This window comes from Vulpes lagopus, chromosome 11 (genome assembly GCF_018345385.1).
Source record: "Vulpes lagopus strain Blue_001 chromosome 11, ASM1834538v1, whole genome shotgun sequence".
Lineage (NCBI taxonomy): Eukaryota > Metazoa > Chordata > Mammalia > Carnivora > Canidae > Vulpes > Vulpes lagopus.
The window spans coordinates 29,621,636-29,693,724 of NC_054834.1; the positions used below are offsets into that span (position 1 = coordinate 29,621,636).

At 41.2% G+C, this 72,089-nt stretch overlaps 1 protein-coding gene across 1 annotated transcript; it reads left to right on the forward strand.

The window, feature by feature from the left end:
- Window positions 1-11,937: 11,937 nt before the first annotated feature.
- NUF2 (NUF2 component of NDC80 kinetochore complex) lies at window positions 11,938-40,573 on the forward strand. Its single transcript, XM_041722213.1, has 14 exons — window positions 11,938-12,074; window positions 15,315-15,457; window positions 16,662-16,736; window positions 17,732-17,808; window positions 18,290-18,351; window positions 23,276-23,373; window positions 24,561-24,634; window positions 25,935-26,031; window positions 27,308-27,370; window positions 30,523-30,660; window positions 32,580-32,720; window positions 33,632-33,807; window positions 34,728-34,863; window positions 40,195-40,573. The coding sequence occupies exons 2-14, from the start codon at window positions 15,335-15,337 to the stop codon at window positions 40,327-40,329; spliced, it is 1,395 nt and encodes a 464-aa protein (XP_041578147.1). The 5' UTR covers window positions 11,938-12,074; window positions 15,315-15,334; the 3' UTR covers window positions 40,330-40,573.
- Window positions 40,574-72,089: the final 31,516 nt, after the last annotated feature.

Sequence of the window (72,089 nt, forward strand, 5' to 3'; positions counted from 1 at the left end):
CTCCTCCAAGAACCAGCTCAAATGTCATACTTTGTGTGAAGACTATTGATTTCCCCTGGAGATTAACTGCTTCCTCCTGGGGATTATCACCACATTTCTATCAACCCTCTGCCATCCTTCTTCTCTGGTTGAGGTATAATTAGCTGTTCATAAACGCATGTGTGCACGCACACACACGTATGCACACATATGCACACACAATGACCTCTTCAAGGACAGGGACAATACCTTCTTTGCACTTATACTGCCTACAGCTAACACAATGTCCATCTAATAATAGGCAGTCAATATATATTTGTTAAATAAATATTTTGATAGATTTATTGAAACGGGATTCCTCGGTCTATAGCAGCCAGTGGAGTGACTTTAATGATTTGAGGCTCCAACACTAAAAACGGCCATAAAAGACTTATTTTTGTCTCATGTTCTAACAAGCTGTCTTCATTTACATCTAGCGGTCAGGCCTGGAGATTCCTTCTAAGAATAGGATCATTACTGGTTCAGGAGTGTTTACGCCGCTGAGCAATATAAATCTTAAACTGTTTTGTTTCTAAGTATTGCCTCCAACTACGCTATTTTGAATCTCTCTCTTTTGTTTCTTTAATAGGATCTTGGGCAGATTCCATAACGTTCTGGCCACTTTGAATCATTCAAACAAAGATTTGCCAGTTCAAAACAGGAGGGGAGAAGGTGAAGCTCTACCCCTATTCCTCTCCCTTCTTTCTTGGACCCATTTTCTTTGAAGTTGAAGGAAAGGAGAAGGGACAAGAGAATCAGAGTTCGTCTTATAAAACCATCCCCATCCTGGACCAAGGTATCTGCATTTCTGGAATCCCCCTGGCTTGGAAGGGCTCTGTCCTTTGCTGGTGGCTCCTGTTGCTGGGGTGGTCTCTACAAGGAAGGAGCACTTGGTCTCTTGGAGAGGTTTTCTACTGTCAGCGCTGCCACTATGTTTTTTTTTTTTGGGGGGGGGGGTGAGGGCTCCCTCCCTTGGTCCTGTGGCTGTCAGAGCTGCTCTAGAGATCCTGCCCCCGACCCAACCCCTGCATCATTTGGAGCCTCAGTTATCATATCGTGGGTTCTCTTCACAAGTATTCACTTTGATGTCCTTGAGTCCTGCAGGAACAGGCTACCCCGGTGTACTTTCTATATTCATAATATCTAGAAATAGGCACTTTCCACCATGTTCTTCGTCTGGATTCCTTGACAAGTTTTCCTAAGGATTCTTGCCCCGCAACACTATACTGTTTTCCAGGGGGAGCTCTACGGTGGGCTGTGGGTTCTACAGATCAAGGAGAAGACAGGCTGTCCCACTGGCATCTCCATCTCTACCCAAGATTCTCTTGCAGCATACCCCCCCTCCCCACTGACCATCCTCTTAGGCAGCTTTTCTTAAGTAGGGTCACTGGTCCCCAGCTGGTCAGCTCTGAGGGATGCTCTGAAGCTGTGTTACCAAAGCAGCACCCCCCGATGCTGGTCTAGAACCACCTGCAGAACTGATGTGGGCTCTGTAACATGGCTCACGGAAAGCTGGCCACACAACTAAAAGCAAACTTTTCCACTGTTAGCAAACGAGCATGTCATCAGCAGTTTGGAGCTTGGGTACAACTTTTAAAGTTGTTTCTAAACCGATACTTGGTTATGCTTCCTTCAATTTTATCTCCATGTGGTCACCAAGTGCTGAGTTTAGAATTCACAGCCACTGGCAGTCGTGGGAAAATTAAGACAAACCTCCATGTTTTGTTGCATAAAACCTGATTTTGCTCCACAGAAGAGATGCAAAGTGTCACCAGTTCAATTAATTTTCTATTTGTTTGTTCTGAAGTTATCCAGACAGGGCTTTTTAAGAGCGCGGTTTCTAAGAAAAATAAAATGAATCACATGTTTTGAACACGTTGCACTCAAAGGGCATTAGCAGCATAAAAATAACAAGAAATTAGAACTCAATTTTAAAAAGTATTAACTGTATTCTGCTTGGAGGGGAGCTGGCACATTTGTCCTGGGTTGAGCCCTCAGGCTATTTATAGAGGCTATGCAGGAAGGCTTTGGGTTCCTGATGTTGTATGCTATATTTTATAGGTTAAATTGTGTTCTTCAAAAGAGGGATTTTGAAGTTCACAACCACAAGACTTCAGAATGTGACCTTATTTGGAAATGGGGTCTTTAGGGGCATCAACAAGTTCAATGAGGTCATTAAAGTGGCCCTTATTCCTATATTACTGGTGTCCTTAAAAAAAAAACAGGAAATTTGGACACAGAGGCACATGCAAAAAAAAAAAAAAAAAGTCATGTGAAGATAAAAGCAGACATCGGGGTGGTACATCTACAAGCCAAGGAAAACCCAAGACTGCCAGCAAACCCACCAGGAGTTGGGCAGAGGCACAGACCAGACTCTTCTTTATAGCCTCAGAAGGAACCAACCTTGCCAGTACCTTGATCTTGGGCTTCTGATCTCCAGATAGGGTGAGACAACATATTTCTGTTGTTGAAGCCACCCTGTTTATGTTACTAGCTACGGCAGCCCTAATACATAATGCCTTTTTTCTTAATCTCTTAATTTCTAAACTCATATACCCAGAGCACTCAACCTCCCATTTGGGAGCAACACCTATAGGAGTCAAGGCTAAAACAGGGCAGAGCTACTGGATTCTGTGGCCAGACTGCCCGTGGTGTGGTCTTCCCACCCTCACCTCCCCGGTCCCTGCTACCTCTCTTTACCTCATCCCCTTCCTGAGCCAAAGAGATGTCCTCATCCTGGAAAAATCAATTCTAGTATATCCTTTCTTCCTTTCCCTGAAATGAAATTGTTTTCTCCAACATAAAATCTAGAATTCTACACTGGCAAAGTGGCAAATGGTTGGGGAACTTACTAAAGTCTTCACAATATTATTTGTGAAATAAAAATGAGTATTGTTGTCTTTTTTTTTTTTTTGAGCAAAAAGTACCTATCTAGAAAAAGCCTCTATTTCACGAAGAAGGAAACTGAAATAATAAACAAAATATATAGTCTCTGTCCTCTTCTCCATATCCTCTCCTCCACATCCCCTGCCCCACCCTGTTCCTGGCACAGAACTTCTAAAGCCTTTGTAATATCTTAAGTGATAAGAACCCTAGGGGCATCTTTTGTTCTAATATTTGGGTTTTGACCCTAGTTCCTGACACAGGACTCCTGAACTCCTTGGAATTTCTTGGGTGACAGGAGTATGTTTTGTTCTAATGAGGTGATTCTGGGTGGGCTTGGACGGCTTTAGGATGGCTCTGGTCATCAAAAAAAACAAAAACAAAAAACCAAGCTGTGATTAGAAGCTTAGAACTTTTCAGGCCCTCCCCCATTCTCAAGGCAGGGAGAGGGGACGGAGATGGAGTTAATGACCAATCATGCCTATGGGATGAAGCCTAATTCTAATACGATGGGGTTCAGAGAGCTTCTGACTGGTGAACACATTTATATTTCAGGAGGTGGCACCCCTGAACTCAGGACCCTCCCAGACCTCACACTGTGTGTCTTCTCATCTGACTATTCATCTGTGTCTCTTCTTATATCGTTTATTATATAATAAACTGGTAAATATATTTCCCTAAATTCTTTGAGCCATTTTAGCAAATTATTGAACCTGACCAAGGGGTCATGGAAACTCCAACATATAGCTGTAGGTCAGAAGCACAGGTGTCAACCTTGGACTGGTGATTGGTATCTGGAGTTGGGCAGTCTTGTGCACGGAGTTCCTAACTTGTGGGATCTGATGCTAACCCCTGGTAGAGGGTATCAGAACTGACCTGAATTGTAGGACACCCAGCTGGCTTTGGAGAATTGGTCAGTGTGGGGGAAAAAAAAATACCCATTTGGTGATGGGAAGTGCAATAGAATGTTGAGAGGAGAAACAGTCTTTCCTTGTGACTCTCATGAACTTCCTTGAAATAACTGGAAACATTATAGGCTACTAAAATACCAACATTGGAAATACCCAGGGTATGAAAATTGCATTTGAAAAAAAAAAAGTCACATTGAACAAATATTTTTATCAATGTTCAATTAGTTTGGGCTGTCAATCCATAAGGTGCTCTATATTAACTATGTTAAAACAAGATGTTGGTGTGAAAGGTTGGGGAGAGGCTACTAGACAGCTTTGAGTATAACACACCATGTGGGGATGCCTGGGTGGCTCAGTGGTTGAGCGTCTGCCTTTAGCTCAGGGTGTGATCCTGGATTCCCGGGATCGAGTCCCACATCGGGCTCCCTGTAAGAAGCCTGCTTCTCCCTCTGCCTGTGCCTCTGCCTCTCATTCTGTGTCTCTCATGAATAAATACATTTTTTTTAATCTTAAAAAAAAATAACACATCATGTGTTTGCTCCCCTGGATCTGGTTTAGAAGTGATCAAAAATCAGCAAAGGACATGTATTTTATGGTTTCAAACTAAAAATTCCATGCGAGTCCAGAACAAAAATAATGTTTAAGCTGTTGCAAATGCATAGCTCAGATCCCAAATCTTCTCACAAAGATGTAGACAGCTGAGGAATGAAGTAGATCAATAGGTCTGGAATGATTAAAAGGTAATCAAAGTAGACAGCGGCTACTTTGACTTCACTGCTGTTTTTCTTCTTAAGCCTGAACTCTAAATATGTATTTTAGGGCTAATAAACTTAGAATCTAATTTTTTTCCACCTAGAACATTGTGTTTGATGTTTATCACTCTATTTCTGTTGACTTTCAAAGGGCATAAGGTTAACGTTAATGCAACCACGCCACCCAGTGAACGTGCTGTGCACACAAAAATGTTACCAGAACTTACCGCTTTCTTTAGATATTAGTGCATTTTCAGTAGATCTATAGCCCTGAACCTTCATGTAAAATTATACACTAAAATAGTAATTCAAAAATCTATAAAGGCACCATACACTTTTACCCTCTCGTTCATAATTAACCATGGTTAAAATGTGCAAAGGATATTCCAACTTGTGATAAAGGGTTTTGCACACAGATCTAACCTGTAATACTGCCGAGCGATAGCTGTTACATGGCACATTGTTTTCTCTTATGAAATGTCAGGCAGGCATAAAACTATGACTCTCCTTTTGCACAAGCTTTTCAAAGCTTTTGTCTGATGCCCTTCATGTACAACGTGTGTTCATAATTTCACCTCCCCTTGCTATTCATGGTTAGCCATCATTTTTAAGAAATGAATGAATATTAGTAATAATATTAAGTGGGTGGAATAATGGCATCAAGGATACAACCAATAAATTTGTGAGTCAGTCATTGTGATGTGGTCAGAAATGCTGTCATGATTTCAGGGAGCATTACTCTCCTGCCTTATACCGATCAGACCAGAGTCCCAGTGCTGTTCTCAGTTTAAGGCTCAAAGAGTTGAATGGAACACTTTTTTTGGTCATCCTATTTTTCTTGAGAAATAGAAGCACGTGGAGGGGGAAGCATAAAGAACCAAAGCATATGCCAGGAAAATCTTTCACTTTGACCCCCTGCTTTCCTCCTCAGAGGCTACTACTATTACTAATTTCTGTTAGACGGAGCATGTTTGAAAAGGAGTAGTTCATCACAACAACATTAACTGCATGCACAGTTTGTGCAAGGCACGGAGTTAGGTGCTCGGGAATCAAGTCATTAAGAACCAGCCCCGTGTAGTAGTTGCGACAGACATAAAACAGATCATTTCAATATAACATAAACTTTTATTATTTTTTTAAGTATGCAAAGAGCCCACTGATCTCTTCCAAGTGCCGTGTATCTGGACATTTTCATGTGTACCTCCCGCAGGCATCTTGAGGTTGACGGGTCTGAAACTCACCCACCGCTCACCACCCAAAATGAGTTTCCCTCTTTAAATCAGAGAATGACACCCCATTTATCTGGGCACTTGAGTCAGAAAACTCTCATGAAACAGACATTCGTCAAGCATCTACATCTAAGGACGTGTGCCTGGCTATGAATAGATGAAAGCAAACACGGTAGTTCCTATTTTCACTAAAAACAGAAATCTCACAGAGGAAGACATAGACATGGCCAACAAGCATGTGAGAAAATGCTCCACATCACTTGCCATCAGGGAAATACAAATCAAAACCACAATGAGATACCACCTCACACCAGTGAGAATGGGGAAAATTAACAAGGCAGGAAACCCTAAATGTTGGAGAGGATGCGGAGAAAAGGGAACCCTCTTACACTGTGGGTGGGAATGTGAACTGGTGCAGCCACTCTGGAAAACTGTGTGGAGGTTCCTCAAAGAGTTAAAAATAGACCTGCCCTACGACCCAGCAATTGCACTGCTGGGGATTTACCCCAAAGGTGCAGATGCAATGAAACGCCGGGACACTTGCACCCCGATGTTTCTAGCAGCAATGTCCACAATAGCCAAACTGTGGAAGGAGCCTCGGTGTCCATCGACAGATGATGGATAAAGAAGATGTGGTTTATGTATACAATGGAATATTCCTCAGCCATTAGAAACGACAAATACCCCCCATTTGCTTCGATGTGGATGGAACTGGAGGGTATTATGCTGAGTGAAATAAGTCAATCAGAGGACAAACATCTTATGGTCTCTTTTATTTGGGGTATATAAATAATAGTGAAAGGGAATAGAAGGGAAGGGAGAAGAAATGGGTAGGAAATACCAGAAAGGGAGACAGGACATGAAGACTCCTAACTCTGGGAAACGAACTAGGGGTGGTGGAAGGGAGGAAGGTGGGGGGTGTGGGTGAATGGGTGACGGGCACTGAGGGGGGCACTTGACGGGATGAGCACTGGATGTTATTCTGTATGTTGGCAAATTGAACACCAATAAAAAATAAATTTATTATTTAAAAAAAAAACTGTTTATGAGACTCTATCCTTACTTTATCTTACTTCTGCCGTCCTAGTTCATCAAGTTTCATCACTTCTACTTCCTAAATTCCTCTGGGATCTATTTCTATTATATTGTCAATACCCCAGAGCAGGCCACCATCTTCCTTTCTCTGTATTACAATGTTGTCCCAATTGGTTTCCCTCCCTCTTGAACTGGTTTCCTTGCCACTCTTGAATTCTATTTTTCTCACGGTAGCCAGAACCATCATCTAAAATATAAACCTTATCATGTCAAAATCCCTCAAGCTTTCTATTACTTTTAGGAAGAACTCCTTAACATGACTAGAATATTCTTCATGATCTGGTCCCTGTTTACCTCCTCAGTCCCCTGTCTAGAATCTGTGTTCTTAGACTGTGCTCTACTCTCATGTGTGGGTCTTCCCACAAGTTGTTACCTCTGAGCACTTCTCCTCCTCCCCCTTTAACCCGGCCAATTCCTAGATATTCTCAAGTATGGAGCCAATTGGGTTGAACTGCATTTTCTAAAAAAATATTTTTATGACCTGCCTCCCTTCCCCATGAGAATACAAGATGTCAGGTCAATTGTTAGATTGGTTTATACATTTGTTCACTATTATGTTTCTAGTATCTAGTTCAGTGTCTGGCACAAAATTAGGGGCTCAATAAAGTTTTTTGAATGAAAATATGATTGCCAAGAAAGCCAGGAGGAAAGTCAACTCATTCAGACTATGGAATAGGTAAAAACTTCTTGACTCTCTGAAAATCAGGATAAGTAAGAGTCAGGCAAAGAAATCAGGATAGCCCAAATAGTCAATAAAAATAAGGTCTCAAAGTATAAAGCTGCCTCATGAACAGGGAGTGGGTGTGATGGGAGATAAGGTTGGAAGCATAAACAGTAACAAGACCATGGGGGTCCTCCTAGCACGCCAGGCTATGGAGTTAGACTTTATCTTGGAGGTGATAAGAAAGATGGATTGAAGAAATCTAAGCAGACAAGTGAAACTTTTGGATTTACATTTGGGACTGATCCTTCTGGCTGCTACTTACAAGATGAATTTGGGCATGTGGGCAGTGGTGGTGAGGCTAGGGACAGTACTGAGATAGTGGAAGTGAAAGGGACAAATTAAAGTTGGAATGGCTCATGAGCCCTCCCAAGTGGATCCATCTAGAAGGCCAGGAAATCATTGTAGGAGTCACCAAAGGGACATGACCACTGGTTGACCTGTGAGCTGGACACCGGCAACTGGAGGCTCCTCATGCCCTCCCCTGTCCTTGAAATGTGTGTCCAGCTTGCTTCCCCTGGGTCCAGAGGCTGCTCCAAGGACACAGCCTTGAGATAGTGATGTGCTGTTGTGACCCATCTGGATTGCATATGTGACTGGACCCCATTGAGGATTCTACGTAAACTTTCGAGGTTTGGCAGGCAGAACAAGCCTTGTACGTAAGTTCCTTTGCTTCGTCAACCTGCTACCTACCCCTCTGGAGTGGCCTCTTTCTTCCACCTCTCCCTGCCCTCCAACTATGGGCCTGGTTTCCGATTACACCCAGGAAGGTTCAAGGAGACTGTGAACCAATAGAAATAAAAGTCTGAATCTCAAGGGAGAAGTCTGGAACAGCAGTTTTAGGCTCCATGAGCAAATAGATTAAAACAATGAGAGGGTAATACTCCCAAGGAGAAAATACAGATAATAATAATAATAATAATAATAATAATAATAATAATAATAAATGTTGAAACCTACACTGTTTAAAGGGCAGGGAGAGAAAGAGCCAGCTAAGAAGAAGAAAAAGAAGCGACGCAAAGGGAGTTAGGTTTCAAGGAGGATCTGATCAGTGGTAGCAAATGCAGCTGATGGGTCTAGAAGGAGAAGCACTGATCCACAGCATAGGCGGGGGTATATTCCATCTCCTGGGATAAGTCAGAGGGAGGTACATGGGGCAGGGAGGGAAATGGGGAGGCAGGACATTAAGGTGTATGTTGTAGGATGGCTTGCATTTTCTGGTAACTGGAAACAAGGCTGCTGGAAATAAGTGTGGCCCGTAGGGAATCTTTGTTCCAGTGAATGGGTGACTGATGGCAGGTAGGGAGGAGAATCCATCTTAGTATTTTCACCTATTTCTATTACCCCAGATCAAGTGAATCAACTTTTCGGCCTTACTGATCTGTAAAAAACAAAGCAGAAACAATCCAGAATCTAGCCTAATTTTATGTTTTTAGTTTCAGAGGTAGAGTTTGGTGACTCCTCAGTTGCATGGAACACCCAGGGCTCATTCCATCACGTGCTCTCCATCATGCCCATCACCCAGTTACCCCCATCCCCAACCCACCTTCCCTCCAGTGACCCTGTTTGTTTTCTACAATTAGAGTCTCCTGTGGTTGTTTCACTCGCTGATTTCCTCTTATTTTTCCTTCCCTTCACTTTAAAAAGACATTTGCTTATTTTAACCTAAAGCATGAGCTACCACAGAGCACCACGTGCATTAAAGGTAAAGTCCCAACTGCAGGCTTGTCTCCCTGAGCATCCCCATCATGTCACTCAAAGGTCTGTCATCCTTCTCTAAAGTACAATCTAGAAAGGGAACATGAAATTAAAATGAGCAGGAACTGGCACAAACACTGCAGATGCATGTGAATGCGTGTTAAGTGCCTGAAAAACACCTCTCAGACTACATTGGGCACCTTCTAACAAAGACAGGAGTTGAGGCTGGGAAGGGGTGGTTTGTAAGAAAGCACTGAACACCGTAAGACCGGAAACTGATGAACGACCAATTAAAGGATTGTCAAGAATCGGGTGAGCTGACGCTGGAGACCATATGCCCCTTTGTAGTGCTTCCTCCAGGGCACCGAGCTGGGGATTTATGGGGTGCATTCAGGGTTACAGTTCTGACAGGCTCCTGGGTCAGAGGCATCGGATGCAGGGAGTGTGGATGCTGATAAACCCTGCAGTCTAGGCTGGGAAGGGAGGCAATGGCCTGAAGACTAATGGGGAAAATGAAAGAGAAGGGCAGGTATTCAGCATGTGAGGGTACACAGGTGCAGGAAGACAAGACGCCACAGCCATAAAGGATCCTAGGTTCAATTTTCTGCTGTAGTTAGTGTCTTTATGCATGATTAAAACTCCAGAAAGTCTAGGTTGAGGGGCTTCTGGGTGGCTCAATGGCTGAGCATCAGCCTTTGGCTCAGGTTGTGATCCCGGGGTCCTGGGATCGAGCCCCACATCGCGCAGGGAACCTGCTTCTCCCTCGGCCTGTGTCTCTGCCTCTCTCTGTGGGCCTCTCATGAATAAATAAAATCTTAAAAAAAAAAAACCTCACACTTAGATAATTTCAAATAAATAACCATTAGTTTTTTTTTTTTTCCATACTTTTAAGTCTAACACAACTATCAAGTTGCCTTATTCCCCCAATTCAACCGTTACACCGCGGAGCTGTCTTGCTCTTCTCCACGTTGGGTCCATTCCGTTCTCGGGCCACATACAGTTCAGGCTTTCCCTGTCTTGGACGCTCAACAGTTCAGACATTTATTGGGCACTGGTGCGAGGAAGTCACGCAAGAGGTTTAACTAGGGACTAAAACTAAGCAATAACAATCAAAAGAACAGCTGGTGCTGCCTGCTCAACAAGGCCTTGGGCGCCGGGCGGGAACAAGCTCGTGCCCTCTTCAGGACCCGTCTCCCCCTAGAAGAGCTGGAGGGCAGCTCAGGTGGGCCACACAGCTTGGGGGGTCCACGTGGGCAGAGGGCGGGGAGACTGAGCCCAGCTGCTGACCCCGGAGCTGTGCCTTCCACCCTCAGGTATCCCCCTCCCGGCCCTAAGGACATGTGCTCCAGTGGAGGAGAAGCCTGTGCAAGTAGAAAGGTCTTTCTTTTCTTTTTTCTTTTTTCTGTGTGTCTCAACAGCACATCACTATCTCAAGGCTGTGTCCTTGGTCTTTCTTTTTCTTTTTCTTTCTTTTCTTTTTCTTTTCTTTTCTTTTTTTTCTCTCCTTTCTTCACTTGACTCTGTGACAGCTTTTACAATTCTATTTTCCTGACCTGCTTTTGAGTTTTACCAGGTTCTGACTTTGAGCTTTACCTATAAGTACATGGAATCAGGGAACAAACAAACAAACAAAAGAATTAAAAAAAGAAGCGGGTTCGGACTTGTATATCCATATGCACAGAAAAGCACCAGAATCTGTCAATTCCAACACACTCTTTCTAGCACCACGTCCTCCCCGTATTCCGCGCAGTCCAGCTCCGGCTCCGGCTCCCCCGCCGCCAGGCGCAGGCCCGCGGGGGCTCCAGGGCCCCAACCTGCGGACCTCACGGCTGCGCCCGGGCTCCAGCGCGCTCAGTTCTTGCGCTGCAAGAGACCGACGTGCGCTCATGTGTGAAGAGCCCAGCGGGGTCGGGAGCACCTGCAGGGCCCTGGTACGGGGGCGGGGGGGGGTCACGGAGGAAGAGCCCAGCGCTGGAGGAGCAGCGGGGTCGGGAGCACCTGCAGGGCCCTGCTACGGGGGCGGGGGGGGTCACGGAGGAAGAGCCCAGCGCTGGAGGAGCAGCGGGGTCGGGAGCACCTGCGGGCCCAGCTCCGGGGGGGGGTCACGGGGGAAGAGCCCAGCGCTGGAGGAGCAGCGGGGTCGGGAGCACCTGCAGGGCCCTGGTACGGGGGCGGGGGGGGGGTCACGGAGGAAGAGCCCAGCGCTGGAGGAGCAGCGGGGTCGGGAGCACCTGCGGGCCCAGCTCCGGGGGGGGGTCACGGGGGAAGAGCCCAGCGCTGGAGGAGCAGCGGGGTCGGGAGCACCTGCGGGCCCGGCTCCCGGGGGGGGGGTCACGGGGGAAGAGCCCAGCGCTGGAGGAGCAGCGGGGTCGGGAGCACCTGCGGGCCCAGCTCCGGGGGTGGGGGGTGGGGGGTGTTACGGAGGAAGAACCCAGCGCTTCCGGCGGACCTCAGCGCTCCCCCGTCTCCCCGGAATCCAAGTCCGCCCGGACGCCAACGCCGCGAGAAACGGTTCCGCTCGCATCCCGGCGCCCTCTCTCGCAGCGCAAGCCCCTCCCGCGTCGCGTCTCTTGAGCCTCCTCGGCCCCCGGCGCGGCGGCCGCGCAGGAAGTGGGCGGGGCGGAAGTGGGCGGGGCTTCCGATGGGAGGCGGCAAGTTTGAAAAGGGACGAGCGGTTGGTGGTTGGCGTCTGTTGACTTTTGACTTGTGGCTTCGCGTGCTGCAGCCCCGCAGCTCCTCGGCGTCCTGCGGGCGGCTGGCGGGCGCGGTGAGTGAGCGGGGGCGGGCACGGGGGGACGTTTTTTGTTTTGTTTTTAGTCTTTGCCTCCTGGAACTTGGATTTCCTAAACCAGCTTGTTTTAGCAAAGCGGAGGGTGTTCGATCTTAACGGGTGTTCTGGCAACGTCCACTCTGTTCAGCTTCTCGGTGTCGCAAATAAATGAGGAACCGGAGGGAGAGTTTAGCAGTTGATACCTGCTGACTTGCTGGGCGGTCCTGGGGTCGCTGTGCATCCGTGACCAGGTCATTTATATGCTAGAGAGCTGGTACTGTGCCCTCGGGAGGCCGCCCCCCCGCCCCCCCCGAAATGAATTGGAACCGAGGTTTACCATCAAAGAAAGGTAGGAGTTGGGTATGGGAGATGATTTCAAGAAAGAAGCACTGGGAGTTATTGGGGACGTCTGGGAGGAGACTAACTTGACACAAGAAACTCATGGATTTATTGAATATTGGAATGCTTAGGAAAAAAAAAAAAGAAAAAAACAACAGAAACATTTGAAACCGAGGTGGTGGGTAGGGTGATTGAAGTGTTTTTTTCGTGAAGATGTTACACGATGCATTCGTGTTTGTAAGGACTACTCTGATAGTGTGCAAGACACCTTAGAAAAGGATGTGTGATGATGGTGATGAAGGTATTTTACACCTACTCTTTCTCTCTTACAATAATCCTTTTTTTAAAAAAAATATTTTATTTATTTATTCATGAGAGACACAGAGAGAGGCAGAGACACAGGCAGAGGGAGAAGCAGGTTCCCTGCAGGGAGCCTGATGTGGGACTCGATCCCAGGACCCTGGGGTCATGCCCTGGGCTGAAGGTAGACGCTCAACCACTGGGCCACCCAGGTGTCCCGATAATCTTTTTTTCTTTAAAGGTTTATTTATTTGAGAGAGAGAGAGCGCGAGCAAGCACAAGCAGGAGGGGCAGAGGGAGAGAGAATCCCCAGGAGACTCCATGCTGAGCTCAGAGGCTGACCTGCGGCTCCGTCCCATGACCCAGAGGTCACCACCAGAGCCAAAACCAAGAGTCTGACTCTTCACTGACCCCCTATCATGAATTTCTTTGATCCAGATGTAGCTTGTTTCCGAAAAGTGACTTTTTCTGCAATCCTCCAGCCAAGTCTTTATCAATGGTTTTTAAATCTGTGACTTAGATGAAAATGTGGAATGTGTGTTTATGCTGAAAAGGACATTTAATATGTGAGGTGTCAAGATATGGAATCAGAAAGACGCTGGCTATGGAATGAAAGTCATAAAATTCAGTAATGGGAAGTGCAGATCCTTGCTTAAGGTTCAAATGATTATGTAAGAAAAAACATGGAGAAGACCTGGCTTGCTATCGATGGGTCACATTGAAGAAGTTCTCAGAGCTTTAGTTGATTTCTGTGTGTGTGTGAGAGAGAGAGAGTCAGTAAGGGCTACAGTTGTCGACTAGACCAGCAGTGGCCGATGTCTACTGTATGGATACTCTGCCCCAGGCAAACCGTATCTGGAGTATTGTGCTCAGTTTGAGCATTGCATTTTGAGAAGACATTGACCAGATTGGTTTAGAGGAAAGTAAGTAAAATGGTAAAGTTTCTAAAATGATGTCATATAAGCAGTGGCTCTACTTAGATCATATTACTTAACCTTAGAGAAGAGATAGCAAGGCAGAGATAGGATAGCTTTCTTCACATTTTTTTTTCTTCACATTTTTTTTTCTTCACATTTTTAAAAGTGATGTCATGGAAACAGAAATTAATGCATTCTTTGTGGTTGCACTGACTAGAAATAGGACCGGTGGGTAAAGGTTACAATGAGCAGATTTCTAATCTAATTATTGAGCCGTACTGAAGTGGAAAAGAGTTGCCTTGAGAATTAGTGAATTTTGTGATGTTTGCACGTGTTCACACAGAAGTGCAAAGATGTTTCCAGCCATCTTTCAGAATGGCTTTCTACATTTATCAGAGGTTATAGGCAAGTTGGAGAAGCTTCTTTTTAGCTATAGAATTCTAAGAAACATTAGGCACCTAAAGAAACGGATTTTTCAGAATCATGGGTCATTTCCGTTTTTTTGCAAAACTGGGTATATTCACACTGGGTCTCTTGAAGTATGCTACTTCCTCACAGAGTAGGGGATCTGAATGTAATAAATCCAACGTTGTGAACAAGGCAGAGGCAGTGGCTGGTATGGCTCATGCTTCTCCTGCTGTCACTACTGCTGCTCTGTTGGGCACAGCTGGAAATAAGAAGAAAATGAAAAGATGTCAGCTTACAGGGGCTCCAAGTGTAGTGTCGGAGTTCTAGGAACATAACCACAAGACACTGTGGCAGGCATCATAACAGTTAAATGCAGAGCTCTAGGACATGATTTCTTAACCTCAACATCACTGACACTTGGACTGAATAATTCCTTGCCGCGGGGGGCTGACCTGTGCATGGTAGGTTGTTTAGCAGCCTGCTGGGCCTCTCCGCACCAGGTTTCCGTGGCACCCCCATTCCAGTCCTGACAGCCAAAGATGTCTCCCCACGTACCCAGATGTCCCTCCGCTCCTGGGGTTGGGGGTGCTTAATTGCCAGAACGACTGCTCCAGGGGGACACAGGTGGGAATATCTCACATCCAAGGACATTAGGGAAGAGTGATTTTTATTGTTGTTTTTTTTAGGTTATCTCACTGGTGGTTGGAATTCCTACCAATCACAGCATTCTATTTTGACTGTATTTTTTGTTTTAGCTCTCTCTTCCTGTGTGCTTCTTAAATCTTATGATCCATCTCATTATGTGTACATTTAATAGCATTACATGTAGATCGCCGTACAATTTTATTATCTCCCTATATTAATACTGTTTATATCGAACTTCTGCCGATAGTGTCGCCTGCATATCTTGCTTTGAGGATTCTCAGGACCAATCTTGTTAAACCCTAAGTCCCCCAGATTTAACAAAGAAAACATGGTTTTTCAAGTATATTCAAGCAAAGTCCTCTTTCAACAGCATTAGGAAATTTAGAGAATGACTGAGCCATTTCAGAATAAAATGTATTTTAGGACACACACATATATACACACGTTTATTACTTAGGATATACATATGTATGTAATTGTGTTATCTTACTAGGGTGTTTGATGGTAGTTAGCACTTCTATGAATAGTTCAATGATGGCTTGTTAAATTTGCTTATATTTATCAGCTTCCAGACAAAGAGAACAGCAGTTTGTGCCATGTTTCTGATCTTTGCCTTTTCTTCCTTCAGACTAGCGGGAGATTCCCAAGATGGAAACTTTGTCTTTCCCCAGATATAACGTAGCCGAGATTGTGATTCATATTCGCAACAAAATCTTAACAGGAACTGATGGTAAAAACCTCTCCAAGAGTGATCTTTATCCAAATCCAAAGGTACAGTGTGATTGTGTTTGCATGCAGATGGTGGCATTTAAAAACCAGTGAAACTACTCTGCCTCTGTAGTGTTTGCAGAAGAGGATGTGCCCTATTACTTGATGTGGGCCAGTCATTTTAATCCAGAAGCAGTCTCTCACCTAGTGTAATTTTAAAATACTCTTTTAAGTTTATATGTCAGGTGACATCTACATTCCCATTAGGAATTCAGTTCTTTAATATGGTTGTTTTCTTAAAAAAAAAAAAAAAAAAAACACTTCTAAATCATAGTCATATTAAAGTATATTAAATTTTTTATTATTATTGTAGTGGTCTGAGCGTATCATTTATTGGTAGGACTTGGAGGAACCTCTTCTAAGTGGTTTCCAACAATAAAAAGTGCCTAGAAACAATTCTCTTTGGAAGCTTACAGATTAATTTTCTTGCATTGTGCCCCAAGGGGGGGGATTGACTTGTTTTGACAGGCTTCGTTCTTATTTCTTTAGTTATTAAATGCAAAAATGAACTACTTACGTGTCACAGAAAATCCCAAAGTCTCCGTCCATTTTTCTGTGTTGGTCTTGAAGAAAACCTGGTTTAATGATATAGAACTCAAACTTTTTGATCTCAGTCCCTTTTTAATCTTTAAAATGGAAGGAATAATCTCAGAATAAATGAATTTGTATATGGAACAAAACTGGTTCTATAGGCCAGTACTTGGCAGCTGCTGAATTAAAAGATAAAACTTTTTAAAATTCCATGCTACTCTAATAAATTTATACCTCTAGGATCATAGTGTTCACTTAAACTTTAATATCTCAGGAAACCTTAACATCTAAAGCATGAAATAAGTTTACCCATGGTCTTTTTTTTTTTTTTTTTTAAATACACTCTCAGTATGCCATTATGTTTGCCACATGCCTGCAATCTGTTTTAAAAGACTAACCCGTCTTCCTTAATGTGGATGGATTGGATTTACATATACTTGTTCTCATTCTGTTTCTAAGCTTAAAACAGCTGATCTCATTGACCACTTATTACATCTGAGCAAACTGATAAGTATATAGGTGTTTTAAAATTTGGAAAAAATTAAATATTTCAAGGGGAATAGAGTAATTTTGTTACTCTTAGCATCCATTGACTACAATTTCGAATGGTAATGATAACAGCAATTCAGCTGTAGAGTCGTGAATCAGAGTATTAAAAGTTGTTTTTCTTTTGCAGCCTGAAGTCTTGCACATGATCTACATGAGAGCCTTACAAATAGTATATGGAATTCGACTGGAGCATTTTTACATGGTGGGTTTAAGATGAGGCAAAATTACATTCTTTCACTGCATTTCCCTTGTTCAGATGGCATACTGGCTTCAGGATAGGAAGTTCTTGACTTTAATTTTAACAAAATCAAAGGCTTATATAAAATTAATGTCCCTTGCAGAAGAATCTTATAATAATAGCTTATATTGATAGCTTTAGTAAGACAATAGTAGTAAAAGACTTAAATGACACAAATAACTGCAGTTATTCACAGATTTACAGGTTTGTCTTCAGAGCCTAGTGAGCAGCAGCAGAGCCTTCCCACATACTCTCTTTTCTGAGGAAGGACTCCCAAATTACAGTGAAAGATGTATATTAATGTTTAAAACAATTGAAATAAGGCAACTGAGCTTTAGCAAATTAGTTATTGCTAGTAGGAAAAGTCATTTTTCTTAATTTTGTTTTTGAACCCTCAGGGCATGATCTGAAGTTTTACTAAAAATGTACTATCATTAGAATCTCATCAGTATGATTACATATTGCTTAAAAATCAAAGGCTTTGCCACGTATCTGCTATGGAAACTTGCTAAGGCCTAGTTTCTTTGTGTACAGAAAAGGGATAGCACACTGTTGTGAAAATTAAGAAAGAATGCATATGAAATGCTTAGCATAGTACTTGATATTTAGTAAATGCTGACTTTACCCCTTCATTCTTTCATTCATTTAAAAAATCTTTACTGAGCACCTGCTGTGAACCTAGCATTATTAGTAACAATTCTAGTTTTGTGCTAGGATCTGTATTGTTTGCTAAGTTTTAAAGATTTAATGATAAGATTATTTTGATATTAATTCATGGTTAAGGAGGGGCGGCAGGCTGGCTCAGTAGAGCATGTGACTCTTAAGCTGAGGGTCATGAGTTCAAGCCCCGCATTGGGTGTGGAGCCTACTTAAAAAAAAAAAAAGTATCTTAAGGTTGAAAATTTTACTCATTTTGTCTATCAATGTATAACTTAGATTTTGTGATATCTTACATTTAGATGCCAGTGAACTCAGAAGTCATGTATCCACATATCATGGAAGGCTTCTTGCCAGTCAGCAATTTATTTATTCATCTGTGAGTAAAGTCATTTTATTTTCTTAGACTACATGCATTCATATTTTCATTACATTAAGCTCTCTTAATGACTGGATTTTCTTGGAGAAAGAATTTCTATCATCTCCCTCTCCACTCTTTCAGCACATTCAAAATTGTAGACTTTCTTCAAATAGAACTAACTGCTTCCCTCTGTGGCATTTAAAATTCTGCTTTCAAAGGAGGTTTTAAGGTTGTGAATCTAAAATGGTCTGGAGGTTTTTAAAGAGTCCTAGTACCTCCAAAAGTGTGTGCTGTTTATTAGGATTTATGCCTTGGTATTGTTTGAATACTTGTGTAGTGTACAGAAAAATGTAGATTTTCTGGATTATGCATGATAGTAGACTTCTGCTTGGTCTTTTGACATTGAGAAACATATCCAGAAATCTCTTGGAAAATAAAATGTTTATATCCTGTAGTTTAAATATAACTCATAGTATTCTTTCTCCACTTTTTCTTCAAGGGACTCATTTATGCCCATCTGTCGGGTGAATGACTTTGAGATTGCTGATATTCTATATCCAAGTAAGTGAGAATTTAAAATAATTTTTAATATCTGACTTCAATTTAATATTTTACTTCCCCATCAATAAATGTAAAAAAATAAAACAACTACAGGTAATTGGCTTTAGAAAATATATCCCATTCCTAAGGATGAATTTTTTAATCGTATTACTGGAATTGTTTTCCTTTGTAGATCCATAGGAAGGCTGTTTTTCTGATCCGTTTGTCTTAACTCCTTACACTTAAAATTTATTTTGTAAATTTGAAAACATGAATATGCAAGCTGTGATATTGCATAGTGGATTCATCATACTAATTTTCTCAAGTAGAACAATTACTTCTTACCTTGAAGAAAATATCTTTTACCTTGGATAAGAATAGTCTTGATATTTATTAAAATGTCAATTTCTCTTTCTCTTAACTTTATTTAAATGTCCCTTAATTCATTTGACTCCTTGATATTTATACATCAAGCTGTTCTATGTTGCAAGAGATTCAGTGTGCTATTCAAAAAATTTTTTTCGGGCACCTGGGTGGCTCAGTGGTTGAGCATCTGCCTTTTGCTCAGGTGGTGATCCTGGGGTCCTGGGATCGAGGCCTGCATCAGGCTCTCCACAAGGAGCCTGCTTCTCCCTCTGCCTGTATCTCTGCTTCTTTCTGTGTCTCTCATGAATAAATAAATAAATAATCTTTAAAAGAATGTTTTTTCCTCTTCCTGATCTACCTTTTTGTTTATTGATCTATAATTTACACAAAACAAAAATTAACCAATTTTAAACATAACTAAATTAATTTTAACAAAGATATATAGTTGTCTTGCCGCTGCCACAATCATGCATGGAAATTGAGCCTACAACAGTTCCCTGGGGTCCCCTTGCAGTTGATCACTTCCCACCACCCCTCTTCCCTGACAACCTCTGATCTACTTTCTGACAGTGTAGTTTCTTGTCTAATATTTGATATAAATGAGATAATAGCCTGTAGTCTTTTGTGTCTGGCTTCTTTAACTTAGCAGAATGCTTTTGAGATTAGTTGCATTTATTTAGTACTTTGTTTCTTTTTGTTTTGGAATAGTATTCTATTGTAAATATAAGCTACAATTTTTGTAGTTGATACACATGTATATTGTTTCCATTTTTGGCCATTATGAACAAGGCTGCTCTGAACCTAGGCTATGAGTCTTCGTAAGGACCTGTGTTTTTATTTCTTTGGGTAAATGCCTAGCAGTAGAAATGCTGGCTCATGTGTTAGGTGCATACTCAGTGTTTAAAGAAACTGCTGAACTGTTTTCCAAAGTGGTGGCATCATACCATCAGCAATATCTGGTAGTTTTCAATTGCTCCATGTCCTCCCTGGACTTGATATTGGAGATTTTTAGTGGTTTTTATTTTCATTTCACTGATGACTAAGAGCATATGTTCATATGCTTATTTGCCATCCATATACCTTCTTAGGCGAAGTGTCTTTTTGAATCATTCTTTTAAGATTTTATTTTTTTTAAATAATCTCTGTACCCATTGTGGGGCTTAAGCTCACAACCCTGGATCAAGAGTCAGACGCGGGGATCCCTGGGTGGCTCAGCGGTTTAGTGCCACCTTTGGCTCAGGGCATGATCCTGGAGTCCCGGAATCGAGTCCCACGTCGAGCTTCCTGCATGGAGCCTGCTTCTCCCTCTGCCTGTGTCTCTGCCTCTCTCTCTGTGTCTCTCATGAATAAATAAATAAAATCTTTTAAAAAAAAAAAATCACATGCTCTACCAACTGAGCAAGCCACATGCTCCTGTCTTTTTTTTGTTTGTCTATTATTGTACGGCTTCTTCAGATACTATAAAAACACATAGTTTATCAGATAAATATTATGCAAATATTTTCTCCCCATCTATTACTTGCTTTTTTAATATAACAATATCTTTTTTTTTTTTTTTTTTATTTATTTATGATAGTCACAGAGAGAGAGAGAGAGGCAGAGATACAGGCAGAGGGAGAAGCAGGCTCCATGCACCGGGAGCCTGACGTGGGATTCGATCCCGGGTCTCCAGGATCGCGCCCTGGGCCAAAGGCAGGCGCCAAACCGCTGCGCCACCCAGGGATCCCTATAACAATATCTTTTGAAAGCAAAATATACTTCAATTTGAAGATTCTAATTGATCAGTTTTTTCTTTTTTCATAAAAATGATTCATAAGACCATTTTTTGTGTGTGTAGTAGTAAGAAATCTTGGCCTCAGAGATGTAAGATTTTACTTGTGTATTCTAAGTATATCATAGTTCTATCTATCATCTATTTTAGGGAGAGAGCGTGCGCTAGAGTGTGCATGAGTGGGGGATGGGGCAGCAGGTGAGGGAGAGAGAATCTCAAGCAGGCCCCACACCCAGTGCAAAGCCAGGTGCTGGGCTTGATCCCATGATCCTGAGATCATGACCTGAGCCAAAATCAAATGTTGGATGCTTAACCAACTAAGGCACCCAGATACCCCAAGCATATTATAGTTTTAGCTTTTATTATTTAATGCTTGGATTTTTATATATGATGTAAGACAGGGTCAAAGTTCATGTTTTTTTCTTTTTTTGGATATAGTCACCAATTATTTCAGCACTACTTGTTGAAAAGATTGTTCTTTTTCCATTGAATTACCTTGGCAGTTTTTGTCAAAAATCAACTGACCAACTACCACACACCTATTAGAATAGCAAATTCCAGAACACTGATAATGTCAAATGCTGATGGTTTATTGCCAGTGCTCCTGAGTGAGCTTTGATGTTTTCCCTTTTCAGGAACTTATCCACTTCATATAAGTTGGCAAATTTATTAACATAAAGTTGTTGGTAACTTTCCTTTATCATTTTTTTCAGTCTTTGGGGTCCATAGTGATGTACCTCTCTCATTCTGACACTGGTAATTTATTTCTTCACCCTTGTAGTTTTCCCAGACCAGTGTGGCCAGAGGCTAATCAATTTTGTTTATCTTTTCAAAGAATCAGCTTTTGGTTTCATTGATTTTTCTGAATTCATGTTTTCTATATTATTGGTTTCTGTACTTATTGTTGTTCCCTCTTTTTTTCATGTGTAGTTTGGATTTGCTGGATTTTTTTCTCCTTTATTTTTTTTTTTTTTAAGGTAGAAGCTGAGGACATGAATTTGAGACCTGTCTTCTTCCTAACACAGGTGTTTAATGCCATAAATTTCCCTTTTGTCCTGTTTTAGCCATACCCCATAACTCGATGACAGATTGTTTCTTCTGTGTGTGTGTACATGTGCACATAAGCCTTTGGATTTTAAATTTAAGGTTGTCTTCAGCAGAATAGTCCTGTGGCCTTCTGCTCCTGGAGTTGAGGCCACATCCCTCCTGAGATGCTTTTTGCTTCTGGGAGTTGTTCCAGGGTTAATGTTGGCTAATGATCACCTTTTAATTCTTGGTAGTTCTCGGATCACATACAGAGTTTAACTCAAACAAAATCCTTATGGTGGTGGGTTCAAGCTTTAGAATTCTGAGATTAGGCAGCCCTGCTGGCGCAGTGGTTTAGCCCCGCCTGCAGCCCGGGATGTGATCCTGGAGACCCAGGATCGAGTCCCACGTCGGGCTCCTTGCATGGAGCCTACTTCTCCCTCTGCCTGTGTCTCTGCCTCTCTCTCTCTGAATAAATAAATAAACAAATCTTAAAAAAAAAAAAAAAAGAATTCTGAGATTATTTTCTCACCAGAGACAAGGCTAAGAGACAGTAGTACCTTTGTCATTTCCTTCACTGGTGTGAGAGATTTTCATTTTCCTTATCTACCTTTTCACTAAGGATGTATCTTCCTAGAGTCCCACATCTTCTAGGGACCTCAGCTCCGAGTCCCGAGGCATCAGCAACTGTTCCTACATGAAAGTAATTATTTACTTGCTTACTTAGCTGGGACTTATTTTCTTTTCATCCTCCCCCTGTCTAGTTGCTTATAAGACTTTCTCCTTATCACAAGTTTTTAGCATTATAATGTGCTTTTGGGGGATTTTCTATTTGTTGTCATATTCCTCTCCCCCACTGTTCTCCAACTCCCACTTAGATTTACTCACTTCCTTGGCTATGTCTGTAGTGTCTATCAAATTTGGAAAATATTTGGATATTTTATACAAGGTTTTTTTCCGCCAGTCCTTTCTGTGGGATCCAATTACACATTTGTTATGCTATTTGATGTCCTCAGCTCATAGGTGCTATATTCATTATTTTCTCTCTGGCCTTTCAGATAGCTTTTATTGTTGTGTCTTCATTGTCACTAATGCATTCATCTGTCTGGTCAATCTGCTATTAATCCCATCTGGTGTGTTTTTTATTTCAGACATTTTTTAAGTATAAAGTTTGATTTGGGACTTAAAAAAAATCTTCCTCTTATAATGCTGATGCATTTCTCTTTCTTTCTGAACAAACAGAATATATTTAGAGAATATATTTATAAAGGCTGTCAGGAAGATAGTTTAGTTGAGAAAGGCCAAGGCCTCTAGAACTCATAAATTCTAGTTGCCTTGGCCTCTCCAAACACCAAACTTATCTTTGTGACTCAGCAAATCCTGATAGTTGTTTGTGTTCTCTCCTTGCAGTAGAGCCTGAAAACCCCCAAGTAGGCTGGCACATATAATAGGGTTCACCTCATTTGTTTCTCTCAGGGACTTGTTATCTGGTGTCTGAAATTGTTGCTTTTTATATTTTATCTGGTTTTCAAGTTGTTTAAGATAGGAGAGTAAATTTATTTCCTATTATTCACTCTTAGCCAAAAATGATTTACTTTTTTTTTATTAATGCAAAGATAATTCTGATCTTATATTAGAGCACAGTTTTTGCACTTTGATTAATTATAGCATGCACACAGCTTTATTCTACATGCTACAAGCAGAGTATATGGTGGGAGAGGATGAATTTTATTTTTACATTGTCTCAAAGATTTACTTAAGGAATCTTGCTTTCTATTTTAGAGACAAAACGGACAAGTCGGTTTTTAAGTGGCATTATCAACTTTATTCACTTCAGAGAAGCATGCCGTGAGACGTATATGGAATTTCTTTGGCAATATGTAAGATGTAAATATATTTTTGGGTCACATAACCAGATCAGTAGCATCACTTATGAACTACTAATATGTTTTGAAGTGATTGTCACAGATATCTAATTGTCATATAGCTGTTAGGATCAATTTTATTTTAATATTTATGTAAGTCACAGATTTCCATTACTGGAAAATGTATATCAGAATGAAGTTCTCTTTGCTATTGGATAACATTAGGGAAAGGCTGGGTTTTTGTTCTAATCTTAACTATAGTTGAGGCTCCTTTTCTATATTAGGAAATATAAAGGAAGAGGAAAAGTGACAAACTCACATTATTTTTCTTTGAAGTTTAATAGTAGTGTGCTTATTTAATTGAGGTATTTGAGATTTATGTTTGCTTTCTAAAGAATGGCCTAAAATGATGTTTTGTCTATCATGCTTGCCCAATGTTGCATTGTAAGATTAGTCCAAGTAAATCACTTTAACAGATGGAAACTCATTTCATCAACGATTTAGAGACTTTGGAAAGATTATGGGTCACCCGTGTGATCTGCTTCCATCTGTCCTTAGTTTTGGGTTACCATATTCATAGAAAAGTGCCAGAGTTACACCAGACAATTAGAACTTCAGCTCCAGCAACATTGAGTATATAGATAAATGCTTCCTTGTACAAATCATGTTAAGCTGATACTTTTTAAACATCACAGACTCCCCAAAGCCTCATGTGTATTTGCTAACACACTCACAGAAACATACAACTTTGCTTGGCTAATTTCTCCTCATTTTTAAAGACACAGCTCAAACATCTGTTGTTTTTATGAAGCACTCTTTGCTGTTCCTCCCCAGCCATTACCCAGGTTGGCTGGATGTCGTTCTTTGTAGTCCCATAGCAAGCTGGTTTGTAGACTAATATGCATGTATCTGACCCTTCAAGGGAAATGAGCTACTTAAATCCCAACTGTAACTCTGTCTTCTTGAGTATTATTCTTGGCACTTAGCACAGTGCCTATGGTAAGAACTCAGCATTTATGTGTGAATAAGGAATTCCTAATTCACTCATCACGAATTCCTGTCCTCTCTTAAAGTCTTATTTCTGATGGTGAAAGCTGAGAGGTGAGTAAGCATTTTGCAGTGTGTACTGGGAGTTTTTTTGTTTTGTTTAAGCACATCGCTGTTTGTGTTGAAAGGCACTAATATGAAAGTTGCTTTAACAGAAATCTTCTCTGGACAAAATGCACCAGTTAAATACTGCACACCAGGAAGCGTTAATGAAATTGGAGAGACTTGAGTAAGTAGATTAACAAATAAATTTAATTTCAAGATGTAAAATGAATCATGAGTAGCATATTACAACTCTGTAGGCTACTTCAAGTAAAGCAGACTATTTAAGTTTACCTGTCCCCAAAAAAGGAAAAACTCTTTCTTCTTTCTCTTAGTATGTAATATATTCTTATAGTTAGTGAATTAGCCTGAATTGTTTTAAAGCGATTCACTTAACTCCTAAATTCTGTCTGGAAGTATTTATTGTGTGTTGGTGAGCAGTAACTGGCCCCTCCTTCTTCCTTAAGGTCAGTTAATTCTGTTAAAAGTTTTACTCCTTCAACAGAGCTTTGTTTTGTTTTGCCTCACCAGTCACTTAGGAGAGTCATTCAGGAATTAGGGTTTCTTGGTCAGGTAGATAGATAGATTTTGAGCAGAAGGATTTCCCATCCCTTATAATTTCTTGATGGCTATGAGTTTCTTTGTTTCACGGGGAAGCTTTCCTAAACTGCCCTGATACAGATTGTCTTTAGAGACTACAGTACACTGCAGAGACTGGGAATAGGAGGCAGATACTAAAATTTCACAGGTAAGTTTAGCATAAACCAAGTCAAGAGATAAGTGACAGACTGGGAACAGGTATTTGCAGTCTATGCAGCAGAGGAGCACTGTCCCTCATAAGAAAGCCTGTGTAATATTCCTAATGTATGAAGTTCCTACCAACTAAGGGCAGAAGGAAAATAGAAAAATGGGCAGAGGCTAAGAACAGGGGATTTACAGAGGAAGAAATGCAAATAGCTAATTAAAAATATGTAAAGATTATTAAACTCACCAGCAGTCAAGGAAATAATAATTAAAACCACAATTCTGTACCATGTCTCAAAACAGAAGTTGTGAACCATGCCCATGGCAGAAACTTTTACACAGGCAAGTGCTGTTAAGAAGGATGGACCGAGCAAAGGGAATGGCTGATATCTGGGAGAGAGGGGAGGAGAGGAGTCTGGCAGGAGCCAGCACTGACAGGAAAGGGAGTATCTCACTCCTCAAATTAGGAGCCGCATTAGAAAAGGCAGGTCTCCATGCAGGCGAGTCGTAGATTCGGTGGTGGAAGGCCGAAGGAGTTCATCTGATCTTTATTTTCTGTGTTGTAGAGGCCAGGTCATCTATTTTAAATCTCTGTCACATGGAGGGATGAGAACTCAGAAACATGAAAGCAGATAGTTTTTTGTTGTTGCTTTCACTTGAGTCATTTGAGGACAGGGACTGTTTTGGCCTTGCAAAGTTAAGAACTTGATACATGTTGTTTTCATCTGTTTTGCTATGTTTAGTTCTGTTCCAGTTGAAGAACAAGCAGAGTTCAAGCAGCTTTCCGATGATATTCAGGAGCTGCAGCAATCACTGAATCAAGAATTTCGTCAAAAAACGGTATCAGCTGTGTTGACCTTAAAAATTAAACAGTCAGTTATCTTATCAGCAAAAATAAGCTTATTTGGGAATAGCAGAGAATTGCAGTTTGGCACAAGTAGCCTGCGGCAAAAACCATAGGCTAGCCCAACAAACAAACGAGAGAAATGTTATTTTATGGAGAAGGGGGACGTTGGGAGGGGTTGTTGTGAATGGAAGTCCTGGGAGGAAAGGCAGGAGTCGAGGGTGGTGATGGTTCCTCCCTGGTGGAGCGGCAGGGGTATGCCTTCCGGTGGAGATGGGGGTGGGTGTCTTGCCCTGTTGGGGCCCCCAGTTGATGTGGTTGTTGATGAGGCTTCCTGTGGTTGACACTGGTGGTGCGGAGTGAGAGCTCCCCCTCCTGGCCTCTCAACCCCAAGTGAATGAGGTTTCATTTTATTTCCACCATTGTTAGCTTAATAAAAAATAAAATTAAATTAACGGATGTGGAGGGGGTAAGGGCACGTTACTTTCAGTTACTAAAGATATAGGGTCTATTGCTGTGCCCGTTTGTGCTCCTTATGATGGAAATGTACTTCTGTCCACCGTGATTATTCATTTGTGTGGTCAAAGTTCTACACTGTCTTGTTGACTAGAATTTTTTTAGGATTTTCCGCGTTCTAATCTTGCTGTTCCCATGATGTGTGAGAGCACCCTGGACTTGACACAAACCTGCGGGGCTGCTTCAGGGTGTTTTAAAATTTCAGGGGAAACAGAGATGCTCAGCGTCTGTCTTGCCGTGCTTGAACCACTGGCTCCGGGTTCCAGTAACTGACATTGCCTCCTTTTGTATCTTTGCGAACCTGGGTTTTGGCATTTGCTGTGGTGAGAAACCAGTATTCCATGAAAAACCTCATAGAACAGGAAATGAGAATGTCTGTGTCCACTCAGATTCCAACGCGTGTGAATTTGTACTGTGCCCCATAGGTCATGCATCCAATGGGAGTAGTTGTGGTTATTTAAGAATGAATGAAACATTGTTTTTTCTTTGGATTTGTATGCATGACTTTTTCAAAGGGCTACTAAGTTGTTAGGACATAAGTACTTATGCAGTGATGTGGCCTCCACTATTTACTAAAGGAACCCTTAGGTATTTCTTCTGGCCTTGGGGCATCGTAAACAGAGAAATTTGAGAATATCTGTTCTAATCCATTTAACTCCTTTCCTTTCTTACCTTTTATTTTATGAGAAAGCATGGAGTGGCGAAATTTAAATCTATTTTGAATCATTACAGAAAACAGTTTTCTTTTTTCCTTAGATAGTGCTTCAGGATGGAAATTCCCAAAAGAAGTCTGATATTTCAGAGAAAACCAAGCGTTTGGTAAGTGTCTTTTCATATAACCAGCATTTAAGGTTTGAATGTTTTGCGTGGAGTATTTTAACTGTTATTATAGCCTAATGTTTCTCCATTTTTCCTTAAAATGAAACTAATTCAACTGTTTTCAATTTAAATATAATAGCTGACTACTGTTTTTTTTTTAAATGGAAACGCAGAAATGTATGAGAAGAGTGAAAATCACCTGAAAGCTCAGCACACAGTCTGATTTGTGTCATATATGACACCTCTCTGTGCAGAGAGGCATGTGTAATTTTACATCAGAGCTATTAGACTTCATATGCCTCAAACCTGCCTTTTTTTTTTTTTTTTTCACTGAACAAAAGAGCAGAAATACCTTGCATGCCACTGTAGATCCTCATTACCTTAACAGCTGCATGTGGCTGTGATTGCACTTATGTAGGTCCTTCTGGTGCCCTAATGACAGACACTCGCTGGCTTCTAATGTTTCTTCTGCTGGACAGCTGCGTGTGTGTGCTGCACACCCACCCGCATACACACACAGATAGGTCTGTGTACCGGGCTGTTTTTCATCTTCCTACATGGAAGATTTCTGGGTTCAAGGAAATACACGTTTAAAACTACCCCGCCTTGCCAAACTGACTTCTTAAAGGATATCAATTTACATTCCTACCAATAGAATCTGAGAGTGTTCTTTTTTTCTATTGTTGCCAAAATGTGATGCTTTTAGTTTGCTTTGTCACTTATATAGGAAAAAAAACACCTCATTTTAATTTTGATTTTTTTTTCATTCTTAGTGATTTTGACATCTATTGAATGGTTTGTTGTTATTTCTTATTTTGTAAACTACCTGTGGTTCCTGGCTTATTTGGTGTTTTTTTGTTTTTTTTTTTTTTTAAAGAAACTATGAATTAGGGATATTAACTATCTTTAAAATTCATGATTTTTTTTCCATGAGAAGGCTTATGTTTTTACTGTAAAATTTATAGACATGGCCTTTATGGTTGGTGGATTTAATTCTATACATAAAAAACCGTGTCCCATTTCTCATGTTTTTTTTTTTTTTAATTTTTTTTTTTTTTTTTTTTATTTATGTATGATAGTCACAGAGAGAGAGAGAGAGAGGCAGAGACACAGGCAGAGGGAGAAGTAGGCTCCATGCACCGGGAGCCTGATGTGGGATTCGATCCCGGGTCCCCAGGATCGCGCCCTGGGCCAAAGGCAGGCGCCAAACCGCTGCGCCACCCAGGGATCCCCCCATTTCTCATGTTTTTAATCCCACATTGTCTCATTGTACTTTTATGGCTTCCCTATTAATACATATTGTAGAACTACCTGAAATTTACTTTGGTGTAAAATATTCCTCATTTTTCTCTCACTTTTTTTATTAGCAAATGCTTTGATCTGAGTAGTATTGGCTGTGGTTCAGTTTTATTATTCAGTTCTTTCTGTCCCATTAAAATCTACATTAAAACAACATCATTTTGTAATTAGAATATCCAGTTTAGTCTTCTTATAAAGGGAAGAAATGTGATGAAAGTCAATGTCAGGGCAGCCCGGGTGGCTCAGCGGTTTAGCGCTACCTTCAGCCCAGGGTGTGATCCTGGAGACCTGGGATCAAGTCCCCCTGTGTGGAGCCTGCTTCTCCCTCTGCCTGTGTCTCTGCCTCTCTGTCTCTCTGTGTCTGTGTCATGAATAAATAAATAAAATCTTAAAAAAAAAAAGAAAGAAAGACAAAGAAAGTCAATGTCAGTTGTAAGGAGGGTGGCCTCTAGTTTTGTAGAGCTTGTGAAAGTAGAAAACATAGTGGGGCTGTTGCTAAAATAACATATATTGTTTCAAACATTGAATTTTAGCCTCTGAGTTAGTTGGTCAAAATGTAAAATCATTTGTGGTATTTTTTAGTTAAAAAATAATTTGTAGACAATTTACACAAGCTGTAGGGGAATATATTCCTGTTACAAAATACTCAAATGCATACATATGTATAGTGAGAGGGACAGAGAGTCAGACACAGAACGCCCTCTTCTCTGGCCTCCTTCCCCTCCTGTCCTTTTCCAGTGACATTGCATGCATTTATTTATATAGATGCATATAGTTATCTGTTGCTGCTTTCTTATTGTGTTCCTAGAAATGGGTTTATGTTAATACGTTGACCTATAATTGATTCTTTTTTTTTTTAAGATTTTATTTATTTATTCATGAGAGACAGAGACAGAGAGAGAGAGAGAGAGAGAGAGAGAGGCAGAGACACAGGCAGAGGGAGAAGCAAGCTCCACGCAGGGAGCCTGATGTAGGACTCGATCCCGGGACTCCAGGATCATGCCTTGAGCTGAATGCAGGCTCTAAACTGCTGAGCCACCCAAGGATCCCCCTATAATTGATTCTTTTACTTAATATTCTTGAAAATCTTTCCATATCGATACATAGAGTCTCTCACAATGTAAACGTAATTTATCAACTAATTCTTGGGGAGGAAGTTCATATGAATATTTTTATCTTTTTATATAATTTTAGACTTGCAGAGAGTTTTCACAGAATTCTCCAATGCCCTTCACTTCAGTTCCCCAAATGGTTTGAAATTCAGGAGAGCAAGGAAATTTGTTATAATTCAACAGGCCTGTATTGACCACCTCCTCAGTGCTGTTGCTTTGTCTGTGTTCTGGGAGAACAAAGATAACTCTTCACAACCCCAAATCATTCAGTCAAATTCAGTAACACAGATTAAGTCCATAATTAAACCATTGTGTGTACAGTGATTGTACTTTTCATAGAAAGAAGGTAGAGGAAGTGGGAGCAGGATTTCCAAGGCTGAATGAAACTCAAGAGGCGCTACAGGAGTGGGATGATGGTATTCAGAAGGACTGTACTGCTCAAAGAGAGATCACTTGCATCTGTAAACCTAGGACTGGTATTAGCAGGTTGTTGATGTACTGGAACTGGCCGAAGAGGACATTGGCAAGGACAGGAGGAATACAGTAAAGGACCTTGAATGTCTTGCTGAGAGGCTTAGTCTTTAGCCCATAGACAGATGGGAGCAAATAAGCAGGTGATCATAATTTAATTTTACCCCCACAACAACAAGCATGGACCCAATTTCTTTGTTCTTTTCCATTATTATGGTAAGTTAACAATTTTACTACTCTGCCTAATATGTAAATATGTTTTCTCAACAGAATGAACTGAAATTGTCAGTAGTTTCTTTGAAAGAAGTTCAAGAGAGTTTGAAAACAAAAATTGTGGATTCTCCAGAGAAGCTAAAGAATTATAAAGAAAAAATGAAAGACACAGTCCAGAAACTTAAAAATTCCAGGGTGAATTTCCTTTTATAATTTTAACGCTTTTCCATATATATTTTTTCTTTTTAGCAACTCTTGTTTAGTTGTATGTTAATTTTGTGATTTCCAAGTTTATCTACACTTCTTTTCCTCTTAAACTTTTTGCTCTTGTCCCTGATATGTAATTCTCTTCTAAAGTATGTGTAGGGAAAAGAAGTACAGTTTTAAGACATTTGTTCAATTATGCAACACATTTTTGAGATTTTGTCCTGGGTGATCAAAATAGAAATTCTGTCCTCAGGAGACTTGTTTAGTTATTTTTTTCTGATAGAGAAGAGTATTAAGTTTATAATCAATTATATAATGGAAGTACATGGCAAGTCCCTATACCTTCTGCTTAGTTTTGCTGTGAACCTAAAACTGCTCTGAAAATATTTTTTAAAAAGCATCAAAAAGAGAAACAAAAAATAGTATAGGGTTCTTTGAAATAAAGAGGGTAGCCTGATTTAATGTTTTGGAAACCTGGGATAGTGGGGGGAAGGAAGTAGGAATTGATGCTGACATCTGAAGAATAGACAGTGGTTATTCTACTAAATTTGTACATGGAGGACCATCGGAGGCAGAGGGAGCAACATGTGTAAATTCTTTGAGGTAGAAGGAAGCGAGGTATATTCAAGGAACACAGCCTAATGCACAGGAGGGGGAGTGGCATGAGGCAACCACAGAAAGATAAACAATAGGCAGAATATTCAGGATACTGAATACTTTAGGAGTAAGGGCACTCCACTGGTTACTTTAAAAGGCAGATATTGGAACATGATATAATTTATGTTTAAAAAGATGAATTACTGTGAGAGATGGCTGGAGACACAGTGGGATAGAAGTAGCAGCAGGTAGACAAGTTAGCATCCTTTGAGACAGGGATTTTTTTTTTTTTTTTTGAGACAGGGATTTTATGTCTCTGAATTTCCTATTCTAGTGATTCCTGATAATTAAGAATTATCACACAGAAATAGACAAAGGTCACCAGAACAGAAATGAGAGCCAAAAATAGGTCTGATTATTTAGGAGAAAAGTGTAGTTTACTTAATAAAATTAGTTGAGTTTCAGTTGGCTTGTTCACTTAGAAGAAAAGGGAACTGTGTCTATACCTTGCACCATTTACAAAAACAAATTGTATGTGGATTAAAACTTTAACAATTTTAGAAATTTTAGGAGAACATTTGTATAATCTTAAAATGGGATGAATTTATTTTTTTTAATTGAGATTGGAAACCCAAAGGCTATAGAAAAAAACCTATGGAACATGTTTATAGTGCCTATGAGAGGTAAAGGAATTACATCCATGACATGCAAAGAGTGTTTACAGATTGGTAAGAAAAAGACAACAAAAATGAGCAATAATATGATTAAGCATTTCACTGATGACAAAGTCCAGTTGGTTGATAAGGTAGGTGGGTGGAGGGGTAGGCTAGTGGGGAGAAGAAAAGTCAGTCTGTATTGTTACGGTGGTTGAACATGTTCATTTTCTAATTTTAGAAGAGGAATTAATCTTTTAAAAAGAATCAGCTGTAGTTATTATACAGATGAATAGGAAGATTATAATTGGTAATACAATTGCCCAGGAGTAATTAGGAGCAGTTTGAATATTAGCAGACACGAACTCTTTTAAAATCATCATGAATAACCTTTGGAAGGTACTTCAGTGAGTGATTTAGTAAAATTGTGGCAGTTTTCCTTTGTGTAAGGATATTTGGCAATTAAGAAGCGTAATTATATGTACTTAGACACATGTCAGTAATAGCACATTCTTACTGACCTAGAAACTTAATTGTTCTCTGCTCTTAAGCTTTCAGTATTAAGTGCAGAAATTATTTAAGAGCAAACAAATTGACAGTACTGCAGTTTCATAAAGGAGACGATCAAACTGGTTTTTGTGTTTCTTTTTTTCAAAGCAAGAAGTGATGGAAAAGTATGAAATCTATAGAGACTCCGTTGACTGCTTGCCTTCATGTCAAATGGAGGTACAGTTATATCAGAAGAAAATACAGGACCTTGCAGATAATAGGGAAAAATTAACCAGCATCTTAAAAGAGGTTTGTATAGTGTGGAATTTTAATGTTTTTATTATGTAATCATTTACTATAGTTCCTCGGACTTGCTTTGACTTTTTGTTACTACTTTCCTAAAGAAAGGCAGGATCATTCTAGAGTATAATAAATGTGGCAGTGTACACTGAGCAAATAAAACATTTTTCTTCTTAAACACAGCCGCGGTAAGACCTATCGTAACCTTCAGATGAAATGAATGATTAATTAACATGGCAGATTGCCATGTATATTTTGGGAGAAAGTAATGGAATTTTAAACTTATTCCAACAGTTGGAAATTATCCTCTCACCAGTAAGCCTAAAGTCCCAACTGACGGCCTCACATTGTACCTGGGATTTTAGTTTATGTACCTGCCCTGAAGATGGAGAGAGCTAATGCCAATGTTATTTAAGTTTCTCAGGCTGGAAGCTTGAAAATCCTTTTTACTTCTTAACTTTATCACAGTAACCCACACCGTCCCTAGGATCACTAACATTGCAGTTGATAAAGGATTTCTTCTTTTTTTTTTTTTTTTTTTGAGGGAAGTAGGGGTTGGAAGGCGAGGTGGCCTGAGGTGTCCTGTCCCAACCTTATCTGTCATCCGGAGTTAACAAAAAAGATTGAGGTTGCTGCTTTTACCCGAGGGTTTCCCCTTTTTCTCTCCATTCCTCCTACCTTAGTTGAGACCCAAACCCCTCTGTGCAGCCTGGCCTGGGGTCCTGTTCTTTCCTCACATCCCCAGCACCTTGCTGCGTCCTCCTCCTGACTCTGCATTCTTTTGCTCGGCTTTCCAGGCTCAGGCAGTTTTATTTCACCTTCAGATTGTCTCATCTCATAGCTCACCCCAGGAAATAGGTGCTCGTGTTTATAAATCCTAATTGGATATGTCAACTTAACATACCTTCTGTGACCTACAGAGCCTGAGCTTGGAGGACCGAATTGAGAGTGACGAGTCAGAGCTGAAGAAGTTGAAGACGGAAGAAAATTCCTTCAAAAGACTGATGATCGTCAAGAAGGAAAAACTCGCCACAGCACAATTCAAAATAAATAAGAAGCACGAGGATGTCAAGCAGTACAAACGCACCGTGATCGAGTAGGAACTTGTTTTGTTTGACATGTTGGAAAATAATTGGGAGAAGCTGGTCTATTTTTTCCCCAAGATCCCCAAACTCCTATGATTTCTAAAAGTTATTCCACCTGCAGGTGACTAAAAAAGGATGAATTAATTTTGAATTGGATAATGCTGTGTCTAGATCTAGAGATGTTTTAGGTCCTAGATTTTTCCCATTCCGGATGTCCCGCTTCCAGTTCCCTTGCATGATTCTCTGAAGGGCTCTGGTGCCACAGCTTGTCTCAGTGTACTTAAAGGACTGGGCCAGGGCTGCCTTACATGAATCAACTGGCCATGTGATAGTCCGGGTGGGCATCCACATTTTGAGAAATGTGTGGCATCCACATTTTGAGAAAAAGTCTTGTCTACCTTATCCAGGTAAGAATGAATACTTCCCTAAGTGTTTATGGCTGTCGTTAGGATGCTGGGGTGTTGCTTGGGGAGAGCCTTCTTCCTGTTGGTTCTGAGAATGTATTATTAGAATATGCCCCCGCCCCCCCCTCATCTCCAAGATGTCTGCGTTTCAGCCTGCACATGGTAAAGATTTCCTTTGTTCTGGGTCATGCAGATGAAGATGAAGCGGAACCGGGGGGATTTTGTATTTGCTGCCAAACTGCCTTGCAGAAAAGTCCTGAGCCACATCCCCCCCAGTGGGGGACACATGGGGGTGCACATTTTAAAGTCTCCATTGTAATTATAGCCCTTGGGTACAGGCCACCGCCGCCCCCACCCCCACCCCCCCACCCCCACCCCGGGGGTTTGCAGCTCTCTGCTTTTATGTCCTGAGAAGGGGGTTGTTTGTCAAACAAATATACAAGATCTCTTTGGAATCAAAAGGAAGAAGTTAATGTTTACCTTTTCAGATGCTTGCGCAGAGTTCAAATTTAGCTGTTTTCCTCTAGAGATTGCAATAAAGTTCAAGAAAAAAGAGGAGCTGTCTATGAGCGAGTAACCACAATGAATCAAGAAATCCAGAAAATTAAATTTGGAATTCAGCAACTGAAGGATGCCACTGAGAGGGAGAAGCTGAAGTCTCAGGTGAGTGGGTGCCTTTCTGGCAGTCTCACCAGCTCATAGAGGCGGTTCTGCTGCCCTCACGTTCAAGATTCTGTTGGCTCTCTGAAATAGAGATTGACCTTCCGGTTCCCTGGTTCTGATTCCATCTATAGCCCCTTCTCCATTACCTGTGTTTGGAGGTATGCCTCCTTCATACTTTTTTTCCCCCTTGTCCTTTCCCCCTGACCCAGCCGAGCACCGTGCTCTGAAATAGGAGTGGGTGCTCCATACAGGTTCTGAACTTTTTTGGTAAGTGAAGTTGGATAGTGACGTTAAGTAATATCCTCTAAAAAGTTGCTGCCTTTTTTTTTTTTTTTTTTTTTGTCCTGATAAAAGGATCTCAAAAGTATTTCTTGGGGCATCTAGGTGGCTCGTTGGTGAGGTGTCTGCCTTCGGCTCAGGTCATGATCCCAGAGTCCTGGGATTGAGCCTCACATCAGGCTCCCTGCTCTGCAGGCAGTTTGCTTCTCCCTCTGCCCCTCCCTCTGCTAATGTTCTGTCTCTGTTTCTCTCTCTCAAATAAATAAATAAAATCTTTAAAAAAAATATTTTATCTTCTCAACATCAGTGTTAAATGTGCTTGAGTTGTTAGCTGAAACAGAATAGCTGAGGGTGGCCCCTGTGTGATGAGACTTAATGATATCCTTATCATAGTTGCCTAAAGTTTCTTCTGCTCTTATTCTTGCTTGTTTCAGAGTATTTATTTTATCATTTCATAAACCGTTCTGTTTAATGAGGACACATATCTTCTACATTTTTGTCCTTCCGAAATGTCAGTATGCCACACATCAAGTATTTACCTGTTTCTGTCCTTTTCTTAACTGCCAGGGTCTCAAAGAAATAGTCTTTTCCTGATACATGTCCTAGTGTTCATTTTCGCTTAAGTTTCGAAGTTTGACCTATATCTTCCAGATTGCCCTGAACACCTGTACTAGAAATCACTAAAAACAGCCCTTTATCCTATGAAAGCCCGTGGCCTCTCTTTTTTTTCCCCCCTCATTCTTTTTCGCCTTGCCTCTATTGACATATTGGATCCAGGTTTCCTAAAACCCTGATACCTGAGAAATATTTAAATACTTGCTGTCTCTCCCTTCCACCACCCACATCCAATTTGCAAGGGGTCCTAGTACTGAGATGCCACAGACAGTCCCGCATGGGTTCTCAGGAACTTTAACCCCTCCAGAGACAACATCGCTAACGGTGCACATACGTACACTGAAGGTCGTCTCCAGGCTGCTGGGAAAGGGAGGAAGGAGGGAAGGATGGAACGAAGGAAAGGAAAAGAGAATGGCTGTCTTCTCTGCTGCGGTCCATCCGGCCTGCTATCCTGACTTTCTGTGTTTTTCCCTTTCTTTACACATTTCAACTACATCTCTTCTCCTGCCCCAGAACTGGATATTCACCAAGGCCCAGCCCTTTTTTGTCCTTAGAATGTGGGTTAGAAATGTGAGTATCTTAGGAGAAACCCAGTCCTACTTCTTAAAGCAATCAGTTAGTTAATATTTCTTTGTTACCACATGGTCAGGCGCAGCGAGTGGACCAGCGACTAGGTAAGTCAGCACTTGGCTGGCAGTCCCTGGGGGCCTTACCGCCTTGTGTAACTGGGGTCGGTGCCTCCAGGTCTCACCAGTAACATTCTAAGTTTCTTGACAATAGGGATCATGTATTTCTTACCTTAGTATGTCCTGTCAAACCGTGTCTGGAATGGTGCCTTAGATGTAGGATGTTTTTCATCAATATTTGTAAACTTGGATGGTCATCCAGCACGGTGTTTCTTTTACAACTGGCTGTGCATTAGAATTCAAAGAGGAATTAAAAAATGAACAAACCAACCCCACCCAAATGTCCTGAATTGGAATCGTCAGCTTCTTTAGGGTTCATGATTGGCATTTTTTTCCTGTGGCTTTTGAGAACCGTTGATAGGTTCTGCTTCATTGTTTTCAATATCATTGAGCTCATAACCATCCAAGCTCTTCTACTAGGACAGCTTAGTGGTTAAAATGTTATTTCTTATTTCAAATTTAAAATTTCTGTACTCAAGTGAACCAAGATCTCTCTGGAACAAATCTATATCGTCGTGTGCCTAATATCACTTCAGACATTTGAGGATAATGATCATGGGTTCCTCCAGCCATCTCATCTGGGTTAATGAGCCCCAGTTTTCCAGCCATTCTTTATATAGCTTAATTTTCAGATTCATTACTATCCTGTTTACTGTCTTCTCCCCTCTGTTTCCTGCTTGTCATTATTCTGTTTAAAATGTAGAACCCAGTACTAAACATAGCCTCCCAGATAATACCATGGCCAGTCCCAAAGCACAGTGTTTCTGTTAATGATGTGTACTACTGGCTTGGATTTTTAGCAGCAGCTTCTCGCCTTGGCTCATATTGAGCTGGTGATCAATTAAATGACCCCTGTCGGTTCCGCATGTAGCTCTGTCTAGTTAAAATGTTTCACCATGCTTGAGTGCAGCCATTTCTTGGGACTTTTAATTCAGAATTTTACTATTATTTCTTTAAGGCTTCATCTGCTTCCTTCAATGTGAATTTCCAAGTATCAAGGTCATATCAACTCTTTGTATCATTCACATTAACGATTTTTTCATGGTTTAGCGTCACCTGCACACTTGATCAACATGCCTTTTTCTCCAAAATAAAAATGCTAAGTAGAATTGGGCCCTTTGCTACATTAAATCTTTCTTTTCTTCCGAGTGGCACAGAGTCACTGATCCGGACAGTTCCTGCAGTTGTTGAAGTTGCTAAGTTATAACTTTACCCAGTCTGTGCTGTGGTATCAGTGTGTCCTAAACAGTGTGGTAGAGTCGGAACCCTGTGGTGCATGATGCATTTTGCCAAAGAGCTCCTTTTAGCTTCCTTCATAATTACCTTCCACAAAAAGGAAAAGATAGCCTGCTGTGACTACTAGCCTACTGATAACATAAACAGCCAATTAACATATTTTGTATGCTGTATGTATTGTGTACCGTATTCTTACATTATGTAGGCCAGAGAAAAGAAGATGTCATGAAGAAAATCACGAGAGAGAGAAAATACATTTATAATCCTATACCACGAAAAGATCCATGTATAAGTGGACCTGCGCTGTTCAAACCCACGTTGCTCAAGGGTCAACTGTCATCTTAAACTTACCTGATTTGCAAGTGAGAAAGTTACCTAGACCAGTGCCATTCAGTAGAACTTTCTGCAGTGATGGGGATGCTCTTCTGTCCTTTTCAGTACGGTAGCCACTAGGTAGCTGTGGCTGCTGAGCAGCTGAAGTGTGGAAAGGGCAGCTCAGGGGCCTGTAGGTATTTAAATGTCAGTTTTCTAGCCTCAGGCACCTAGTGGTTACCACACACACACACACCACAGAACCAGACTTTGAATTCAAAAATATTTAACTTTAGTGATGTCATCATAGTAAGATATACTTATTTTGTGAATTATATGTGAATTAATAATATAAAGTTCCACTTGGATACAGAATTCAGTTGGAAACTAAAATAGCATTTGAGAGGGTTGTGCTTGTGTCATTAACATCCAGTGACGTTTGCCTCGTAACTTCTACCGTGTGCTTGCTTCTTCTTTCTGTTGAAAGAAGCCCTAGAATGGGCTTTTTTTTTTTTAAGTAGGCTCCATGTCCAGCGTGGAGCCCAATGTCAGGCTTGAACTCTGAGATCAAGACCTGAGCTGAGATCAAGAGTTGGATGCTCAACCCCCTGAGCCACCCAAGCACCCCTGGAATGGGCTTTTAACACATCATTCATTTAATGGGGCTCTACCTTCAGGGTTTGGTTCCTCCATGAGAGTGTCTTTGTTCTTGGTAGGAAATGGTTTCCTTAGGCATGTCAAAGTGGTTGGTTCAGATGTTTAGATTGTGTATCTTTCTTTAACCATACTTGGTCTTAATAGTTTCTTACGAGTACTATCGTTCTACCAAATTTATTCAGCTTCCTTTTTAGTAAGAATAAATAGACACTCCTATGGAACTAGGAAGTTAAATTGATCTATAGCTGCTGAATGTGCTGAGTATTTTTTTTTAAATAGTGTTTACGCAAGCTAGCAACTAATTCACCTTGTTTTTCCTTTAAGATTTAAGAAATAAAGCTTTCAAAAATGTTTGACTTATTTTCTTAATGATTCACATTCCATCATAGTAGTAGTAATTTGATGCCCAATTAGATCTTAGAAATCTAAATAGACTCTTCTATTTTTGTATTAGGATTTAATAACTATCTGTGTTTGGATTTTGGGAAAGTGTTTAGCCTTAAGCATCTATTTATATTCGCTGAATCTTGAGCAATAGTTCTCAAACTTGCATAAATGTCGGCCTGGAAATAGTTTCGTTCTTTTTTGAAACGTTATGAATTGCACTATATTAAATTATAATCTATGTAATTTGTTCGAAATCAGATAATATCTACACTAAAATTTAAACTAAGGTAAGTAGCAGCCAAACTGTAGGTTTAAGAAAAATGTAATGAGAGGGACGATTAAAATTGAGGACGTGATACCTACTTATTCCTGCTTCTCCCACTGGAAGAGGACTGCTATTTTATTTCAGTGATGAAACACCTGTAAAGTTAGAATACCACTTCTTGTATCAAGATTTGAGAGTTATTTTTTTCCAGAAAAATGAGTAACTTACAAGGATTGAAATTGCACTGGATGAGTATGAGATAGAAGAAAGTGTTTAAAGGCCAACTGGCTTCTTTTATTATTTTTATTCCATCTATAAAAATTGTTCTCGTTTTTTTCTTAATTCTTAGCACATCCACATAAGGTTGATATGAAAACTCATAGCTTATAGCATTACCTGATGAGCTTAGTAAAATGTCTGTAACATGTGTATTTTTCAGTCCTACAGATTACTTACTAAATCTGTTGACCTGTCTTTTCAGTGGTGATTGGGGCCAGATGCAGAGGGTCTAGTTGTCTGCAGTAACCCAGGCACCTGCCTGGTAGAGATGAAAAGCTCCAAAGTAAAAGCTTTTCCTTGACAATTAAAAATAAATTCTTCACATCTTAGAATCCAAATCATTGTCACATGTCTCTGCTCTGTTCTTTCTAAGCAGTGGACTTTTTCGGTGTGTCTGTAGAGCCTGCAGAAGGATTCTTAAAATGAGTAAGCGCGCGCGTGCGTGTGTGTGTGTGTGTGTGTGTGTGCGCGCGCGTGTGGGTGTGCGCGCACAGAAGATCATTTAGGCTTTACAGTGTTATTAATAAATATTAATGAGATGGTTAGAATTCTTGCAACTCATCAGTTTAGGCTGACACATGGGATAATTCTTAGTCCATTTCATTTTCCTCTTAGGAAATATTTCTAAGTTTGAAAACTGCTTTGGAGAAGTACCATGAAGGCATTGAAAAGGCCACAGAGGACTGTGGTGCTCAGCTGGAGCAGAAGTCAGCTGAACTGAGGAAGAGGATGTTCAGAATGTCAGCCTGATGGACACAGTCACTTCTTTCTGCAAATAGCTCACTGCCTTCAGCTCACCTTTGGAAGGAGTAGTGAAATTGAAGTCAACGAAGTATCAGAAGCAGCACATTACTCTATATACTCTCATAGCTTGGTATTTTGTAAGATAATGCATTTGATGTAGGCTTTTATTAACTTATAATTAAAATAACTTGTGTAGCTATTCATGTCCTTGCCCCTTGTAAGTAGTTGGAATAAAACCAAAATACATGGATTTGAAAGATGCAGTTTTTCTATTGTTATCCTGGCCGTTGGTGCTTGCTTTGTGGACATAAGGAATATTGAGGTTGAGATCTCGTTTGATCCTCACTTGGGCAACTCTGGCTGCATATTTTTATTAGTACTTTCTGGGTGAAGTAACCATGAGGGTCCTGAGATTAAACAGCTGAGCCAGAACTTGAGCGGTGCGCTGTTAATAATGTTGACGGTGTATCACACTTTTTTTTTTTTTTAAGATTTTATTTATTTATTCCTGAGAGAGACAAAGAGAAGCAGAGGTACAGACAGAGGGAGAAGCAGGCTCCCTGCAGGGAGCCCCATATGGGACTCGATCCCCAGACTGGGATCACGCCCTGAGCCAAAGGCAGGCACTCAACCACTGGGCCACCCAGGGGCCCCGTACCACACTTGCTAGTGTAATCACTTGAAAGAGAAAGTTGGAGTGCAGTGGTCTCATTTTTCACTGATGCTCGTAAACTTAAGATGGTCCATGATTTTACCAGCAAAAATGAGTTTATTCAGTAATAGCAGAAGATGGCAATTCAGGACATGCGGGCTGTGGGAAAACCAGAGGCAAGTCCAACAAAGGAGAGGAACATTAGTTTATGGAGAAGACCGAGGAAGTTGGGAGGGGTTGCTGGAACGAAAGAAGCAAAGAGTTGAAGGTGATGATGGTTTCTCATTGGTGGAGTTGCTGGCGTGGTCTGTTTCTTGTTGGAGATGCAATGTTCCTCTCTCCCTGCTGGCCTGTAATGACCCTTTACTGTTGAGGATTCTTCTGTTAGGATCTGTAATTGGCAGTTCTTCCAGTAATTGATGTTGAGTGGAAGGGCCCCCGCTTCTAGCTCCAGACTCTACTGTGGCCAGGTTGGCCTTTATTAATATTCACAATGCCATGGCATTTTTATGAGGAAAATGAGGTAAAATGTGCCTCGGACTTAGACCAGAGCCATGGTAGACATCAGTAGATACTAAATATTAGTATTTAGAGTCATGGGAAGTCCAAGTACTCGTCTCTTTGTCAGAGATAATAAAATACTAGTGTAGGTAGAGAACAGCTTTTCAGTGAGAGGAAAAGCCCTGCAATGGGAGGAGTAGAAAAATACAAGTGTCCAAGGAGGAAGAATTGGGGTACAAGATTGAGCTACTGGCCTGTCCCTTTCTTGCTTCTTTTTAAATTATTAGGATTTTAAGCCTTTAAACAGTCTGTTGATGAGGCCACGTAACAGGTGTAAACATGACCATGTCTGTCTCTTTTTAAATCTAAAAATGTGACCCCCCCTGGACCTATCTCCACTTTTGGCTTTTGCTTTTTTTTTTTTTTTTGGAACAACTTAGATAATCACTTTACTCCTGTCAGAAAGGCCAAAATAAAAAAAGACAAGAAACAAGAAGTGTTGGTGAGGATGTGGAGAAAAAGGAGAAATGCAAATTGGTGCCGCCACTGTGGAAAACAGTATGGAGGTTCTTGAAAAAATTAAAAATAGAATTACCATATGATCCAGTAATTCCATTACCGGGTATTTACCCAAAGAAAATGAAAAGACTAATTCACTCCTATGTTTATTGCAGAATTATTTGGACTAGCCGAGATACGTAAGCATCCCAAGTATCCTTCAGTAGATAAATGGATAAAGATGAGGTGTATGTATATACACAATGGAATATTATTCAGCCACAAAAAAAGAATGAGATCTTGCCATTTTCATCAACATGGGTGGATGGACCTAGAGGATATAATGCTAAGTGAAATTAGATATAGGATTTCACTCACGCGGAATTTGAGGGGAAAAAATGGACTCTTAAATACAGAGAACTGGTGGTTGCCTGAGGGGAGGAGGATGGGGGGATGGAGGGAACAGGCGATGGGGATGAGAACTCTCATCGTGATGAGCACTGAGTAATGTAAAGAATTATTGAATCACAATATCGTACCCCTGAAACTAGTAGCTATATTAATCACACTTCAGAAAAAGAACGGAATTCCTAGAAAACCTAATTCTATATATGTGAATCTGCTCCATGCCCTGCCCATCATGATGCCGTTGCTTTATCCAGAGTAACTCGCTGACCTTTCTGAGATCACCCAGACATTACTAGTATCAAAATTCCCTGGTTGAATTACCCTCCTTTCATTCTGTCTGTCCAATCCTTTTTTCTCTTTTGTCTCCTAACACCACTTCCTTGGTTCTCTTAACTCCCAGTTTCTTTAAACTCTCTGTTCACCTCTGAAGTGTTTGTGTTCTAGGCCTCTCCCTTGATCCTCAGCCTCTCACTCCTGCTTGAGAAATTACATCTACTCTTCACAGCTTCGCTCACAAACGAGACATCCATGCAACTTTTGCTGCAGTACGCACATTCAATAACATTTTTCCTATTTCTCCTGAATTTCACACTTGCATGTGATGTTAGTAGATGTTTCTGACCTTTGGCATTCTGGGGGAGCCTAATGGACTCTCTCAAAAATAACGTTTTTCGTGTTGGAAATAAAATATGGATTGCAAGGGGAACTGATGAGATTCTGAAACACGAAGGGCTTCATGGACTGGGGAAGTCGTGGGACCTCTCGCTCACAGGACAAAGTAAATGTGCGTGAGTTTTAAGCCCCATTTTAGTCTAGACCCTTGCCACTCCTCGTCAGAACTTTACGGGACTAGATTGGTGTCCTCAGCGCGTCACACTTCCATGTGTTTGCACGTGTTTTCTCCCTTCGTTTATGTTTTTCCTTTGTTCAACTGGAAACTACTCGTTTTTCAAGTCTCAATCCAAACAACAGCTGAAATACACTTTTAAGCTTTGTCAGGTTTTCCTCTATGTCAGTTATGATTTTCACTAACTCATTGTGATTTTTTTACACATCTTCACTTGCTAGACTTCATGTTTCTTGAGGCCATGTGTGTGTCGCTCTATCTCTCTGCTTCTCCTTCTCTGTCTCTTGTCTCTGTCCCATACTTCTAGGATAGCATAGAGCTGGGCATCTGCTTGTCACTTATTCTGTTTGCTTAAGGAACTGCCATTTTTCTCTCCTGTGACCAAATAATTTATCCATCAAGGTCAGGTTTATCTAAATCCAGCAAGAAACTTGTGTCTTTCGTGCATTTTTTTTCGCACCAAACTGTGAGTTTGCTAGCTTCTCTTCCCCTCCCCAGACAGATAAAAAGCCACATTCAAGAAGCCCTCAGTGTAATCCCCACCAAAACCTATATTGGGCTGTTTCAATTGAAGAACACATAAAATTTGAAAATTTTTCCCCCCAAAGCCGCCTTGAATATATATGACTTACTTGGGCTGTGTAGCATTTTAAAGTTTATTAACAAGGCGCCAACTGCTCTGAAGAAAGGAAAGAGCAGTGTGTGTATGTGACATATGCTGAGGCCTGAGCTGGAAGGAAACTCTGCCCATATTTAGAGTCCAGGCGTCTTTTATGAGTCCAGCTACTTAGCTATATGTAGAGCAAATATTTAATTTCAAATTCAACTGGCATATTTCAAGGAGCTAATACATTTTATGACAAAGCAAGGGAAATTGAAATATGCACCTTGCAGGCTGAAGTTAATACATCTGATTTTAGCTTAACAGGATGTTTCCTATTTTTAGTAAGACCAGGAAAGTTTTATATGAAATTCCATTTCAAATTCAGGGCCCGCCACCTACTTCAATTAAGTTGGCTCCCTGCCTTTGATTGCAACAGGCCTCTCATCTTCCTATCCATATTGCCACCAGGGGGCATGACACAGCTTGCATTACCAATGCTGGAATAACTTGATTTTAAGATCGGAAAGCTGAAGAATTTAAAGTGATAGTTACAACCCAAAGAAAGTGTCAGAAAGAACTTGGCGGCAATCTATTTAGAGTCAAAATACGTTCTAAGCAGTAACTTAAAATTACTTATCATGTTGCTACAAAGATGACTTCAACGCAAAGCTCCAATTTCTGACCCTATTTTATTATCTTTTAAAGATTATTTTATCTAAGTCATCCTCCTCGTGCTTGGCTCTGGATTTCCAGCTCCGATTTCATGCAACTCTTGAAACTGAATTTTCCTGAGACAGGGATTTGAGACACCCCATATGATGACGATGAGCAGGTCACTTAGGAAGCAAACCTCGAACCTCAATCGCCACTGGCCCTGATGACACTGGGGGACATCCTTCTTCTTCTTCTTCTTCTTTCTTCTTTCTTCTTTCTTCTTCTTTCTTCTTTCTTCTTCTTTCTTCTTTCTTCTTTCTTCTTCTTCTTTTCTTCTTCTTCTTCTTAGATAACAAAGTCACTCTCTACCACCACATCCTCCTCCAATCCGTTCATACTGCCACCCCACAGATCTCTCTTCGGAGTTCCCTTGGCCATCCCTTCCCCCATTGCTTTACGAATCTTTGCTGCTCACTTCACCATTTCGGAAGAGTCCACAGCCCTTTGAAGGGCAATGTCGTGATGGAGGGAGTACAGAGTAGCAGCACTTCTCAGACTGTGGGAGTGTAACATGTGCCTGGGGTATTTGTCAAACATGCCTTGCTTTGGCGGGTCTCTGGGAACCTACACTTGTAACAAACACACTGAGTGACCCTCCCGACGTGATCCCTGGGGATCACTTCAAGAAGCGCTGCTATGGGATTAAGAGCATCAGCATTAGAACCAGCCCTCACATTACTTTATATAAAATGGGAAAAATAACTACATCTCTAGCTCGTAGGGACTGAGGGAGTTTGGGGAAACAATTAGCACAGTGCCTGCCACGTTGCAAATACTCCAGGGGCAGCAGGTGCCGTTATAACTGTTAGTACGTTGCTCTGGGGACGAGTCTGATATGCTCCCTGCCTTCTGCACTAGCTCTACTATAACCCTCTACACCTCGTTGGTAGATGTTTGCTGCATTAAAGGATCTAGTCTGTTTGATCACAATGAGCACAAGATCCCAAAGCAAGTAGTTCACAGGGAAAGAAATTGGCTTTGTATTCCTAGCGCAAAAAGACAAAGATCATGACAGTTTTACCTCACCAGGGAAAGGCAGCAGGTACTCGTAGAAAAGGTGCAAACTTCCCTTGGGTCCACAGGGTGTCGCTGCTGGCTCTTCTTTCCAGGTTGAGCAGAGGTAAGAAGGCAGGAGAAGGGTCTCAGACCCCAGGGTTCATTGGAAATCCTCTGGACTCCCGCCCAGCTTACTGCTCTGGAGTTTCTGATGGAGAAGGGCTGGGCTGGGGCTCTAGAATGTGCCTTTCAATCCAGTGCAGGTGAAACTGATGCTGCTGGTTCGGGATCCCAGTTGGGGAGCCACTGCTTTAAGGAATTCCACCCACAGCCCGATGAGGTCCAAGTCACCTAGAGCTCTCCTTTAAAATGAAGACACTCACTTAGCTGGTCTGGGTGAGACCTGATACCTGCATCTCTAAAAAGCCCGTAGCCGGTACTGGTGCGGCTGGCCTCAGGCCACACTTGGAATATAACAGTAGTAGCCTCTGATCGTTGATCTCACCTTCCTACCGCCAGGCGCCTCGCCCTTCAAGGCTGGGAGGATGTAGGCAAAACGCCTGGCGCAGTGGCCAGGGCGTAGGCAGGCACTATACGTGTTGGCCACTATGAAGACGAGGTACTTAGTGCAGTGGTTGGGTTTTGGAAAGACCTTCAAACTCCACGTTTACAACTGACCAGCCGTGTGAACTGGGGCGCGTTACAGAATGGCACTGAGCCTCAAGGCTGTGAATCAGGGATTATAGTGTCTCTGTTTCACAAGCCTGCTGTGCGGGTTAGATCAGGTAATAAATGTGAACTACTTAGCACTCTTGGTGAATGGCTATTGTTCCTGGTAAAGCTCAAGCAATGGAGGTGACAGATCGAGGGGCTGTGGCGCGCGCCAGGGGAGCTTTTACAGTTGGAAAGAAACAGAATGGAACCAGAAGAAACACGTCCTCCTAGGGGTTCTGACTCCCCAGGACCAATGTTCACTTATTGCTATCAGGTCCATCACCAGGCAAAGGAGAGAGGATTTAGCAAATACCGAGATGCTTAAAGCCATCCTTTGGATAAGATTTGAAGGAAAAAAAACGTTATGGGAATGTTAACATCTCCTAAAAAGTTCTCAGAAATCAACTGCATGTCTCCAGGAGGGCAAAGCTGTCCGGTGTAACCAAGGCAACTTTATAGCAGTTCTCCTTCCGGGGCCAGGATTGACTTTTTTCATTTTAGAACTTAGCACACAATGGGAGTGAAATGATATTTGGTGAAGAAACTTCACTGTATTCAAAGGTATCACAGGCTGCCCCTCATTAGGCTTTTCCATGAATTCTTTGCTTACCTTGGAAGGGTTCCTCTAACTGGGCTCCCTCCCTTTCCTAGTTTGAGTGCTCCACGTCCCGCATTCAGGAAACCCCTTCGTGCTGGCCGAGCCACAGTGGTTGGTCCCCCTAGACGTGTCCTTTTTTTTTTTTTTTTAATTTGGATTGTTCAGCGTGGGATGGCTCTAGTGCAAGAACAGCCATGTCAGTTTTTTTTATTATTTTATTTTATTTTATTTTATTTTATTTTATTTTATTTTATTTTATTTTATTTTATTTTATTTTATTTTATTGGAGTTCAATTTGCCAACATATAGCATAACACCCAGTGCTCATCCCGTCAAGTGTCCCCCTCAGTGCCCCCCACCCAGTCACCCCCACCCCCCGCCCACCTCCCCTTCTACCACCCCCAGTTCGTTTCCCAGAGTTAGGAGTCTTTATGTTCTGTCTCCCTTTCTGATGTCTCCCACTCATTTTTTCTCCTTTCCCCTTTATTCCCTTTCACTATTATTTATATTCCCCAAATGAATGAGACTATATAATGTTTGTCCTTCTTCGACTGACTTATTCACTCAGCATAATACCCTCCAGTTCCATCCACGTCGAAGCAAATGGGGGGTATTTGTCGTTTCTAATGGCTGAGTAATATTCTTATACATGAAGACTTATTCACCCCATGCTCCTACCCCTGGCTGGGCTCCTTACTTTGACAAAGTTTAGCATCCACCCCCACCCACCCCGCCTTCGCTCAATAACTCAAACAACACCTACTAAGAGTCCTCGTTATAGCAGGTCCAATCTGTGTGCAGGGAAAGAAGTGAAAGTATAATTTCTGTTCTCCAGAAGTATCCAGGGACACTGTCAACTCTGAAAGACTTTCTCTCCATCCAGAGTCTTCCTTTTTGCTCCAGTCCTTGTGTTTGTAACCCATGGCTGTGTAACAAATTAGGCCACCAGGCCCTAGATTATCTCGGAGAGACCTAGCCCATCCTCTGCCAACACAGAGAAGGATGACTTTTTTTTTGCTTAACTTTTATGTTCAGGGTGAAGGGAAACAGCCAAAGTTCCTATGAGTGAAGATCCTTTTTCCAAGCGCCCAGAAAGGTGGGTGGGGAAGCAAGATCAGAGCACCACACGCCCTCCCAGCCTACAGAGCGTCTGCACAGGGAGACCCTTTGCTCGCTCATAGTTGTCCATCAATGGGATTGTGGGATCTAGGCATTCAAGGAAAAAAGCTCCTCTCTTCAACACATTCAGAGTTCTCCCACCCCTCCAGCCCCTGCACCACATCCCAGCTCCCCCCTTTTGTTAATGGAAAGGAAAAAAAAATGCAAACCTTGGAGTTTTAGCTGGAGCTTCTCCCTCCTGCTGTGCTTTTAACGATGCAGTGATGTACCAAGAAAGTTGGTGGTGGTCTAGGACTCCTGTGACTATCATTTCTCTGTATCTGCAATTAAATATGTAAAAATAGTAAATATTCATTTAGTTATTTGAAAAAGAATATTTTCTTCCAAAGAGGATGCAACTTTTTTTTTCTTAACTTTTAACAAAAGCAATTGTATATTTATTAGCCATATCTCCAGAATTTCGGAGCCTGCAGGTTGAACTCTACAAGCCAGATGTGATGGCAGAGATTTAGATCCATAGATTCTTGGAAGCTCCCTAGTTGGGCTTCCCTTATAATAGAAACAAATACGGCTCTTTTTCAACTTTCTGTTGTGGCCCTGTGGGATTACCACCAACCTCTGGCCCCATAAAAGTCTTTTTTTTTTTGGCCCCATATAAGTCTTGATCTACTTCAATTTTTCTTTGAAACTCAAGACCAGCCTACCTTACCCTAGTCCCAGTGATTTGACAGTTAGCATGTCCCAAATAGTTGACTTACCTTCCAAAGGTGGTGTCAGAGTAAAGTAGGCCCACTACGTCAGTTCTGTCTCCATCAACCCCAGGAGAAATGTCCCCTCAAAGTCTTCTAAATAGACCACTGGCATGCATGGTTAGGCAGCGCTGCTATAAATGGAAGAGGGCTAGGAATCCAGGTCAAGCTTGGAGTACCCACTGAGAAGTTTTCCCTGACTCTCACAGATAAAATTATTTCTCATTTTTGACTTCCCCGAAGGCCACCATCTTTTTTTTTTGCTTTCCTGGTTACAAGGGAATTTTTTTCTAAGGATTTATAAACATCTGACATGGGGTTTTAGCCCAGAAACCCTGAAACAAGAGGCTTATTGTTTTAACTGATAACGCTACCAAGTCCCAGCACTAGTTTTGATGTAATGAAAACTCTACAATATGCTTCATTTCCCAACAGCCAGTTGAATCTATCCTGGATATTCAGAATATCAAGCAGATGCTCACATCTTTTTAAAATATTTGGTTGTAATACTTGATAACCAAAATCTTTACATGATGACTGAATGCAAAGATATTTCTGTTTTTCTAAAAGAAAGGCATTATATTTCAGAAATACGCAAGGCTATTGCATTGCGAATAGTAATGAACATCCCTGTACCACCACCTAACTTCAAAGAGAAAGCACGCATGCAGTTAGAGCCCTTTCCATAGCCCCACGATGACCAACCCCCTCACCACTCTCAGGTAATCATGATCCTGAAATTGTAGTTTATTATTTCCATGAATTTCTTTATTTTTTAATTTTTTAAAAGATTTTATTTATTCATGAGAGACACAGAGGGAGAAGCAGGCTCTCTTCAGGGAGCCCAATGTGGTACTTGATCCCGGGACCCTGGGGTCACTCCCTGAGCCGAAGGCAGATGCTCAACCGCTGAGCAACCCAGGCGTCCCACCATGAATTTCTTTATACTTTTACTGCCTTTATGAAGCATCCCGAACAATACGTGAGCATAATGTGGAATGCCATACTTTATATGTTCTCTTGCAGCTCGTTTTTTTCAATTACTGGGAACAACTTACAAGTGATGACTTTGTTTTGTTCACCGCCTAGGACAGTGCCAGACGCGTAGCGGGTACTCAAGTATTTCTAGACCAAACCAGCATGATATTTGTAAGCTTTGTCTACATACGTATTGCTCTTGTTTCATTTTTACTGCTGTGTAGTATTTCACTTGGTTACATCACATACTCCCATTGAAGGATATTTAGATCATTTCCTTTTTTTCTATTATAGATGTGCTATGCACTGCAAACATCTGTTTACCTCTCCAGACAGATAGTGACACTTCTGGGATATATATCAGAGTAGGATGATGGGCTTTCACAAGTGGTTTGCCATTTCATATCAGTGCCAATGACATTTGTGCATTCTAGAGGTTTCCTATCTTTTCCACACTAGGTTTAATCAGAATTCTTAATATTGGCCATTGGGATGAATGTGTTGGCATTTTGTTGCACTTTTCCTTTTCTATCTTCCTGTTTACTGTTAGGATAGCATCCTCTCATACGTTCATTGACCGTTCATGTTTCTTTGATGAATTACCCGGTCATATTTTTTGACCACTTTTTGGCTTGGTTACTTATTTTTTTCCTTACTGCTTCCAAGAATATACATATTTTTAAAAAGATTTTATTTATTTATTTGGTAGCAAGAGAGAGCAAGCGAGCACAAGCAGGGGGAGGGGTAGAAGGAGAGGGTGAAGCAGACTCCCCGAGGAGCAGGGAGCCCGAGTTGGGGCTCGATCCCAGGACCCTGGATCGTGACCTGAGCCGAAGGCAGACGTTCAACCAATCGAGCCACCCGGGCACTCCAAGAATATACATTTTATTAATTCTGGGTGCCATCCTTTGTCAGCTTTACAAATGTCTTATTCCATTTGTGGCTTATCTTTTCATTGTCTTCTCCCTGCAGGATTTAACAAAACAAAACAAAACACAACCTTGCACTGTAGTACTTATTCCATTGAGTTGTAATTTTCAATCCATTACAATCCATTAAAAATACTTCATCCACTAGATTGTGGGGTCCTCAGAGGCAGACTATCATTCATGGTGCCCTGTACATTTTGGGGCCCAATAAATACTTTTGACTTTCAGTTTTGGAATGGCGAGGGCTCCGTCCCCAGACAAAGTGAAAGACAGCAAGTGGGGAGCGTCCAGGGGTTGGGAAACCACAGCCACCGGTCGGAGCAGCCTGCTTGGTGCTTTGGAAATGAAGTTGTATCAGAGCCCAGCAACGGTGATTGTCCCCGGGTAGTCGGTGGCTGTCCTCCTGCTACTGCGGCAGAGCTCAGTTGTCGTGACAGAGACCATGTGGCCCACAGGTCCCAAGGTATTTACTTATTTTTATATTTTTAAAAAGATGTATTTATTTATTCATGAGAGACACAGGCAGAGAGAGAAGCAGGCTCCCTGCGGGGAGCACGATGAGGGACTCGATCCCGGGACCCTGGGGTCACGACCTGAGCTGAAGGCAGGTGCTCAACCTCTGAGCCCCCCTTGGGCCTCCGGGTCCCGAAACACCTAGTGTCTGGCGGTGAGCGGAGCAGGTGAGCCCATCCGCCTGCCTTCGGCTGCCTTCCCTGCTGCGGTGACCTATTGCCTAGAAGCTTCTGCTTAGCCCTGCACGCTGGCGTGTGAGAGCGAGATGTGCAAGAAATGCTCTTTCCCCACAACTACCTCCCTTGAGAAGAGAAGGACGTGGGTCAGAAATGACTAAGTAAGTCTGAGATTTATGGGGACGACGCGACCACGTTCCTGTACGCCAAGACCAGCTAACTGAGGACACCTTCCTTGGGTGTCAGTCGCCTTCTCCAAACATAAAAGGGCGCCTGAGTTGGGCACCTGCCTTGGGCCCAGGGCGTGATCCTGGAGTCCCGGGATCAAGTCCCATGTTGGGCTCCCTGCATGGAGCCTGCTTCTCCCTCTGCCTGTGTCTCTGCCTCTCTCTGTGTGTCTCTCATGAATAAATAAATAAAATTTTAAAAATGAAATAAAAGAAACATGGGAATCCTCTTTGTCTTTGTCGTTGCATACTAATTAGTATTTCTGAGAAAGCCGGAGTCAACATCTTCAGATGGATCTTCATGGAGAGGGCAAAGAAAGAGGCTTTCAGAATATAAACAGAGAGCATTCAAATAAATGTAAACTCTGCACCCCCAAAGAGACTGTCCAGAGTGTCACCTAATAGTGGCTACAGTTGCCATTACTGTTAATTCAGCTGGAGGTTTTGAGAAAGAAAGGATCACTTTTCCAGGTAAACCACAGCCTAGTAAGCCAGCGTGGGTCCAAGAGCATTCCCGAACATCGAGCCATTGCAATCAAATGGTGCAGAAAAATGTTGCCTTCCTAATCCACTATTAGATTTATTTCCCCCCATAATTTAAAGATAAATTTGTGAGTAACAAGTCACTTGACACAGTATGTTGTTTCTCTAGACTGCAAAGGACCAAAACTGAAACAAACGAACAAAATACAAATCTTGCAGTGATAGAGGAAGGAAAAAGATAAGGAAATATTTCATGGAAAAACTCTACTGGAAAAAAAAAGTTAGAATTTCTGGACAGATTACTGCTTTTAAGGCCTTTTTATTTTAGTTAATTTGCGGGGGTGGATGTTTAGTTGTTTATTTTTAAGTTTTTACATTCAAGTACGAGAAACAGTTATACTAGTTTCAGGTGTACAATATAATGATTCCACGATTCTATACGTTACTCAGTGCGCCTCACAAGAAGTGTGCTCTTAATCTCCCTCACCTATGTCTCCCGTTCCTCTCCTCCCCTGAAGCCTTCTTTTGGAGCAAAACAGGTGTTTGTGAAGCCTTCCCTTGTGGGTGCATTTACCACATATAGGTGAACAACCTCTAGTAAGAAAGGCTGAGGGATCAAGTTTGCCCCGACCTAAGAATTCCTATTTCTAGTTTATTTTGTAGGGATTAGAACCAGCTGCCTTGAGTTCAACAGGCTTAACATAATTAATTTATAATTAATTAGCATTGTTATTATTATGTTATGTTAATATAATTAACATAAAAGGGTGCCTGGGTGGCCCAGCTGTTGGGCGCCTGCCTGCCTTTGGCCCAGGGTGTGATCCCCGGGGTCCTGGGATTGAGTCCCACGTCGGGCTCCCTGCATGGAGCCTGCTTCTCCCTCTGCCTGTGTCTCTGCCTCTCTCTCTCTGTGTCTCTCATGAATAAATAAATAAAATCTTAAAAAAAAAAAAAAAGAAGCTCCATTGTTATACCCAGGGGAGATGTTCTTTGGGACAGGGGTCTGCTGTCATCTCGGTTTGCTGACTTTCCCCAGTAAAATCACAGTCCCAGCTTGATCTTGCCTTTTAACTCATTGGCCTGTTGTGTGGCGAGCAGGACAAGCTCAGACCCGGCTATGTGGCCCTTTCCAGGGGAAGGTTGTAAGCCCTGGTCCAGCAGGTCAAGGTGACACCCCGGCAAGCGTGCTATGATCACACACTTTGGGTTCAAAAGAAAAAAATGCACCGAATCTCTTCTTTCATTTTCCTAACATCACCAGCCTATGTGTGTCGCCACTCCTCACCTCATCCCGTTTTAAAAGTTCAATGATAAAATATACAGAATGTTTAAAAATAATCTAAATTAATGTAGCCCCCCCATAATGCCATCATTCTATCTTTAACCCACCGATACAGAAATGGATATTATTTCATAAAAATTTCTACCAAAAATTGCTTCCAGGTTCACCAACTACTTAGGGACAGAGAAGGAGTCTTAGAATTCCTTTGTAAGCACCCTCCCCTGCCTTCCTCCCCATCATCACCCTCTGCTGCCCACAGAGGAGGTCACTCCATAAATGTGGCTTTACGGCTCCTGATATTAGAGCGCATTATTTACCTGGTGGCACTTTGTAGGGAATAATTGGGGCAGACGGAGGGGGCCTAGGATGGAGCACGGGGGGGGGGGGGGGGGGGGGGGGGGGGGGAGGGGGGCAGAGGGACAGAGTGAAGCAGTGAAGGAAGATGGTCTCTGAAAGCATTTGCTAATTTACAACTTCTGGGGCCGCCGAAACCACTTTCAGATTTTGCAGCCTTTGACATTTCTGCAATTTTTCCGTGTCTTTGCTGCTGTTCCAGGACGACAGATAAGAAACCCTCAAACCTCGCTCTGTTCTGTAATAATGAGATTGGAAAGAAAAGATCTTTTTCATCTTTTTAACATTAAAAAAAAATACTAGTCAAAGCCCGGCAGTTCAACAAATATTACTCATGTCGTTGGTAAGAAGAAAAGGGGACTTTTGAATTAAAAAAAAAAAAAAAGGACAAGACGAACACAGAAGCATTGTTTGCATATCAGGAAAATTAATCTACGTAGGAAAGTGTGAGAGCCTGCAATTCAGAAAGCAAAGAATTAGGACAGCCCAGCTGAGAATAATTTTCTAGCCAGTTAATTTAATTGCATAAATCATTCCTTTGTTAGCAATAAAGAGATATAATTAAAATGAGATTGCCTCTAGTTTCTATTCTCTAGAAACTAAAGGAATTGATTTTGGGCAAAGCATTCTTCCAAATACCGGATCGGCAAATTACATTTACCTTTTTAGAAAAGCTAAATTATTTTGCCGTAATATCATGGTGGGTTTAATTAATTATAGATCTGCCATATGATCTTAAAGAAATAATTTATTTAATGTCCTTAGAACAGAAGTTTGCAATCATGTGTGTATCCCTTTGGTAGATGGTGTGCAGATTTTTACAAACAGGTCAGAAGTTTAACAGGCAGCTGTCAGGAGGAATTTGAGGCAGCATAACAATTGTTTGGGGTTTTGGTTTGCTGTCCTTATTTAAAATAATAATAAAAAAAAACCCGCCACTACTTAGTATTGCATAATTTAACTGAACTCATTTAGATGGGCTTTATTCTAAAATTGCTACTGGTAATTATTTGCTGTCTCCGAACCTTTGGGATTTAAAGAGCCTATAATTGTCTATTAAATAGGGGGAAATCAGATCAAAGAGGAATGCAAAAAGTCTCCTACTATAAAGCACAGGTCTGCTGATCAGTCAATTGAATGTCAGAGAGAATCGCTAGCTGTGACAGAGAAGAGGCTCATTTTTATGGTAATGAATTTGAATTTTTTAAAAATGTGCTACAGCAGACTCGCTTGCTGCAGAGTTTTCAAGTTTGCTGGTATTAATTGGCAACAGGGATTTGTGCAATGCTGGGAGGGCACCTCACAGGCCTTTCGGGGGCCTGGGGTCTGGGAAAACCGTGTCCCAGAGCCATGGCTGGCACCGGAGTCCTTACCCACCCCCCAAGCCCAAGCCTCGCAGGAGCCGGTGGTCCTCTTTCCATCTTAAGCTTCAGTCGCTTTCGGAGTTAGTGGTTGCTGGAGCCTGGTGGGTGCCTTGTCCTCGCCCAGGCCTCTAGCAAAGGCTTGCAGTGCACCGCTAATGCTTCCTTAAGTTAGGGCAGCCCGGGTGGCTCAGCGGTTTGGCGCCACCTTTGGCCCAGGGCCTGATTCTGGAGACCTGGGATCAAGTCCCATATGCCATATTGGGCTCCCTGCGTGGAGCCTGCTTCTCCCTCTGCCTGTGTCTCTGCCTCTCTCTCTCTCTCTCTTATGAGTGAATAAATAAAATCTTAAAAAAAAAATGCTTCCTTAAGTTAGAGGGTGTCACAGGGATGGCCCTTATCATTCACAGTGTAGTAACCTTCCCTATTTCTGAAAGATAAACACTTTTCTTAAAGGAGAACAGAATGCTGTAAAATAGATTGATTTTTATACTGGACAAAATGTTTGGAGTGGCTGTTGGAGGTTCATGTGTTGACCTGTGAGGGCCAGAAGTACACCACCATTTACCCAACTCCTGGCTCATGAGAAGGCAGCCGGAGGAGAAAACCAGCCCAGGGCTCAGGAGAGATGAGGTCGTCCTGCAGGATTTCCAGGGCTCCCTGAAGATCTTCCAGAGGAGCTGGACAGGGAGGAAGGAGGATGACTATCTAGATGCTTCTGCAGCCCCCCACCCCCCTGCACTCACTCCCCAAGGAAGAACTGTTGGATCTGAGCTCCATCTGCTTAGAAAGTGGCAGATGACTCCCTTCTCCACCAGGGCAGTTGCTGCGATGGACACCGGGATGGGACTCCAAGAACAGGGCCTAGCCCTCGGATCCCAAATGCCACCTAGGCTTGTCACCTAACGCCATAACTTCTGGACTTTGATTCTTCCTCTTGGGTCGCGGCCGGGCACCAGGCCCGACTGGCTGGTCCCTGATCACCCTTGCAGAACGCTCAGAGCTGCCACGACCTCCCTCCCTCCCTATGCCTAGTCTTTGTGACTAAAACCATTGACTTGAGCAGACCATTGGTGCAGCAAAAATAACTAAAAATTAATGTGAGGTTGATCAACAAATGCTCTGGTTTATTTGGAAAGTCTAGACTGAAACATGAACGTGGAGGACATTGTCAGCGTTCAAATGATGGCTTCAGCCCAAATCGTTATGGACTCTAAATACTCTTACCTTATGAGGAGCAGTTTCGACCTTATCCCCTGATTCTGGAGCATCTCTGCTAATTAATCCCAACTTCAGGCAATATCGGGGCCTGTTCTATATACTGTTTTTCTTAATCTGCGTCTGTCGGAACGAGTTTCCGACTTGCTCCCCAGTACTGTGGTTTTGGTTGTTCTATTTTGTCTTCAGCAAGGATACTTTCTGTTCAGCAAGTTCACTCGTGGGTGGCACGGATAGTGCTGCTAATTGCATAGGTCAAGGGACATCCCAACACGCAACGCCCAACTCCTTCAAATGGGATGCCTGTCTGGATACATCTGGAAGCATCCATCAGTGTTATCGGGTGTAACTGGAATACTTAGGACATCCTGGGCCGTCTCCCGAGTACGTGGTCTGATTCAGGAACATCATGACATTCATTCTCATCACGTGGAGACTGTTTCATGCCCCGCTCACCCCCCCACCTAGGTTACAGATGGGGGAACTTCAGGTCGGAGAAGTTCCACGACCCTCGTGGAAGCCCAAGCACAAGAAGCAGATTGCCAGCACGTCCTCATAGCAGCCTCTGGCTTTCCTACTTTAGCTCCCAATCAGTCACCTGATGTGGACCAGGTAAGAGTGACGTCTAATCAAATTATTTTGCCATAGAAGGATTTCATTTTTGTAATGTTTGAAAACAGGTTAAAAATACCCACCAGCGCATAAGTATCTATGAACCATAAAGAGTTTCAGGGGCTTTGGGCTTTATCTTTGCGAGTCCCACTAAGGGCTATTACGGTTACTCGGTATGACCTTGGCTGCAACCACAGGTCAAGGGCATGACCTCCTCTCCTTGGTGCTCCAGGCCATTACTACCACCTCCCTCCTCTATGTCCCATGATATCCTTTACCTACCTGTCTGTGTGTCACAGGAGTTTATTGTTACTTCCCTATATGAGCAACTCCACCTCCACCTGTGAGCTTTTGGGCTCACACTGTTTGATCTCCAACATCCGGCGCAGAGACACTCCATTACGCGTTATTGTTATTATTACCAATATGGGGGGGTCATCCCATGACCTTGGCCCCCATGGCATCCAGGTCATGTCCTTGGCCTCCTATACACAATATCTATCAAGATATATGTCTACCATGCTTCACAAAGGACATTTTTCAGGCTAGATCTATAATAAATTTTGCAAAACGGAAGTCATCCCAAGCTGTGTCAGGCCTTTCAACAATTGCCAGGAGACGTGCGTGCATAATATTGGACATGGAAGACCATCGTGCTCCTGAGCAGCTGTAGCTGGCGCTCCTCAGCGCTGTGTCTGAGGCCCTCTTTTCACAGTCTGCCGTTTCCCTGGGCTTTGTTGTCTGCTTTTCTGTTAACTTCCAATTCTCCATGTCCAGCCCAGATCTTTCTTCTGCACCCAGACCCATGCATGTGCTTTTCTTCTGAGCACCCCCACTTAGATGTACCATAGGACCCTATTCCAATGCATCCGAAATATAACCCATCAATTTCATTTTCCCCTTCTTAGCAGTGGTACCACCAGTTACCTGGTTGCACAAGACAAAAAAAGAAAGAAAGAAAAAAAACCCACTTCCCTGCTCTATATTTCTTATCTTTCCTCATCCCTTGTACAATCGAGTCAACACTCTAACCAACTCTCATTTCTAAACGTTTCTGGACCCGGATCCTTTTCCTCATCCCTTGGACCACTTGCTACCTTCTGTCTTGCTCTTCTCCAACATAGACTCTACAGCAAAGCCAAAATAATCATAATTCTTAGAAATACTGTCATCTGCCTAACAGACTCCGCTATCTTCTCATTACCCTTGGGATAAAGATGAAACTCCTGAAACATGGCTCCGAGGGCCCTTGATGATCTTCTCTGTCTCACGCACTCTTGCCTCTCCCAGCCCTTGGAATGCAGACCTCCGTGCAAATGTCACCTCCTCAAAGACTCTCCCTGACCACCGTGACTGAAGCAGCCGACCCCTAACCCACTCAACCCCAATCTCATTATTCTACTTTTTTAGTGAGCTTTCCAGGCATGAGGTAGTCTTGTTACTGTCCCCCTGTTTGCCCCCTGGCCATCTCCCCCTGCTAGGACTTAAGGCCCCCCTCAGTGTCTGTCATGCCAACAGCTCTTCCTCCATATTCTAGAACGGTGCCTGGTACATAGCAGACACTTCATAAATATTTTTGGATCTCCTGAAGCCTCCTTCATGTTCAGATTATTTTCACGATACCTCATGCTCTATATTTCTCCTTAGGGCCCTTGACACATATTTCTCATTCACCACCATCCCCCCCCCCCAACATAAATACTTTTTTGTTTTTTGGTTTTTATTTTACTTTTATTACCTACTATTCACCTTAAACATTGATTCTTCCAGGAAGCCTTTCCTAACCTCGGTTAAACCCCCTGTGGTGTCCTCACATATGCCATGCTCTTCCTATCAAAACACTGAACATTATCAAAATTATTAACACATATCTGCCTTCCGCAATCGACTCTGGGGGCATATTTCTTTGTTTCATTTCTGTTCCCACGGCCTTGTATCGTGCCTGGCTCATAATCGGCGCTCAGTAATACTTTGTGGAAGGATGCATGCATGAAATCAATGGCTCTACTCTGTGGGGGATTTATTTTCAGACCGGACCCCAAATAGGAAATGGCACTTTCTCCCAGGAGGGGAGACAAACATGCTCTGTCCCCGCAGCACGCCGACAGTCCATGGGGCAAAGCGCTGAGCTGCAGCATCAAGCAGCTAGAGAAGCTGTTCCTAGGATGGTAGGTAATCAGCATACATATTTGGCAGCGTGTCTTGGAAGGAGCGAGCATCCGTCGTGGTACTCTTGGAAAACACTCAGGACTTAGAGCTGAGAGCAAACAATGCCCAGCTGCAGGCAGATACTAAGAAAAATCTTTGCAGGGCCACGAGGAAGGACCTTGCTATTTGGAAGCATCGCTGCAGAGAGACCAGGGTGGCGGTGAGGACAGAGCGCATATTATAGAGCAGAATTTCCAAAATTAGGGCTACAAGGAAGAGGAATCTGGCTGTTTCTAGAACAAAGAGGTGTGTGCATGATTTTTACCTTTTGGCCACATCAAGCTAAAGGATATTTTGTCTCTAATTTCTCCCTGAGGAAGGAATTGAAGAGGAGTGGCCACATCCTACCTTACAGTTGCTCTAGCTGAGGTCTGGAGAGTCCTCCTTCTGGCAGTTGGGTCCCTCAAAGTGACTATGTTCATTTGCAGTTCATACTTCAGGGTTTTCACAAAGTCTTCATTATTTCCCCCTCAACTCCAAGATCTGGCACATTTGGACTGAGTAGCTCCTACGGTGACCTCAACAGCCAAACTTTTGGCTCTCAACTTAGCAAATAAGGTAGTTTTTTGTTTGGAGAAGCTTTTTTCTCCCCAGGTAAGCTACAGAAAATTTGATAGAATCCTTTGGAAGATGACGAAATTCATGAAATGACTTGCCCAACCACAGAGCACCAGGGTGTTGGGATGAAAGAGAATCCAGCGGGGGCTCGGAAGAGCATGCGTTCCCCCATAGGGGTGCAGACTCAGACACCTGCCCTCCTGTCGGGGTCTCCAGGGTCCATTCAGAGTCTCAGTGATTCTCTGAAGAAGGAGCTTTGCCATCCCAGCAAACATTTGACATCAGGGCTAGCACATAAAATCCAGGATACCCAGTTACATCTCAATTTCAGATACACAACGAGTATTTTATTTTTTTAGTATATTTTACATTTATATTTGTTGTGTATCCGAGATTCAGATGTAATTGGGCATCTTGTAGTTTTATTTGCTAAATGTAGCAACCCTAATTAAAATACATTCATCAGTACGAGAAGAACACCGTTACGCTCAGTTGGCTCTACTCACCATCACATAAAGCCACGGAAAGTTAGGGAAGTAAAAGAACCTTCCCTGAGCTTTTACTAAGTGCCAGTTGCTGTCACAGGCAGCACACGTAGGTCGCGTTCCTCCGACTTCTTCACGAGGGAGTGGAGTTGACAGCCGACTGCGGGAGGTGGCATTTGGAAAGCTGGTGAATGGATTTCCATACATGACCTTCCATTCAGATCTCAGTTTGCTGCATTTTGTTGCATTTTTTTTTTCCCTTCCTTTGGCCAGTCAGGCTTTGACAAGGTTGTGCACTTGATTTTCGGAATAGGTGAAGTTTCTTAGTGGAGGGACCACAGCTGACATTACGCCAGGACCACGAGGGGTCCTTTGAGGAGCCATAAACAACCAGCTGATGGATTGCTCAGGAATTTAAATATCTAGGCATTCATTTTAATTAAGCACTTCATTGGAAAACACATAACATAGACTACTGTCACTAGAACTGTGACAGCTATATTGCAATTTTATGGCCCAAAATTTAATCAGCAGGTGCTGATTAATCCTGCTCTAAAAATCTTCCCTTAGCCGGCGGTTGCCCAGATTCTCCATGCTTCGCAAGGGGAAGGGGGTTAGTCGGTGCTGCTGAGAAAATAGATGGTCGTCCTTTTACTTCCGCACCCTGTCCTTTGGGAGTTCTGACCTCAGCAGAAAGCAAACTTCCTTAGCAGCAGTGTCCCCCTGACTATAATTTAATATTTTTAAAACCTGAGAAGAGAACCGCCTTTCACAATGATCCAGCTCTGAGTTTGCAAGGACTAGGCTTAAACATTCATAGCTCATGTCCAGACAGTGAAACACAAGCCCCCTCCGTGAACCCCCTTCCCCACCTGACTCCCCCCTACCCCATATTCCAGGACACTTTCCCCCAACCTGCTCAGGGGTTTTTCTTGACCTATTGTCCTGCCTTCAAAGTCCTGCCCTTCTCTGCTTGGCCAAATCCCCTTTATACTTCCATCGACTTCCAGATTTTTCAAGGCAAACTGTAGTATTCCCTTTTTACAGATAGGAAAACAGGCCCAGAGAAATTCAAGGTTATACATAGAAGGCCCAGATTATAGAGTCTGGCTTTTACCCTTAGATACTACTATTTCACTTTGTTCATCACAATTCTGTAAGGTGTTTGCTTTATTTTGTCTTGTTTTATTGTGTTTTGTCCTACCTTGTTTGTTACTACATTATAGAGAGGTTATTTCTTTACAGATTCATCTGTCTTTCCCACTGTTAACTTCTTACTATGGTTGAAATTAAATATTTATACCTCCTACACCTGATGTCGTTCCTGGACATGATATATGTCCCATAAACACTTGTCAAACTGAATTCTTTGCTCTCACAGTAACACTGATAATTTGATGGCCACAGTTTTTGTCTGATGGGCTGCTACATATATTAGAATCCCCCCTTCCCCAGCCAGATGTTACAAAATAAGCAGGCTAATTACATTAGATTATTTTACTTGGCCGATTTGTTTTCCCAGAATGAGGTAGCGACTGATGCCAAATCCATGGTCTATAATCATGGTTGAAAATAAATATCACTGGGTTGAACCCCCAATAGCCTATGATATTGAACCACCTGAAGTAGAAAGTCATGCACAATACTCTTGAACCCTCTTCCATATGTCAGGAATTCGGCCAAAAGTACATTTATGGTTCCTTTCCCCGCCCCTCAAAAATCATTAATAATCAATCCAACTATATTCCTTGAACAATAGTTGTGGAAAAAAACCTAAATTTAGTTACTGAAGACAAGACCTGTGTACAAGTTTCTTGATCTATCGGTCACTTTGAATATAAGGTCCAAAGCTATGTTTAAGAGAACATCAAGCTAAAGGAATAATACACTTAAACTAGTGACTCAGTTTACAATACCAATCTAAAAACTGCATGTGATTCCCCTGCTTTTAAATTCACCTTAAGTTGATCCAGTTTTGACCTCCCTAACTTTTCAGGATGCCACATTACACTTGTTATTTCTGTGAAAGGTTTTGGAAATCCTTGGTCCAAAGAGAAAGAGTTCCGATCAGATTCATAAAAAGGGAGCCTTTCTGATCTGCATCCATTTCATCTGCAGGTACCGTTAAATCTCCTTGGAAACAGGAAGGGTGATGGCCACGTACATTTGCGCAATGAAATAGTTACTAGGTTAACAAATGAGTCCTCGTAGGCGCTTACTAAAATTTGTGTGTATTTGCTTTCTAAAGCAAATCAAAATTAAATAAGCAGGACTCTTTTCTTTCCTAGTGGGACCCCTGGCTACCTTGGGGACAGACAGACAACTGCTAGCTTCAGCCTAGGGAAGAGTTGGAATAGCCTGGAAATGCTGAGCTGTGCCTTTGTATGAATGTGCAGCACCTGGCACGAGTATTTTAAAACCCCCAGGAGAGAGTCACCAGTTTTTTTTTAAAAGCTGAGCAACAACTTGCTCATCTTCAAACTAGGTCAGTGAACATAGAAGGTGGGAGATTTTTGTTAAGATCAACTTCTTATATTTAATAACAGTTTCAAAAACAAGGTTGGGGGGCATGCTGACAGGGAAAGAATCCACTTCCTTAGATGAATGCATGATTTCTCAAATGGAAGAGACCACCGGGTTCCCAAATTCCGAAGGCTTTCTGACAACACTCCAATAATTTTTCACTTATGTTTTGCAAGAGGGGTTATTAGCCAGTAGATTGGAATCTTCTAGCAGATATGATTTTCTCTTAAAAGTGTTTAAGTTAGCAGGTCAGAAATACGTAAATAGATCAACCCGGTGCCATGGCATGCGTAGCCTAGAAAATAAGGTCAAATATATATGAGTGTGTTCAGTGATCAATGTGATATTTCAAAATAATGGGAAATGGACAGTTTAGATGCCAGAGGCTACTTACCTATTCTGAGGAGACAGACACTGAATTCCTACCTTGTACCTTGGATCAAGGTAAATGTCAAAAGAACTGAGCATAAATGTCAGCATTACAAGAATATTACACAATCTTGTGTTCTGTTCTTCATCAATCCTACACATTTCCTTACATATTTATTTCTGGGTACTTTATACTTTTTCTGCTGATGTGTTAGCACGGGTATCTTTTTTGATTACAGTTTCCAGCTGATTGATTACTATCAAAGAAAGCTATTTAATATTAATCTTGTATCCAGCCACTTCCTAAATTCTTTAGTAGTTCTTATAGTTGTTTTTATTTCAGTTGAATCTCTTGGAACATATGTGTATATATATATATACATATATATATATATATATATATAAATTTATTATTCTTTTTGTTTATTTTATTTAATTAACTATTAATTCCAAAATACTGTATAACTGGTGATGGCTAGAGGCATTTCTCTCATTTCTGGCTTTAGAGAATACATCCACTATCTCATCACATAATTTTACATTTGTTACCGATTTCTGTTTCAGACTTTTTACTGTTTTTAGAAATTTTCATTCTATTCCTATTTTAATTAGAATTTTTGTTATGAATTGCTGCTTACTTTTATTACTTCTTTTTACAATCATTGTTCAATTTTTTTTCTCTCTCTCTCTTTTAAAAGATTTTACTTATTTATTCATTAGAGACAGAGAGAGAGAGAGAGAGAAGCAGAGATACAGGCAGAGGGAAAAGCAGGCTCCATGTGGGGAGGCTGATGTGGGACTCGACCCCAGGTCTCCAGGATCAGGCCCTGGGCTGAAGGCGGCACTAAACCACTGAGCCACCCAGGCTGACCTCTTTTCTCTTTCTTAAAGATTTTATTTATTTATTTATCCATGAGAAATACACAGAGAGAGGTGGAGAGATAGCCAGAGAGAGAAGCAGGCTCCTTGCAGGGATCCCGATGTGGGACTAGATCCCAGAACTCCAGGATCACTCCCCAGGCCAAAAGCAGGGAACACTACTGAGCAATAGCTTTTTCAATTAAATGCACTTAACAAAAATAACACAATATTATTATTGCTGCTTTTCCTTCAACTTAACCTTGGAATAAACTCCACTTGATCATGAATAGTTTTTAATGCATTCTATGGCTCTTCATTAATGTTTTATTTGGGAATTTTTTATCTACATTCATTAAGTGATATTGGGCCATAATTTTTATTTTGTGCTTGCTTGTAGCTTTTCTACTCTTTGACAATGTATACAATATCCTCTCCTAATACAGTTCTTTTTTTTTTTTTTTTCCTAATACAGTTCTATTCAGATTTCCTATCTCATGTGGACTGTTTTGATAATTTAGTTTTTCTGGAAATAGGTCCATTTCAGGTACATTTTTCAAATTGTTATATTACATAATTTATGTATTTTAAAAAGTATTATAGCTTTAACTGTAATTGTAAACCTTTCTCACTTCCGAATTTGTATATTTGTGTTCCCTTTTCTTCTCACTTATTTCCCTTTTAAATAAGTGTTTACATTTTTTTTTCAAATTGTTACAGCTTTGACATTGTCTCTTTGTTATTTCCTGGTGTTTTGTTTTTTTTTAAGATTTTTATTTAGTCATTCATGAGAGACACACAATGAGAGAGGCAGAGACATAGGCAGAGGGAAGAGCAGGCTCCCCGTGGGGAGCCCGATGCTACTCAATCCCAGGACCCTAGGATCAGGACCTGAGCCAAAGGCCAATTGTCAACCACTGGGCCATCTAGGTGTTCCTGTTATTTCCTAGCTTTATTGCATCTTTCTTAAGAGAGTTTTGGCTTACTTTCTTTGTGGACAGCTGCACAAATATGTGTTCTCCTTCTGTAATATACAAATTTGTATATATCCACCAAAACAAATGCATTATTTGTATTAACCAAATTATTTCCTTATTTATGGAGCATCTACCATGCACTGGGCATGTATGAAGTGCCCGTCCAGTGGCAACCAAACAGATGTGCTTCCCTGCTTTAGAGTTACCTTTTATTTTCTCTTCCATTTTTAATATTTTTAATGAGATAAATTGTTCATAAAATAAACTGTTCATACTTGAAGCACACAATTAGATGAATTTTGACAGATGTGTATACTCATGAAATGACAACCCCAGTCATGATAGGGGATATTTTATCCTTCTCTAGAGCTTCCTTGCATCTCTTTGCAATCCATCTCTTCCTCTGCCCTGGCCCCAGGCAACCACTGAGCTCTATTTTGACACTGTAAATTATTTTGCACCTTCTAGAATTTTCTGTAAATGAAGTCATACAGTATACAGTGCTTTGTGTTTAACTTCTTCATTCAGCATAATGATTTTTGACATTCATCCAAGTTTCTATATATGTCAGTAGTTCATTCCTATTTATTGCTATGTAATATTCTATTGTATGGATACATCACAGTTTGCTTATTGATTCACTTCCTAATGGGCATTTGGGTTATTTCCAGTTTTTGCTATTACAAATAAAGTTACTACAAACTTTCATGTATAAGTGATTGTGTGGACATATGTTCTCATTCCTCTTGGGTAAATAATTAGGAGTGGAAAGACTGAATCTTATGGTATCTATATTAGACTAATCTTTATAGATGACACAAAGTTGGATTTGGGGTTTGGAACCAATATGTAAATTTTTTCCTTTAACAGTAAAATTTAGTCCATATATGTTTATAGACCCAAATGATCTATAAAATCTCACTTTATTTTTAAACACTTCCTTCTTATTTTTCTACTTACCTGTTTTCCTTAATAACTTTTCCCCCTATTGTAGCATTTCCCAAAATATGGTCTATAGAATAATAGCCCTATTGATATACTATACAAAAAGTAGTTTTTGTAATCAAATAAATTGAAGAAATGCTTCTTCTTAGAGATTTGCAATTTGTGTTACTATTTAAGGGCTCTGAGAAACCCTCCTTAATACTCCCCAATGGTTTCCCATTGCTTTTAGATTTGGGATTTGTCCCAGATGCTTAGTGCAGCCTATGATCTCCTGTAACCTGGTCCCTCCCAACCTCATGACACTCTCTGACTTGATTTGTTCTGCGAATATGCCAAGTTCTTTCCTGCCTCAGACCTTCACACAAACTGTTCTTTCTGCTCAGGGTTATTTTTCTTACTTTTGCACCTAGATAACTCATTCTTCCAGTTCACAAGTCAAATACCATTTCATTGAGGAAACCTTCTAGACTATAGATCAAGTAGGTCCACATTATATATTCCCCAAGCATCTTGTGCCGTTCCTCTGTAGCACTGATTATAACGACAAATAATTAAATAGTTATTTGTATGATAATTGATTAATGGCTGTTTTCCTGGATGGATTGTAAGCTCCATAAAAGCAGGAACTTGTCCATCTTGTTCATTAATAGAGCCTCCTGTTCTATATGACTGGTAGGCAGTCCATAAATATGTATTGAATTAATCAAGAATCCAAGTAATTTCATTTAACCTGACATTCCTCAAGCTTATTTGACATATCTCTTGCTAATATTCTATAGAATTCATAGTCAGTTGGGACACCTGGGTGGCTTAGCAGTTTAGTGCCTGCCTTCAGCCCAGGGTATGATCCTGGAGTCCCAGGATGGAGTCCTGCATCGGGCTCCTGCATGGAGTCTGCTTCTCCCTCTGCTTATGTCTCTGCCTCTCTCTCTGCGTCTCTCATGAATAAATAAAAAAAAATCTAAAAAAAAAAAAGAATTCGTAGTCAGTCAATAATGCTGTTGGGAAATGCACTCTGTAGGGTGTGTATGTGTGTGTTGCTAGTAATTATTTCATTCATTTATTCAATAAATATGTATTGAGTGCTGTTCTGTGCTAGGCATCTCAGTGCTCAGAAGCACTGTGTTTCTGTGCCTATGTAGCTTACCTTTTTGTGGGGATGGTTAGCCAATACATGTCTAAACGTAAATATGCCCAGTGATAATGAATGCTGTTGAAGAAAAAGAACAGAGTGGGATGAGAAGATAGGAAATGGGGATTGTGCTTTAATTGATACAGGTGGTCAGAAAGGACATCTTCCAAAAGGTGACATTTGACAGAAGACCCAAGGTGGAGTAAGCTGAGCTGCTGACAGAGTGAACAGCAAGGGCTAAGTGCCTGAGCTGGGAACTCATTTGGCAAGGAGTTGAGTACAACTATAGCAGAAGAACTGACTGATGGGAGAGTGGAGGATATGAGGTCACAGAAGGAGGTGGTGGGGGCATGAGGCTGTGCAGGACGATGAAGGTGCTATGGAGAGCTTTGGATTTAACTCTGAGGGAGAGGTGAAGGTATGGAGCAGAGCAAGGATAAGGTGTGACATACTTTAGAAAGGTCACTGGCTCTTCTGTGGACAGTATCAGGAGGAAGAAGGAAAATTGTTAGGAATCTCTTGAAAAGGATAGATGAAGGGCATGACTAGGGTGGTAAAGGCACAGACGACAGGTGAGAGCAGGATTCTCTGGACATTCAATGTAGAGGCACCCGAGAATAGGGATTCGGTGTGGAGTGTCAGAGGGGTCAAGCTTGACAGGAGTCAAGCATCATTTGAGGGAGTTTTGGCTTGAGCTGCAGTACAATTGGGGTCGCTTATTGAGACAGTGGAAGATTGAGAATGTAGACTGTGGATGAACCAAACCTGGGTTTGGGTTGATTTTGCTAAGTCTGAGATGCCTAGTAGGGACCCAAGTGGAGATGGAGATTAGGTCACGGTAAGTCAGGGGAGAGATCAGGGCTATAGGTATAAATTTGGAGGACAACAGTGTATTGATATTAGTTAAAACTACAGGATTGGGGATCCCTGGGTGGCGCAGCGGTTTGGCGCCTGCCTTTGGCCCAGGGCGCGATCCTGGAGACCCGGGATCGAATCCCACGTCGGGCTCCCGGTGCATGGAGCCTGCTTCTCCCTCTGCCTGTGTCTCTGCCTCTCTCTCTCTCTCTGTGACTATCATAAATAAATAAAAATTAAAAAAAAAAAAGAAAAAAAAAAACTACAGGATTGAATAAGATTATCAAAGAAGTAAGTAAGCACAGATCAAAAATAAAAGGAGTCCAAAGACTAAACCTTTGGTCCTTTAATGTTATCTTACCCCAAGTAAGTTAAAATTAACAACCTTGCCATATGAGAAAATGAAATGGACGTAAAGAGCTTTTCTTTCCTTTCTCTTTCTTTCTTTCTTTCTTTCTTTCTTTCTTTCTTTCTTTCTTTCTTTTTCTTTCTTTCTTTCATTTCTTTCTTATGAGAAAATTTTCTCTTCGTGCTCCTTCTTTAAAATGTAATTTCAGTAATCAGGCAGCCCAGGTGGCTCAGTGGTTTAGTGCCACCTTTGGCCCAGGGTGTGATCCTGGAGACCTGGACCCAAATTCGTCCATGGCATCTGGTCCTAAGCAAATTATCTATCTGCATGGAGCCTGCTTCTCCCTCTGCCTTTCTCTCTCTCTGTGTCTCTCATGAATGAATAAATATAATCTTTAAGAAAAATGTAATTTCAGTAATCACTGAGCTCAGTATATACTCACAGCATTTCCTTCTTTATCATTTTATATTAATTCATTCCTCAATGAAAAGCACATGGATTAAAGTATTTTCAGAATTGGTACATAAATGCTATCTCTTCCTAGTCTTAGCATATCTGAGAGAATTTTTTTCCTATAGTTATTGATCTATTGTCTTCTAGTCTTCAGGCATTTAATGTTATCAGGAAATATCTGAGCCCCTACTTTTTTCCTCATTCTAGTCAATAGTATGTGTTCATTGGCTTTCATTTATTTATGTTTTTGGTTATTGTTAGTTTTTTGTTTGCTTCTTTCCCCCCTAATTGGAAGCTAATGGGGTTATTTCTTCATAAAACTCAAAAAGTTACCAGATGTATTCAGGTCTCGATTTCTGTAATTTTCTCAGATTTTAATATTAAAGTTATATTTTTTCATAAAATAAATTGCAGAGCTTCCCATTTTTATTGTTTAAAATAGTTTAAACTATCGAATATAAGAGAGAGAATTTAATCATTTTCCAAATTCGTCCATGGCATCTGGTCCTAAGCAAATTATCTATTTCTTCACAGGTCTTTTTTTTTAAAAAAATTCATTTATGTTTTATTAGCAAATTATGTTTTTTTCTCTAGGTTTTCAAACAAGGCTCCACAGGGCACAGATTGTATTCTTTCCTAATTTTCAAAGTCTCTTGTATCCCTTTCCTTTTCTGATCTTTATATTTTTACTCTCTCCCTCTTTTCCCATTAAACAAGACTTTGGGAAGTTGAGTTTTTTAAAATAGTTCTTTCAAACAGATTTTGGGGTTATGAGTCTTCTCTTTTTGGTTTAATTCTGGCATTTGTCTGTATTAATTATCTCCTACTTTCTTTTGAATCTTTTGTTCCCGTTTTAAAAAGATTTATTTTTGTATTTTAGAGATAGAAAGTGAGAGGGCATGAGTGGGAGGGGCAGAGACAGGGGGAGAATCTCAAGCTGACTCTGCCACTGAGAGTGGATTCTGATGAGGGGCTCAATCTCATGACCCTAGATCATGACCTGAGCTGAAACCAAGAGTTAGATGCTTAACTACCACCCAGGCAACCCCCCACCTTTGTTCCTTTTTAAAGTTCTTAAGTTGGGTCCTAAGCTTCTTTGTCAATATTATTTCTAATTGAAAAATACGTGTTTTTATTTTTTTATTAAATTTACACTAAATATTATTTTAAATTATTTTTTAAAATATTTCACTTATAAATTATTTGAGAGATGGAGAGTGAGAGAGAGAGAGAGCACACATGAGCAGGGGCAGAGGGAGAGGGAGAAACGGACTCCCCACTGAGCAGGGAGCCTGATGTGGGGCTCCATCCCAGGACCCTGAGATCATGACCTGAGCTGAAGGCAGATACTTAACCGACTGAGCCACTCAGGTGCCCCTAAAATAAATATTTAAATAACATTTTAAAAAAGTTTCCTCTGAGTAGAAATTTAGCTATTATAGGTTATAATATGACGCATACTCTAGTTTCTTAGTCAGAATTCCAATTTTGACTACCTTTTGGATCAATGGCTTTGTAGGGCTACTTTTCTTAATTTCTTAAGAATTAAAATCTCTATGCCATCCTTTTAAAAAATTTGTTTCTAATTTTTATTGAAGTAAATTATAAAAATCTCTCTTGCAAGTATGTTAAAATTGTCTTCTGACAGTTAGAAGGTAGATTTTTGTAAATATTCCATAGATATATGAAATAAATTTACATTCTCCTTTTTTAAACGTGTATATTTCTTTCTTTCTTTCTTTCTTTCTTTCTTTCTTTCTTTCTTTCTTTCTTTCTCTCTCTCTCTCTCTCTCTTTCATCATACACACGAGTTGTGCGTGGGTAAAACTTAACTTTTTATTGTATCATGCTGTTCCCCTGCCCTTATATAATTTTGTCCACCAGATCTGTTTGATTATGTGCTTTTTGTACAAATAACCAATAGGAAAATAGGCAAAGGTTATGAACAGGCATTTCACCCAAAAGGGACTCATAGAGCCAATACAAACATGGAGAAATGTTTACCATCATAAATGCAAGTCAAGATCATAATGACTTACCATTTTATACCAATTGTACAGGCAAACATTTAAAAGTCTACAATACTGGGGATCCCTGGGTGGCTCAGTGGTTTAGTACCTGCCTTTAGCCCAGAGTGTGATCCTGGAGTCCCGGGATCCAGTCCTGCATCGGGCTCCCTGCATGGAGCCTGCATCTCCCTCTGCCTGTGTCTCTGCCTCTCTCTGTGTCTCTCATGAATGAATAAATAAAATATTTAAAAAATATATTTTAAAAAAAGACTACAATATCAAGTATGGGAGAGGATGTGGGCAGGAAAGACCTCTTACATAGTGCTCTGTTCTTCAAAAACCAGTTTGGCATCATCTTTGAAAGTTAAATAGTCACGTACCCTGTATATGTATGCAACAGACCCGCTTGCCATAGCTATAACAGAACACATGTATAAAATGTTCATAACATCACTGGTTGATAAAAATCAAAACCTCTAAAACCCCCAAAGTCATTAACAGGAGAATGGAAGGATGAACTAGGGTTTGGTGAAATATTCTATGGTAATGAACACTATAAGGACACACAGCAAGCAAATGGGTGAATCTCAGTAATAAGATAGCAGTGAAAAAGTAAATTCCCCAAAGATGTCATACATGGAATTCATTTATATAAAAGTAAGAGTGAGTGAGTGAGTGAGTGTGTGTGTGTGTGTGTGTGATTTAGGACAATATAAATTGAAGGGGGTTGTGTAAAAAGGGAAGCAAGTATGTGCTAAATTCAGGACTCAGTGATATTTATGTCAGGTGGGGGAAAACACGAGGTGGGATAGAAGAGGGACATATGGTTAGATATAGATGGTTGTTGCTTTCTTACAACTTGTTGCGCGTAGGGATTTTCAGGTGTTAGTAATATAATTTAAAAATGAATGAAATATTGAACTAACTTTATAAAAATAGGCGATGAATAGACCAGTGATGAGAACTAGAAATTATAAATAATCCACTTTTGTGAGCCTGGAGTCACAAAAAATAATTTTAATAGTATTAAATCAATAATTTAATAACTGGACTTTAAAACAATCAACATACAATTTCCCTCTTTAATCTATTTGTCAATTAACTTTAAACATCACCTTGTTTAATATTAATATTGACACTAATATTTTTTTATTTACTTGTGTTTGTCTGGTACCTCTTTTCCCACCTCTGTATGTTCAATGTTATTTTCTAAATTTGTCTTAAACATGTGTCTTGTAAAATAAGGTTCTTCAAACTTTAAAGTGCAGGTGAACAACATTTGGATCTTATTAAGCTATAGTTCTTGTTTGATGGGTTTTGGGTGAAACCTACATTTCTACATTTCTAACAGGCTCTACGTGATGCTGATGCTGTTGATTCCATGCACTTTAAAAAATATATTTTATTTATTTATTTGAGAGAGAGACAGAGGTAGCATCAGAGATAGCACGAGCAGCGGGGAGAGGGAGAGGCAGGCTTTCCACTGAGCAGGGAGCCCAACACAGGGCTTGA

Bases quoted from the DNA above. Each gene is read 5' to 3' on its own strand.
- NUF2 (XM_041722213.1), top strand. From the start codon at position 15,335: ATGGAAACTTTGTCTTTCCCCAGATATAACGTAGCCGAGATTGTGATT. The intron at 15,458-16,661 runs GTACAGTGTGAT...TTTCTTTTGCAG, and splicing joins ATCTTTATCCAAATCCAAAG to CCTGAAGTCTTGCACATGAT. The intron at 34,864-40,194 runs GTGAGTGGGTGC...TTTTCCTCTTAG, and splicing joins GGGAGAAGCTGAAGTCTCAG to GAAATATTTCTAAGTTTGAA.